The following is a 72,089-nucleotide window of genomic DNA, read 5'->3' on the forward strand; positions in this document are numbered from 1 at the left end:
AGTACATTGAAAACCTGGCAAACCTGCCTGACAATACCATGCCAATTTGGTGACAGTGCCACCTATTGGTCAAAAGTTAAAAGCAATTTTAATTATACTAGGGTAATTCTGCATAGCTTTTTAAACCACTTTGCCTAAAATCATCATGGAATGATTTATTAAGTGCACTTTATTTGCCATTGTGTGACTGACCGTGTAATTGCTGCCTACAGCTAGTTGTATTTTATTTTATTTTTTTCCCCAACACATCTCAAATGATTTGTGACTGTTTGATAGTATTCTGTTAATGATTTAAAAATGTGCACTATTTACAAAATCTGACTAATTTACAGCTTGAGTGAAATAACACACAACAGAAAAATTCTGCTCAGTGAAATTTACCTTGATTTTGTTTTCTTTCCGCCAGCACCGCTGTCTTCTGGGTAAGTGCAGTGGCATGAAAAAGTATATGAACCCCTTGCAGCATCTGTGAAAATGAGAATTATTTTAATAAAATAAGAGGAATAATAAAAAATGCATGTTATTTTTGGTTTAGTACTGTCCTGAGTAAGATATTTTACATAAAAGATGTTTGCATTTAGTTCACAAGAAAAAACAATAGCTGAATTTATTAAAATAACCCCATTCATAAGTATGTGAACCATTGATTCTCAATACTGTGTGTGGTTACCTGATGATCCACGACTGTTTTTTTTTTTTTTTTTTTTTTTTTTGTGATGGTTGTTCTTGAGTCTCTTGTTTGTCCTGAGCAGTTAAACTGAGCTCTGTTCTTCAGAAAAAATCCTCCAGCTCCTGCAGATTCATCAGTTTTCAAGCATTTTTGCATATTTGAACCCTTTCCAGCAGTGACTGTAGGATTTTGAGATCTGTGTTTTCGCACTGAGAACAACTGAGGGACTCAAACTCAACTATTAAAAAAGGTTCAAACCTTCACTGATGCTCCAGAAGAAAACACGATGCATTAAGAGTTGGGGTGTGAAAACCTTTGAACAGGATGAAGATGTCATAATTTATCTTATTTTGTTTAAATGTCATTGTTTTTCATTTAGTACTGCCCTTCAGAACCAACAGAAGATACTTGCATGTTTCCCGGCAGAAAAATTAAGTACAATTTACCTTGATATTTGAATTAAAAAGTTTTCACCCCCCGACTCTTAATGCATCATGTTTCCTTCTGGAGCATCAGTGAATGTTTGAACTTTTTTTAATAGTTGAGTTTGAGTCCCTCGTTGTCCTCCAGTGTGAAAAGATGAATCTCAAAATCATACAGTCACTGCTGGAATGGGTTCAAATATGCAAAAATGCTTGAAAACCGATGAATCTGCAGGACCTGGAGGAATTTTCTGAAGAACGGAGCTCAGTTTAACTGCTCAGGACAAACAAGAGACTCATGAACAACCATCACAAAACATAAAAACAGTCGTGGATCATCAGGTAGCCACACACAGTATTGAGAATCAATGGTTCACATACTTATGAATGGGGTTATTTTAATAAATTCAGCTATTGTTTTGTCTTGTGAACTAAATGCAAACATTTTTTATGTAAAATATCTTACTCAGGACAGTACTAAACCAAAAATAACATGCATTTTTTATTATCCCTCTTATTTTATTAAAATAATTCTCATTTTCACAGATTCTGCAAGTGGTTCACATAGTTTAGTTGGATACTTTTTCACTGTACCTTTAGGTGTTCAGTGATGGAAATGACTTACTTAATAATTGATAGATTTATATATTTATATACACTTTTATATACACTGTAAACAAGAACTGTTGGTTTAACTTTAAAAAAAGTAAGTTACCATAGTTGCCTTAAAATTTTGAGTTCATTGAAATGAAAAATTTGAGTTAACACAATGAAGGCCATTGATTCAATCAACAGAATCTCAATATAATGTTATCTGAACCACATTAATTACCTAAGTTGATTTGACAAAATATGAAAATATAAAAAAATAGAATATTTTCTCTCTCTCTCTCTCTCTCTCTCTCTCTCTCTCTCTCTCTATATATATATATATATATATATATATATATATATATATATATATATATATATATATATATATATATATATATATATATATATATATATATATAATTATTATTATTTTAACATTGTAGATTTAGAATACTTTTTTTTTTGTGTATAAATTGGGTGTTTATAGATAGATGCCTTTTAAAGGAAACTGTTAGCCATCAACCTTTGCCGCCCATTGGAGCGGATGGAGGATCTGCGCGTGCGTAGTCACATCACAGTGGAGCATCTTATGGCGTGAGCGGAGGAGGAGCAGGCCCGCGCATGCGCACCACCGGCAGGATTCTGTCCCTCCATGACATCCAGCGGGACTGACTGCTGCTGTTGCGCACACGGAAAGAGGAGCGATCGTCAAATACATGATCCGCCTAATCCCTCAACCCTCCTCGAGCTCCAGGACTGCTAGATAATAACGCGCTGAAGTGGAATCCGCAGGCCTACAGGACGCAGATACGGATATCACGGCAGTTTGGTTACTGTAATTGATTGGGATTTGTCGAGGATGAGGCTGATCAAGAGCACACATGCGGATGGAGAGCAGAAGCGCGAGCTGCCTCCTCCATTCAGAAACCCGTTCGTGCATGACTTAAGATTCACATCCGTTCAGAAGCTCCAGGTATGTGTTGCGTTTGTGTGTGATGATGTGGATGGGGATGTAGGCCATGAGATGTTCCTCTCTGGCCTGCTCAGATGAGAGTTTCCTTCCTGTGCTACATGTTGCACTCTGTCTCGAGGAGCCTATCAGCATTCAGGAATCATGCATGTTCAGCTGCCGCAGCAGAAACGCTCTTAAGCACATGTGAGGCTACAACGGGCTTTTGTCTTACGCGCTGATCTGCGCCATCAGCTGGAGTTTAAAACATACCAGTGTGTGCCAAATCCATCAGACGTCATATAACTTAAAGTATCTATCTGTCTAATTGCCTGTCTCCATTGTTCTGTCTGTGTATCCTTTTATCTAACATTGTATCTACCTATCTGTCTGTCTATGTATGTATGTGTGTGTGTGTGTCTGACTGACTATTGTTTTATTCATCTATTATCTGTCTGTCTATCTCTTTATCTATCTGTCTGTCCATTGTATGTGTGGTAGGGTGATTTCTGTAGAGAAATGGCAGCTGCTTGACAGATAATCAGCTTTGCAGGGTGAAGATGAGCCCATATGTGGTCATGGAGGTCTCTATCAATAAACCTCACTTTACTGGAAAATAAGTATTTATTTATTTATTTTTTTAAGCAAAGACCACTAGTTAAAATGGTAATGTTGCATTTTTCTAACGTAATGCATTTAAAAAAAAAAAAAAAAAATCATATTCAGCATAACAAGTTGAAACGTCTCTGTATTTTGGTTAGCAGCACTGGAGCCACATGACTTAAAGCTGATGGTCATGTTCGCCAACAGGATCTGAGATGATCCATCAATGGAAGAAAGAGAATCTCACTCTTTGTACAAAGAGTCATATGATCAGTGACTCTCATTTGTTTATTGCTGTCAATAATACTCAGTTTTAGAAGGATATTTCTTCTTGATCTTCATTTATAACATCATAGTCTCTGAATTAAAAAGTGACACTAGCTGTAATGACTCTCATGTTTATCATTTAATAAAGAAAAAGACTATTACTTATATGTGCATTATTGCTTGAACTATAACCCTAAAACATCTGACGATTCTCATGGTAATGTGTGAGTTTAGTTGGCCTGTATGCATCAGCACATGTAAAGGTGTGTGACAAGCAGTCTTTTCAAGGACTGCCAAGCAATTAACATGGACTGAATTGACCTCTTCAGGATCCTTTAGCATCTCAATGCTTTGGTTCTCGGGTCTGTGCCTCTGAAATCCTTTAATTCTTCAGCTCTCTAATTAAAAGAGTCATCTTGAAGCCTCAAGGTAACAGGCAATTGAAGACAGAAGTTTCTTACAAACTGAATTATCAGTCTTCATTGCAGTGGACCGGTTTTGTCCGTTTTCACACTTGTTTTGTTTTTATCTTTTGTCAGTAAAGTTTTGTAACACCTCCATATTTTTATTGGGGCGTAACAGATATCACAAGAACTGCTGTGGCCAGGGCAGTTTTAGTATTATCAAGTGCAGATTCTTGGCTTTTCTTGCTTGTACAGTGAACAATATCCTGTGAATTATTCCAGTGAAATGCACATGAAGTCTCTCTTGGCTTTTCTTTCTTGTACAGTGAACAATATCCCATGAATTATTCCACTGAAATGCACATGAAATCTCTGCTTTATCCTCACTTGGTCTGTTTTCACAAGGGCCCGTTTAAAACTTTACTGTCATCCCTTTTCTTCACTTCTAATCCCTATTAGCTTCCTTTCATGTTAGAATGTTTGCAGAGTAGGGAAATATAATTGTCGAGATATTTGTCAGAATGACTGGAAGCATTTTGAATCGAGTGCCTCAGGGATGACGCATTTTTGTAGGCAAATCCCGGAAGTGAGTTAGCATTTTAGGACTTCTGGTTCCAACGCCGTAAAGTCTTTGGGTTTTTTGAACGGGTTTTTGCTGAATCGCCTGAAATAAGGTCTGTGGTTAACAAAGCCTCTAAATACTTTCAAGTTTTGATCTATGACATAAAACACACCAGTTATAACCCTCTTGTGATTTTTTTAAAAAACTTTTACTGAGTCTTAAAATCGGCGAAATTGCTCACAAATTGCTAAAAGGGACTACTTCCTTTGGCAGGGACTTTAGACATCATCATTAAAAACGGGACATTTTGGACAGCATTTCTCATGAAAAAGTGGATAAGTATTCATAACAGCACCGATCATAATCAGCGAGCATGTTTATAAATAAAGTTGTTTTCTAAATAAACTTTGAGGAAGCTTGGTGGTGGTGACGTTGATCCGTGACCGTGGTGTGCTGTAGTCCGTTTATAGCCTACTGTTAGCCTTTTATATCTGACAACTTTATTTAGGCTTCAAATTGTATTTGTTGTTTTAACTTGTAAAGATTATCTTGATAGACAAAACGTGTAAGTGTCATAACCCTTTGTTAAACACAGAGCTTATTTTCCAAAAGTCTATGGGAAAAATGCATAGGCTTTCAATCGAGGAAACCCGTGTGCCGCTAACTTCCGGGTTGGCCTACAAAAACACGTCATCCCTGGGGTACTCATTGATTATCCATCAATCTTAAGTATTTCAAGTCTTCTGCGTCATTTTTGTGTTGGACAGACTCTTGCCATTCATTCAGAGATTGGCCCCGACTTGTCTGGTCATCAGTTCATAACTACAGATTCATGTTTTCAGACACTTGAAAACTAGTGTGTGTTTGAAAAGCAATATATCTGCATTTGGTATTATGACTTTTTTATGTATATCAGTGTTTACATTAAAACATCTTAAGGTGTTAAGTATACAGTTATTGCTTTATATAATAATGATTGTGTTAGTATGTACAGCCCACTCGTTTCTCAAAAGGTTTTTAAGTGAACTTCATGGGGAGCCATTAGTAGCACAGACGCAGCAGTTTTGTCCATGCTGGGTGTAATTATGTGCTTTTGTACTGCTTACTCAGCTTCGTGGAATGTTTACGTTAAGTTATTATGTGACTTTATATCCTTGAGGAATCTTTATGATATAATAAATTAATGGTCATGTTTACAAATGGTATAAGTGCATTAGATTTTCCTGCCTAAGCAATTGCGTTCTTTTAGTGTCCTAATCTTTATTACATTTGTCATCAATCCTGAGTGTTTTAAGTGTTGATTTATAGCATGCTTTCCCAAGAGTTTCAGTAATCTGCCACTGTCTTTTTTAAAAAGGGATAGTTCATCCAAAAATAAATAGCCAAACTTCAAAATATATAAAAAGCACCATAAAGTAGCCTATAGCACTGCTGTAGTCATAGGATAGTGTGTGAAAAAGTCAATGACAAAAAAAGTAAACAAATATGGCTTTGCTGGGCTGTTATGTAAATGAAACGCTATTGGCTACTTTAAAAAAGGATGAGCCCTTTCATAAAAAAAAAACAAACAAACAAAAAAAACCCTTTCTTTTCCCTTCTGCATTTCACCTCTGCTTTAGCTTGTATACCAATCTAGCTTATACATTAAACTTGACTTTGTTAACTGTGAATATTTGCAAGTCACTAGTTTGGATAAGTGTTTGCTAAATTAACAAATGTAAATGTAACCGTCATAGTGGTTTAGAATTGTCATGAAGAGTGCGTGCAGAGAGCACCATCAGCAAAAAGATTTTCTTCTCACTCACGCAACAACAGACATTTTATTTCTGAGATTTAGGGCGTGCTTTCCACTAAAATCCATTCAACAAGTGTGATCTGCTCTTATGTAGTTTTAAATACTCAATGCAAAGTCACCTAAGAGGGTTTGACTCCAAATATTGCTTGAAACATAAAAGTGGATTGGCTTTGACTCAGTTTGTGAGCTCATGTGGTGGTTTTTTGCAGCCATGTGAGAATAAAGAAGCTGTCACGTAGTTCCACGTTGATGGCTTCCTGTGCTTTGTGGCTGTAAAGTGGTGATCTTTCACATTTCTTGCCATGCCTGATATTCAGTCTTTCAGTCAGTGAGATGATTCAGGATATTTGAAGGAACCCAGTAACTTTGTGTAAAGTTGTAACATCCTTAACATCAGCTACAACTCTTCATGCTTGCTGGCTGTGAACTCATTCTGAGGTCACTGAGAGCTAGACGAACTCCAGACCTGCTTTGCCTCCTGCTTTTCTGTAGATTTTCAGCAGATTACTTTCCCCTCTTCTTGGTTTTAATAGTGAATGGAAAAACTCAGTAAATGGAAATTGTTTCTTGGACCTTGGTTCATGTGAATGCTGTTTTCTGAGCTCTGGTGTGCACCCATGAACCGTACCTGAATCTGCTTATAAAGGTGGTCTGGGGTATCCAAACTATACAATTTGAGATGAGAATCACTTTGCATTTATCTGTCTTCTCCTGCATCGTTAGCAAACGGGGGTAAACAGCTGCCGCTTTGATGCTACGTACCGCAGATCAGACCCAAAAAAATACAGAGTAAACGCAGTCTAGCAAGGACAACGGGATCGGTCGAACTCCTCAGACCAAGCAATAGGTTGTTTGCACATGACGTCACAGCAGCAGCGCGAATGAGTCTGGAGGGCAGGGAGTGATTTTTCTATATAGGAATCCTATCAAAAACTCAAAATTTGTATGTTTTGCGTCTAGGGCTGAAACGATTAGTCGACATTATCGACAGCGGCGACAATAAAAAATTGTCAACAAATATTTTTGTTGTCGAATAGTCTCTTGATCTCATATTACCTATTTGAAGGGCCTGCAATAACACTGTGTAACCAGTGGGGCGTTGTAGCGCAATACTGTAATGCAGCCCTTCCGGATCCAATCCAATAAAAGAAGTCAGCACTTTGGAGTGCATAGTGCAAACGAAGTGGAAACCGTGAAATGTGGGAGATTAACATAGCATAAACATAACAAACATAACGTTTAGCATAACTACAGAATACTGTCATGCAGGGCCACCAACTTTCATTCAAACTTACTGTTCTCACGCCACTCGTCCCACACAATGAAAGATGCATCGCAGAGCAAAGAGGACACAGACAACAGATCAGGTTACTTTTGATATAAAACTAAGTCTCAGCTTTTAAATTCTGTCAGTTTTACTATGGGATTCAAACAATACTTGTGGTTGTGATGCTGTTTAACTTGGAGCGGCAGATCGCTGTAAACACCTCAGGTCAAGCGGCATGTGAACATATCCCTCTCTGCTATTACAGCGCGAAATAAACATGAATGAAAGTACTTAGTGAACTTACTGAAATGAATCCATCTCTAATGTAATCACCTAATCAGAATTTTAACCGCAGAAAGAAGTCAATAAAACTTGCAAACAAATAGGAGGAAAGCCATTCAGTGACCATAAACTCAATAGTTAGTGTGTGTATATATATTATATATTTGAAAAAATAAAATAAAATAAAATGAAAAAAATAAATAAATTACATTTAAACACAGTTTAAATGTAAAGACTTAAAAACACAGTACCAGTCATTGTAACAGTTAGACTGTTGATGACTTCTGAGGGGGAAAGAAAACCTGAAGGATATTGGTCTATTCAGTTGGCTTGAAAATCATTAAAAATGCACTTTCAAAAGCTGAAGTGATTTCCTTGTTTTATTTACTAGTTAAAGTACAGTATAACTCAATATTTTAATTAATTGCTAAAGTAGAATAATCAAACAAAGCTTACTGATTAACCAGTGCAATAATCGTTTTAATAATCGATAGATTAATCGATTTATCAAAATAATCGTTTGTTGCAGCCCTATTTTATGGTTGCTCAAATCGATAAAATCGAGAACCCAGAAGGTGTTTATATCGTTTACATAACTTATATCGTTTTTTTAACTTTAAAAGTTGTCGCCTTTTAATGGTGTTTTGCATCTGCTGATACTGAAATGAATATGGATACCCGCTTACCTTATTTGTTTGACTTGGTTAAATATTCACATTCTTCATGGTATCGTTTGCAGGGAAGATAAGCTATTTTATCCCATTGAATGATAATTTGATGTTTTCACTTCAGTTTTGTAGTATTCCGTTCACAATGTTGATCTGGTTACCATGAGAACAGTGTCACGCTGCTGCTTCAGCCATCATATGGTAGAAAATGACCAAATTAATGTTTAAAAAGCTGACAGAAGTCGATTCAACAACAAAGACAATAATTTCAAAAACACTCAGCAATGTGATTATTTTATTGAGTGATAGGGAGTGGGTTAAATCAGTGACATTATTAGGTTTGATATGGCGTCTCCCCGTCACCTCCTCAACCTGCATAACATAACAACAACATAACAAACATAACAAACATAACGTTTAGCATAACTACAGAATACTGTCATGCAGGGCCACCAATTTCTCATTCAAAGTCACTGTTCTCACGCCACACGTTAATTTTCTCACATAGTGAAAGATGCATCACAGAGCAAAGAGGACACAGACAACGCACTGACAGATCAGGTTACTTTTGATATAAAACTAAGTCTAAGCTTTTAAATTAAGTCAATATTACTACAGGATTCAAACAATACTAGGGATGTGCACAAATAGTCGAATATTCGAATATTCGTTCTGTAATTAATATTCGAAAAATAAAAATACTATTCGAATTTTACTATGTTGCTTTCCTGGCCGTAAATGCAGTGAATCTATGATAAATCCTAAGCACTAAAACTCGCAGTTATAACTAAATGCACCAGGTGGCGCTGTGGAGCGTGTTTAACAAGTTTATTTTATTTGATCATAACATAATGTTGTCGTCTGCCTCGCAAAGTTTGGAATTACTTGGATGAAAATGATCTTACAAAATTGAATTACTTTTGATCAAATTAATTAATGAAACCGAATTATCATAATATCAACACCATAATGAGAAAGCACATAAAATCTAAATACCCGTCGAGTGAGGAAAGACAGCTGTCTATCACTGCATTCACGACAGGTAAGCGCAGCTGTAAGTTATCCAAGAGTGAGCCAAGAAGATAACTTATCTGATAGCAAAATGATTTTGAGACATGCTTCTTTTAAGTTTCGTCGAGGGAGATATATTTATGAACACAAAAAAAAAGTGCTACTGTTAGAATCTTAGCTTAGCACACAGTTAACGTTATGTATTATTATCTCTGTGTCTCTGCAACGTCAGTCAGCACGGCTCGTATTCTCACCCGAGCATGGGGATGTTATTGTTTTTCTCAACATGAGCTTGTGAAAAATATAAACACGATAACCATAGGCTACTGACTCGAGTGTATTATGTACGTTTTGTACAATAACTGGCGCTGTCTGCTTTATTAGTAGGCCTATTTTTCCCGCTCGCGCTGCTTGAGATTAAATGCTTTTGTTCTTAATATTTTCTGTTTACACACATTGCTTAATGCTTTGAACAAAAGAAAACCTTAAGATATAATGTAAGCTTGTTGTGTATATTGCCTAATCGTAAACTCGTTCAGAAATGGTTACAAAATCTTGAATATAAAACTATAATAGAAGGATAATAGAAAATAACTTCCTTCTCGTAAAACCTCATTTAAATAAACAAATATTTGAATATTTGTTTTTTACGAGCCCAAATATTCGAATACAATATTTTGGAAAAATGCCCATCCCTAAACAATACTTGTGGTGGTGACACTGTTTAATGTTGAGTGGCAGATCACTGTAACACCTCGGTTCAAGCGTCATGTGATCCTATTCCCCTCTATTACAGCGTAAAATAAACATGAATGAACATCAAAAAGTACTTATTGAACTTACTGAAATTAATCCATCTCTATTGTAATCACTTAATCGGAGTTTTAACCGCAGAAAGAAGTCAATAAAAATTGCAAACAAATATATTACACAAAATGTAACATTACCTCAGGAAAGCCATTCAATGACAATAAACTTGATAGTTTGTGTGTGTATGTGTGTGTGTGTGTGTGTATATATATATATATATATATATATATATATATATATATATATATATATATATATATATATATATATATATATATATATATATATATATATATAAATATATAAATAAAATAGACCCACATAATTACATTATATTTTTTTTTAACCTGAAGGATATTGGTCTATTCAGTTGGCTTGAAAATTATTAAAAATACACTTTTAAAAGCTGAAGTGATTTCCTTAGTTAAAATATTGAGTTATACTGTACTTTAACTAGTAAATAAAACATATTTACTAGTTAAAGTACAGTATAACTCAATATTTTAACTAATTGCTAATGTAGAATAATCGAACAGAGCTCACTGATTAATCAGTGCAATAATCGATGATTGGTCGATTAATCGCTCTAATAATCAATAGATTAATCGATCATCAAAATGGTAATTTGTTGCAGCCCTAAACCCACCCTGATGAATGACACCTGTTGGACTGATTCTTACTCTCTTCCCAGAAGAAAGTCATTTTTCTAGTGGAGGCAGAAGTGTTTCCGTCAGTTTATGTAAGCTTCTGTAAGAAAGTTTTGAGAACCATCCTCTCTGTCTACCCCTTGACACGGCCAGTCAGAATAAATGTTTATGCGGAATTTGATTTTGGGCCATTAAGAGTTCATGATGAGTGATGGGCGAATCATTTACTTTCTGTGAATTATTTGTCTTTCTGAAACCATACACCAGGGTCTGGTCTAGGGTCAGTGGATATTCAAGGATTAGACTCCTGTGGATGCATGTCGAGCCATTCTTTGATTTAATATTGGAATGTAAGCTATATACTTATATAAAATATTACTGCAGATAAAACTGAAAAGTTTCCCCTAGCATCAGCCTCAGACACTGAATATAAATAAATTTTCTAGAAAAGTTTGCAAAGATCACATCTTAGTAAAAGTCTCCCCGTCAGCATAAATGACCTACAATAGCGACATTTTTCACAATCGCTACAGAAAATCAAAATACTCCCCTAACTTCGCTAGTAGAAAAGCAGCACGATATAAACAAACCCAGACTAGAACTGAACGCGGCGTGATGGAAGCTTCACATTCTCTATATCTATATCTAAAAGTCTTGCAAGAGCCATAATCGCTTTCTGTGGAGTTGCCTGTGAGATATTCAGTGCTTAATAACTAGAGATCGACCGATATATCGATTTACTGATATTGTCCCTGATATTTAAGCATTTTACCATAATCGGATATCGGTTTTGTAATAACGGATTTATATTTTTCTTCCTATATTTCGAGCATTGCAAACAGTGAGCTTGCCTCTGCCTGGTACAGAATTTGCCGGTGCGTCTTTGTTCTCTTTGCGTCTGTCTTCAGAGTGTCCCTTCTCTGGCCTGTTAACTTCCTGTTTACAGACTTCGTAATATTTCCACACAAATGACACTTTGGGAAATGATTGCAATGCAGTTTGTGTGCAAGTCCAGAATAGAAAATGGCCATAATAAAACTAAATTGTGGTGTATGGCCGGTCGACTGGTGCATCTCTAGTAAATGATGACCACAAAAGCATGATGTGTGACCTCAAACATGACTTTTTTTTTTAACATGCAAATATTAGTGTTTATGCAGCGTGTGGAAGCTAAATTAGTACCGCACTTACTGAATGACATTTAACTTAACTTACATATCCACGCTATCGGAGCACATCTTCTTAAAGACACAAAGCTCATTTCTTCCTGACAATGTGGAAAAACTCACAGGAAAAAAAGTGCTGGTGAATCAAAGGTTTAGGTATATCCCAGTACTTCTGCGATAATTTGAATTTTTGTTATATGTTACAGAAATAATAATACTGTGTTGAAAAGACTGTTTGTCAAGCCATTTCATACCTACACTGTAAACCTGAAAAATACTACTACTAACTTATAAAGATTGAGTATGCTGTAATTAAAGTCTGTTAAATCATTGATGCAACTTAAAACATTTACATTTTCTGAATGTTAGCCCTACATTAGCATGTAGGGCTAGGCGATATGACCAAAATCTTATATCACGATATGAGTAATTTTATATCACGATAACGATATATCATGATGTAGTTATTTTTGCTTTAAATACGATTTTTATGAAATAAAAGTTTTCCATATCATTGAAATTTCGTAATTATCACAATTTAAATATAATTTAAAAACTTTATACAAGCCTAAAAAACTCTTAAGCTTACTGAAGACTAATAAACTGTGATAAGGAAAGAGCAAAGAAAACAAACTACAATAGAGAGACTAAATGGACCTACCTGAAAAAACTTCAAGCACTAGAAAATTTATAAAATAATCAAAGGTATAAAAAACAATGCATAGTCTTTACTGTGTAAATTAAATATACATTTATTCTTATTAAAGTTACAAAAGCAAGCAGTGAGAGATTCTCTTTTTTGTTGTTGTTTGATTAGCATTAATAATGATAGCAGGTAAATTTGGATGCTGTCTCTTTGAGACTGAAGGCCCCGGTATACTTAAAACGAAATCGAAGAACAAACTGATGTGACGTCATTTCAAACAAAATCAGGCCAAAGCGAAGTTCGTTTTGTCTTCTTTTTGGAAGTTCGAAACGGCTTGCCAAAGTGAACTTTCAGGAAAAGTTCGCTCAAGCTGCAAAACACCTTCATACTACCATTGGTCGGTGACGATAACGTAATAGGAGGTGTGCAGCGAGGCTCCGCCCTCTCTCGCATCGTGTGTTTGTGATTGTTGAGGTAAGAGCTCCGTGGGTGAAAACATGAACACGTTGGATAGCCGCTTTATAGTACAAAATGAATTTGTGTTTGTAAAAAAAGAGGCACTAACACTGTTTTTCATGTTTGATACTATAAAGCTGCTTGATTTTAAGCAATCTATTGAATAAAGTGCTATATGAAGACGTGACGTGACTAATTTGCAGTGGAGGGCTAATTTGCAGAGCTCGTGCTAACATACCCATGTTGTTATATTCAAACGCTTTTCTTATGCTTTCTATAATAAAGGCTTGCTTTTTTCTCATTTTTGTTGTTTATTTTGTTACTGTGAAGAAAATGCACAGCACATATTTACATATTCATATAACCGTCATTCTCAGCAGTGTGGGCGGCATCAGGTGTTCGATTACAATATATCGCTGTTCACGCATTTCGAACTTCGTTTTACCCCTAAACGAAGAACGACAAAGAACTTTGTTTGAAGTATACCGGGGCCTTGACTGCACGGATCCATTAACGGTGTGTTCACACCGCCGGCGGCGAGAGCGTCAAAGTGACGCTAGTCATTCATTTTCAATGAGAGCCGGCGGCGAGCTCCGGCGAGAGCGGCGCGGCGCGTCTTGGACGGTGAGAGCGGCGAAGAGAGTTGAAATCAGGTTAACTTTATGTTAATGAGCTATGACGTGGTTCGGCGGCAACCAATTAGAATGTAGAGGTCCTCGCTTGAGAGGCTTCCAATTGGTTGACGCGACTTTTAATTTACTTTGGCTCTGCTTTGACCCTCCCGTCGGTGGTGGTTTGAACGAACAGTACAGCGTTGTTGGCAGGGCGGCCAAGGCGAATGTTGACGCTCTCGCAGGCGGCGGTGTGAACACACGGTAACTCATGCCTTGTCTTTCTCAGCTGTACCTTCACTTAAGATATAAATGGCTCTGTTTACTTGCAAATATGTGGTCACTTTGGCACATAGTTATGTGTTTTTAACCATTCAAGCCCAATTAGGCGTCAAAAAGCACTTGCGCGCTCTGAGCAGCGCTTCATGTCACACGTCTTTTCAGGATATATTCCGCTTATAACTCTTTTAACATCAAGCACGTCCGCTCTTTATATTCTCATTCATTCATTTCATCACTCTAAAGTGTCGATAGTGCAGTATATTTACATATTACGATACATACGATACAGCAAAATCTATAACGATAGACATTTTATTTTGTGGTAACGATATCGTCATATCGCACAGCCCTATTAGCACATGCTGGTGTGTTTTTGCTAACTAACACTTAACTGTAAAGATTAGGTGTTAGTTTATTCAATATTTAAATTAAATTGTAATAAGCAAGTTTGTGTAGTACAAAATACCTAGTTCTACTATAATAATCTTTGAGTTGTTTACTCAAATGTTTTGAGTATTCTGAACTCATCCGGTTTTACAACCACTGCATCAGAATAATTGAAAAATGAGAAACATTAAGTATGGTACATAATAGTTTTAAGTACAGTGAACTTAAACATTAAATAAAATTTAAGTTTGACTTAATTGTTATTTATAATTATTATTATATATTTAATTTTTTTGAGGTAATCGATGTCTACAAAAATTGAGTATTCTAAACTTATCGTGTTTTGCAGTGTATACATGACATCTGCTCTCTCTGGGTCAGCAGCAGCACAAACGCAGATTTGAACGTTGCGCTTTGATCGTACTTGTAAAATGTTTAATAGACATAGCCGATTCGTTGTAATTTAGGAATAAGATTGTATGTGTGTTTGAATTAGGATTGCAATCTTTTTTTAATGCTTAATAGTGCAGTTCTAGTTTCCACTGTCTTTTTGGTGTTCAGCTGCAGGTTGTTGACTCCACACCATGAGACCAGATGGTTCTTCATGTAAATATGTGGATCCATCGCAGTTTGAGGTGGCTTCAGCACAGGTGGTGTCACCTGCAGGCTTGACAGGTTTGACAGACTCACTGAGTGATGAGCGTGAACCGAGCAGGAGGAAAGAATCCCAGCACTGTGTGACGTTGTGGAGGAAATGAATCATGGATTTCAGATGATGCAGAATGAGTCTTCACTTCAGTACAATTTCAAGGCCACAAGTCTGTAATCATTCAAGTAAAATATTTTGGCTTTCTTGGGGACAAGGTTACTAAGGCAGTGGTCACACTAGTATGTGTCTTTAAAGGGACAGTTCACCTGAAACTGACATTTATTTACTGTCATCATTTACTCACTCTAATGTTGTTCCAAACCTGTGTGAACTACTTTTTTTCTGTGCGACACAAGAGGATATTTTGAAAATCATTTGTGTCCAAATGATATTGACGTTTCATTATAAGGAAAAAAAGACTTTCCCAAAATATCATCTGATACCATTATTGTACTACTTTTTATAAAGATTTATTTAAAGGATTAATTCACATTTAAATGAAAACTACCCCATGATCAAGCCATCCTGACTTTCAGACAAATGCAATCAGAGTTATATTAATAATCACCCTGATGCTCCCAAGCTTTATAATGGCAGGGCACAGAAACCACCTGTTTGAAGTCGTCAAGTCACCTTTATTTATATTGCGCTTTTTACAATGCAGATTGTGTCAAAGCAGCTTTACATTGATAACTGGTACATAATTTGGCTGCACAGCAGCTCTTAAATAATGGTGTCAATGCAGGCAGATCAGAAGCACTGTTGAATAAATGTCAAGAATACTATTGAATATCAAATGTCAAGTGTCCCCAACTAAGCAAGCCAAAGGCGACAGCGGCAAGGAACCCAAACTCCATCAGGTGACATCAGGTGGCAAACAAGTGGCAAATAGGTGTTAAAATTGAGAAAAAAAAAAAAAACCTTGGGAGAAACCAGGCTTAGTCGGGGGGCCAGTTCTCCTCTGGCGAACAGTGCTTTGTTACAATCAGGTTGCTATCATAAGTCTGATAGGATCGCAACAATCAAAGTATTTATTTCAGTTCCATCCAGTTGAGGATCGTATTCATCATGCCGGTATGGACGGTCTGTTGAGGAACTGTGGCACTGGCTGTCGTGTTGATGATGTCTTCACAATGGATGATCTAGTTGACTCGATCTCTGGCTTGGTCTCAGCTGGATACCGCCCAGATCCGGTTGACTACGGTAAACCTCGGGATAAACAGAAAGACTAATATTAGCGAAGATGCCATTCATTTTCTGATGTATCGAGTACATCTGGTGTTATAGGAAGTGTTCCTGGTTCCGGCTGAACTAATTTATGCAGCCTAATAATACTTTAACGGATTTGAAAATATAAATATATAATGTGTTATGTGTATGCCAGGTTAAAGAGATGCGTTTTTAGTCTAGATTGACAGAGTGTGTCTGCATCCCGAACAATGCTAGGAAGATTGTTCCAGAGTTTATGTGCCAAATAGAAGGATCTACCGCCTGCGGTTGATTTTGATATTCTAGGTATTATCAGCTGGCCTGAATTCTGAGATCGCAATAAACGTGAAGGACTATAATGAATTAAGAGCTCGCTCAGGTACTGGGGGGGCTAAACCATTTTGTGCTTTGTAAGTAATTAGCAAGATTTTAAAATCTATACGATGTTTAACAGGAAGCCAATGCAGTGACGACAGAACTGGGCTAATATGGTCATGCTTCCCAGTTCTAGTAAGAACTCTAGCTGCTGCATTTTGTACGAGCTGTAGTTTATTTATCAAGCCGGAGGAACAACCACCCAGTAGACCGTTACAGTAATCTAACCTTGAGGTCATGAAAGCATGAACTAACTGTTCTGAATTTTTCATTGAGAGCATATGTCGTAGTTTAGATATATTTTTAAGATGGAAGAATGCCGTTTTACAGATGCTAGTAGCATGGCCTTCAAATGAAAGATTGGTATCAAAGAGCACACCCAGGTTCCTAACTGACGACGAAGACTTAACAGAGCAGCCATCAAGTGTTAGACAGTATTCTAGATTATTGCGTGAAGCTCAACAAAGTGCATCCATCTATCATAAACGTACTCCACACAGCTCCAGGGTGTTAATAAAGGCCTTCTGAAGCACAGAAATGTGTTTAAGAAAAATATCCATATTTAACAAGTTATAAAGTAAAATATCTAGCTTCCGCTAGTCCGCCTTCCATATTCAACTTACGGAGAAAGTGTAATGCCTCTTGCTGTTCAAAACACTTAAGCTACGTCCTACGCCTTCTCCATTCAACTTACGAAAAAAGCATAACTGACGCGAGGTAACTGAAAAGAAGCTTAACTGCATCACTGCATTAACCTGTGTTCTGTCTGTTTATTGTAGTGTGCATGTGTGATATGTGACAGTTGTCCTTACTTAAGTGCATCCAGACAGAGTGAGCGTTTCGTGAAGGGGAGGAGGAAATATCGCAAACTTGGAATCTTTCTTGAACCAAGAAATGGTAAAAACATGATGTAGAAGTGGTACAGTCGAAATGCTGCTTATTTGCTTAACATCACATCCGACACAACAAATGATTACTTTAATTTCTGTTAGACCTTCCTGAAAAACCTGAAAATCAGTTTATTTAATTTGTATCTTTGCTGTTTTAAATTTATTTGTGCTATTGTTTATTGTTTGTAGTTTGATTATTTGTTCTTATCCACCAAACCCCCCCAACAACCCCCCCCCCCCTTTTTTTTTTTTTTTTTAGTTTGATAGTAGTCAAACTGTACCGTACCGTACCGAAACTTTGACCCGAAAACAGTGGAACAAACCGAACCATGACAAATTTGAACCATTACAGCCATTTCACACCTCAAGCATGTGTGCATGTTAACAAATGAGTGCATTCACACCTGGAGCAGGGGCAATGCGCGAGCAGCAGTGAAGTGAGGCTTTCTGCACCTATTCTATTTTGCTGCTCAATTAAAGTGAAAGCACACTTTTAATGCACAAAATTAATGATTTCTCACAAAAAGTGCTCAAAATGCACAGAATAAGCGGGTCTATTGTGTTTTAACCATAACTGGAGTATGTCAGAAAAGAAAATGAATAATCAAAAATATTTATAGAAGATTTACCCATTTAAACTTTTTAATTATTCAGTTCGGGTGAAAGTATGGTGTAAAACATTGAGAGAACTTACTCATTGTTTTAAATGGTTCTTTTGTCTGCCTTCAAAAACAGCACATTCTATGTTGAATTAAAACTGAATCAACATGGTTGAAGCTGTTTTCTTGGTTGCATTTGTTGTTTACCGTTTACATGCAAATGTTGTGCACCTCCCCATGTTAACAAAATTTCAAGACTGTCATTAATCTATCTATTAGAATCTGATATGAACTGTCTCATAAATGATCATTTTTTATGCTCCAATAGCGTTAAAAAAGCTTTTGTCTAAGGTCAAATCTACTTTCAGTTGCAAATGTGAGTGAAATGCTCACAATGTCGAGCCCTGGTGTTCAACAACAACAGTAATCAATGTTATATTGCTGTAATTTTCAGCTTTAGCTCTTTGATTAATCGAAGACTCTCGTTTTTTACTATATAGAAAAACAAATACGGTGAGTAAATGACATCACAAAGGAGCTCACGGCTGGTCGGCAGGTTTGTTTTTTCTAATGTTTCCAGCATGAAGCTGGTGATATCAGCAAAACCCTTGATTCCTGAGCTCTCGCCATGTATTTTTAGTGCATGTTCATACCACGCTTTTGCTCACTGATATGGGATTGGCAGCCTATTGGTCTGTGATCAACTAAATTAAAACGGCTCATTGGAAACCATTAACATCTTCCAGTACTCACAGCACTAGTGCTGTTAATTGGTCACTTTGAAAGCTATCAGTGTGTAAATGCAGCCAAGTGCTGATAAGAGCAAGATAAATATTGACTGGAGATATCCCATAATACCCTTCCGCTGATAAGATGTGCTTCTGTTTGATAAGGCGGCGGATCAGCCTGGTCACTTTAGGATTAAGGGCAGAATAAAGCTTTTATTTATTTGTGTTGTAATCTGTTGAACGTGTCCCATGTCACACCTGCTCATGGAAGATCTGTAAGACATCTCAATGTCTCAGTCTTGTCTTGGCACCTAACCTGCTTCCAGACAAGATGTATTTTATCAGGTGAATTAAATATATCGACCATACCAAATATTATAGTTCACTGATGTCAATTTGCCAAAAGCCTTCTCTGTGGAAAATACAAACCCGATTCCAAAAAAGTTGGGACACTGTACAGATTGTAAATAAAACAGAATGCAATCATGTGGAAGTTTCAAATTTCAATATTTTATTCAGAATACAACATAGATGACATATCAAATGTTTAAACTGAGAAAATGTATCATTTTAAGGGAAAAATAAGTTGATTTTAAATTTCATGGCATCAACACATCTCAAAAAAGTTGGGACAAGACCATGTTTACCACAGTGTGGCATCCCCTCTTCTTTTTATAACAGTCTGCAAACATTTGGGGACTGAGGAGACAAGGTGCACAAGTTTAGGAATAGGAATGTTGTCCCATTCTTGTCTAATACAGGCTTCTAGTTGCTCAACTGTTTTAGGTCTTCTTTGTCGCATCTTTCTCTTTATGATGCGCCAAATGTTTTCTATGGGTGAAAGATCTGGACTGCAGGCTGGCCATTTCAGTACCCGGATCTTCCTTCTACGCAGCCATGATGTTGTAATTGATGCAGTATGTGGTCTGGCATTGTCATGTTGGAAAATGCAAGTTCTTCCCTGAAAGAGACAACGTCTGGATGTGTTGTTCTAGAACTTGGATATACCTTTCAGCATTGATGGTGCCTTTCCAGATGTGTAAGCTGCCCATGCCACACGCACTCATGCAACCCCATACCATCAGAGATACAGGTTTCTGAACTGAGCGCTGATAACTTGGGTTGTCCTTGTCCTCTTTAGTCCGGATGACATGGCATCCCAGTTTTCCAAAAAGAACTTCAAATTTTAATTAATCAGACCACAGTTTTCCACTTTGCCACAGTCCATTTTAAATGAGCCTCGTCCCAGAGAAAACACCTGTGCTTCTGGATCATGTTTAGATATGGCTTCTTTTTTGACCTATAGAGTTTTAACCGGCAACGGCGAATGGCACGGTGGATTGTGTTCACCGACAATGTTTTCTGGAAGTATTCCTGAGCCCATGTTGTGATTTCCATTACAGTAGCATTCCTGTATGTGATGCAGTGCCGTCTAAGGGCCCGAAGATCACGGGCATCCAGTATGGTTTTCCGGCCTTGACTCTTACGCACCGAGATTGTTCCAGATTCTCTGAATCTTTGGATGATATTATTAACTGTAGATGATGATAATTCAAACTCTTTGCAATTTTTCTCTGAGAAACTCCTTTCTGATATTGCTCCACTATTTTTCGCCGGGGAATTGGTGATCCTCTGCCCATCTTGACTTCTGAGAAACACTGCCACTTTGAGAGGCTCTTTTTATACCCAATCATGTTGCCAATTGACCTAATAAGTTGCAAATTGGTCCTCCAGCTGTTCCTTATATGTACATTTAACTTTTCCGGCCTCTTATTGCTACCTGTCCCAACTTTTTTGGAATGTGTAGCTCTCATGAAATCCAAAATGAGCCAATATTTGGCATGACATTTCAAAATGTCTCACTTTCAACATTTGATATGTTATCTATATTCTATTGTGAATAAAATATAAGTTTATGAGATTTGTAAATTATTGCATTTTTTAATCACAATTTGTACAGTGTCACAACTTTTTTGGAATCAGGTTTGTACATGAGTAGCACTTGCAAATGTTTTTGTCAGTCAGTTAAAGGATTAGTTCACTTCAGAATGAAAATTTCCTGATAATTTACTCACCCACATGTCGTCCAAGATGTTTGTCTTTCTTCAGTTGAAAATAAATTATGGTTTTTGAGGAAAAAATTTCAGGATTTTTCTCCATATAGTGGACTTCAACAGCTACCAACGGGTTGAAGGTCCAAATTGTAGTTTAAATGCAGGTTCAAAGGGCTCTACACGATCCAGACAAGGAATAAGGGTCTTATCTAGCGAAGCGATCTGTCATTTTCTAATATATATATATATATATATATAACATTTATATTCTTTTTAACCACAAATGCTCGTCTTGCTTTGCGATGCGCCACGCATTATGTAATCACATTGGAAAGGTCACACGTGATGTAGGTGGAAGTACTGCGGTAGGGTGAAAAACTCCACCTCATTTTCTCTATCTTTAAAAATCGTCTGGCATTGTTCTACCTTTTTTTTGTAAAGGCCATTTGACTAAGTCTTTGCACATTGACTTTGTTAACACTTGCTTCAGTTTGTGCTGTTGTCAATTAATCTCAAGGAGTATATAAGAAAGGAAGTATATAAGAAACTGAATGCACATCTGTATTAGGGCTGGGCGATATATCGAATGCTTTTGTCACGCGCATTTCGTCAGTAAAGCCGGTTCCCTGATTGCCGCTAAATCGGCATCACCTGCTTTCAAATGGAGCGCCATTTAATAGACAGAGCCGTAGTTCACTGATAAGCCACGCAATATCGCGTTCAATATCGACGGCGATTCATAACGATATTGAACGCGATATTGCGTGGCTTATCAGTGAACTACGGCTCTGTCTATTAAATGCCGCTATATTTGAAAGCAGGTGATGGCGATTTAGCGGCAATCAGGGAACCGGCTTTACTGACGAAATGCGCGTGACAAAAGCATTTGATATATCGCCCAGCCCTAATCTGTATACTGTATCCAGTGTAAACAGCATCAGTGATTGTAATGGGTTCTAGGGATGCACCAAAATGGAAATTCTGGGCCAAAACTGAAAATTCATGTTGCTCTTGGCCAGATAAATCCATTTCAGCCACTGATTTTGGCCTTCCAAAACCATTTCTGCCCCAAACCGAAATTAGCTGTCTTGGCCAAACATTTTTGGTAGTCGAAATTTCGTTGCATTCCTAATTGGTTCTCTTTGCTGTTGACACGACGGACACTCGCATTCAGTCTAGGCAAATGACAGCCATTTAGCGGCAGTGGGCGGGGTCTATGGTGCAATGATGTATAACTACGCGTAGGGCTGCATGACTAAATGTATTTTAAGCACAAAAACGATATCTGCTTCTCTCGATTAAAAAAAAAAAAAAAAAAAAAAAAAAAAAGAATGTGGCGATATGGCCCGCTTGTTATTTATCCTGAAAACTTTTTTTTTTATTTGACATTTGTTTTCTTAAATCCCCAAACAGAGCTTTTCTCTTAAAAGGATACATTTTCTGCCCACCGTTTTACTCAATGCAATCTGGCAACTCTGCACACTACGGAAGAACTGATGATTTGAAAACAAACATTCACTGGAGTTTAGTGATCTACACAGTGATATCCTGCTTACATTAAATCGTCATACAAGCCACTCGTGCTGTTTGTGTGACTAAATCTGCCACCAAACCTTCAGTGATTAATTGAATTAAATCAAAACATGGATCTCCACCTTACTGTTTGCGATTATGTTTGTATTGTCACTATGTGACAAAGACCTATTATGTCAAAAATCAAGGCAAATTTTATTTCTCGTGTCATTCAGAACAGAGCAATAATGGAAAAATAAAGGCCGCTATATAAACATCAAGCCAAAACGAATTCATTTAAAGTGAAACTAAAACAGAAACCGGCATTGGGCTCACATAGCCTACCTCTCTCTTTCAGCATGAATCCAAATGTTTCCATACCCGCAATGTATTTTTATGCTAAACTATTACTTATGTAAAATATAGGCTTTATACTTCACTGACATTCCAATATCCATGTAAAACATCATCCTTCAAATGTGCTTGGCATAACACCACAGTGAGGTGGTGCTCACACTGAACGGCACAGATTGTACCATTGACTATTTCAATTGAGCAGTGTATTTTACTTTGATAACGAACAGATGTCAAGTTAGCAACGCTAGAACTGATATGTAGAACTGTTCTGTTGTTTATGCTGCTGTTTGTGCTTGTAAAACTAATCCCCTGAAAAACACATTGGTATTTTTAATGGGTCACAAACACTTATCGATTCTATTTTAATTTAATTTTAATTTAACATAATCTTGTTGGTTATCGGTTAATGATAACCTAATGAGCATCGGTTGTTGGTTTAGATAAAAAAAAAAATAAAAAAATAAAAAAAAACGAAATGAACATCCCTAGTCTGATGGTAACTCACCAAGTACCTGCTCTCGTTTCACTTTTGAACTCTGAAAGTTTCATGTTTTCATAGTATAATGTATTGAAGCCCTTTTCTGCCACATAGAGGAAAAAACAAAAACATGCTTTTGTAAACCTTAAATATCACAAGGCGAATTTAACATACTAAGTCATAATTTCGAGATTAAAAGTTGGAATTTTGATTTTAAGATTAAACTACTAAAAAAACTTGAAATTGACATTAAAAACTAAATTGACAGAAAATTATGACTTACTATGTCATAATTTCGACGTTATCATATTTTTGAGTTTGTCATAATTGACATCAAAAATGTTGACTTATTGACTTATAATTTGAGTTTTGTCAGTTTTGACATATTTCTGACTATAATTTTGACATGTCATAATTATGATTTACCAAAACATGTTTTTTTTTTTTCTTATATGGTGGAAATGGGCTTCCATGAACTGAAGATGTGACCCCTCATGAGCCTTTAACAGGCAATGTGAACCATTACTCAGCTGTTTAGAAATGGTTCCTTTTAAAAGGTTTGTTTTGTGTGTGTGCCATTTTCTCTTCAGATTGGTTTGATGACTGTGACGCTCTTCCCAATCCGGCTCTTCATAGCTGCGTTCATGATGCTGTTGGCCTGGCCGTTTGCCTTCATCGCATCCGTGGGCCGCTCCGAGGCAGTGGTGGAGCCGCAGTGCTTATGGAGAAAGTAAAGACCTCCTCTCCTCTATTTCAAAACACAGATATACACTACAGCGAGAACAACTGAATACAAACTACAGCATTTGCATAGTCATTACTAATTCAGAATTGAAAACGCGCTCTTTGTATTTTTTTTTTTTTTTCTTGAATCTTGCTGTAGTGTTTATGATTTGTTTGTGGTGAGATGAATTTGACTTCAGATCCTCTATTTCATAAATCAGGAAGTTGAGAGAACTGATGTTCAATACACAAGTGTTGCATGAGACCAGCACAGCACAATTGCAGCAAAGCAGCTTCTCTGTTTCTGCACCACCGGATACAAATGCAATAAAAGAGTGTTTTTCAAATCGGTATAATGCACATCTGCTTTAATAATTAATATTACACTATTGTTTAAAAGTTTGGGCTTGGTAAGATTTTTTAATGTTTTTCAAATTAGTGTCTCATGGTCACCAAGGCTGCATTTATTTAATCAAATATACAGTGACAACAGTAATATTGTGAAATATTATTACAATTTAAAATAATTTTGCAAATATATTTAAAAATAATTAAGATCCTTCAGAAATCATTCTAATATGCTGGTCTAATTCTAATTCTAATATGCTGCTCTAATGCTAATCATTCTAATTTGCTGCTCAAGAAACATTTATTATTTTATTAATGTTTTAAAAAAGTTGTGCTTATTCACATTTCTTCTAGAACCTATGATACATTTTATTTTTTCAGGATTATTTGTTGAATAGAAATTTGAAAAGAACAGCATTTATTTAAAACAGAACTTTTATTCAGCAAGGATGCACTAAATTAAAGTGACAGTAAAGACATTTATAATTATTATAAATTAATTATTAATGACGTTAATGCCACTTTTGATCATTTTAATGCATCCTTGCTGAATAAAAGTATTCATTTCTGCTTATTAACCTTACCAACTTACTACCCTCAAACCTTTGAACAATAGTGTATATTCAGCTGAGGTGTGTTTGATTCGGTGTGTAATGCAGATATGAGGCACAGTCACACAGATCTTATGTCACTGAGCCTCAGTGACACACACATACACATGCTGTTGTCCTTTCAATGGCTATTTCAAGATGCCCACTGGGAAACATCCTCTTTCTGAACAGTAGATCCAGTATCTAATTAAACACTCTTTTTTTTTTTAAAGATGCAAATTATGTCCACCAATGTTAATAACTACTAATAACCTCCTTGACCTCTAATTAACAAAGTGGTTGTCTTATTGAGCTATGAAATAGTTAAACACCCTCCTGTGAGCAGAATCCAGTAATGCTTTCTATTGAACAGCTCCTCAGATTCGGCTCACAGGTGTTTGAGCGTGTGCTCGTCTGCACTGCAGTATAATGTTTGCTCCCTATTTAAACGTGGTATTAATATCCACATTGAGTGATCTGAGCACTCAAACCACATTCATAGGAAGTCAGGGATGCATGTGTAGTGTACATGGTGATGCACAAGTGTTGTGTGCAAAGGCTGTGAATTAATTTAAAACCATAAAAACCATAAAAATACTGCTGCATAATGCGTATTTCAGAGTAACGTGGCACTGTATTCATTTACACATGAGCAGCTCATGATACAATGTTCTGCGTCATTTACTGTGTTCTGTACATCACTCTGAATCCTTCATGCATTTATTTATTTGCCAAAACTATTTATTTATTTATTTTTTATGATATAACTGCATTGTTAATGTTTTTTTTTATTATAACCTGTTATCTGTTGGTGTTCTGGTAACCCAACAACCCCACAGTATTTTTTTATTTTTTTATTGCCTTTTTCCCCATCACATATTTTAGTAACCATCATAAATTTGGTATCATTTGTTTGGTCATTGCCAGTGATGGGAATAATGACGTTATAAATAAATGATGTTACTTTTTTCAGTAACAAGTAATCAAACAAATTTTCCCCCGTTACAACGCCGTTTACAAAAAAATGCCACGTTACTATAATTGGGCTCACTGAAGCAGTTTACGTCTGAGTAGATCTCTCTCAGTCATGGGACATGCAGAGGTTTTTCTCTGGTGTGTGCGTTGGGGTAGGACACATGCTAATTGATGATGGTGTGACTACTAGAGATGATAGACCTGCATAGCATTTTGTTGTAAAGAAATAGTAGGCTACAGGTTAGTCATACACAAATATAATTTTAAACTGATAATAATGTACGATGCCCTGTGTGAGTCTGTGTCAGAGCATGCGAGCGGAGCACGAGCTCATACCAGAATACCCTTTGTGACATGCTGAATAGAAAATATGTGAAATAAGTTTTTTTCTTTTTTTTTTTCTCTCTAGTCGACTAGTAGTTGTTCAGCCATTAGTTGACTAATCACATTTATATTAATTTAATTTCTTAAAGGTGCCATAGAAGGCTTTTTCACAATATGTATATAATCATGTAATATAAGGTGTCCCCTGAATGTGTCTGTGAAGTTTCAGCTCAAAATACCCCATTTTTTTTTTAACTGCCTATTTTGGGGCATAATTAAATATGCGCCAATTCAGCGTGCTTCAACTTTAAATGATCGCGCTCCCCGCCCCCAAGCTCGTGACTCTATAATACATTGCATAAACAAAGTTCACACAGCTAATATAACCCTCAAAATGGATCTTTACAAAGTTTTCGTCATGCAGCATACCCGATTATGTAATTATGGTATTTATTTGGATGTTTACATTTGATTCTGAATGAGTTTGAGGCTATTCTCCATGGCTAACGGGTTAAAGCTAACATTACACACTGTTGGAGAAATTTATAAAGAATGAAGTTGTGTTTATGAATTATACAGACTGCAAGTGTTTAATAATGAAAATATCGATGGCTCTTGTCTCCGTGAATTAGGGCTGGGCGATATGGCCAAAATTTATATCACGATATAATTCTTAATTTCGGTCGATATGATATAATTCCGATATCGATATGAACTATATAATAGCCTCAGAAAAACTGCCAAGAACAGCCACAACGGATGTCTGTACCTACAAACGTCTGAAAAATTAATTTGCCAAATCTATGAAATCTCTTCCTATAAAACTATATAATATTTTAGAAATAAAAACAGTACAAATAAATTTGTTCAGCTTTTATTTGTATTTAGCCTTCATACAAACATAAAAATAAACATAAGACTCACTCACTCTAGTAATATTAATATCTTTAACATTAAACTATAACGTAGGCTGATTTTATTATCCTTAATATAGATTAAAACAAAAGTGCTTCAGCCAAGATAAAGATTGTGAACAGTAAAAACAGAAAAAAACAGTGAGAAACAACAAAAACAAATTGCTGTGGTAGGGACTTTGTTGAGTGTTGATGACACTAGGGGTGCAACTGTTCAAATTGCTCACGGTTTAGTTCGTATCACGGTTTTAGGGTCACGATTTCGGTACTATCGCGTTCTGCTAATAGCACATACCGAACCGTACAGAAACCGTGAGCCTAAAAATAGGACTACTGTCAAATAAAAATTAAAGAAAATAAGAACAAACAATCAAACTACAAGCAACATCACAAATAAGTACAATAAAGCAAATATTCAAATAAAATAAACAGTGCTTTTTCAGGTTTTTCAGGTATCTAACAGTAGTTTTCAGGTACAGAAAATGGATAATCAAATATAAAATAACACTGCATATTATCTTTACTGTACTTTACTGTAAAATAAATTACGATTAATCATTATTGAAGTTACAAAAACTATTCAGTCAAGAGCAGTGAGTGATTTCTTTGTTATTTGTTGTTTGATTTAACATTAAAAACAGGAATAGTTTTTTTCCCTTTAAGACATGCACAATCCAGTACATATACTGTTACACATGCGCTGTCTTTCTCGATACGTTCACTTAAGACATAACTGACTGTTTGCTAGGATACTCGCTAGGACGGGCATGTTGACATAATTTTTGTATGAATTTGTCTGCCGAAACGCAAGACTTGAAAGAGAACTCAGTATTTACACGCTGACTGAAATAAGCGTGTACACGCTTCGGATGAGTGCACACAAATCTTCTCACAGTGCGCGAGTTCTCTTTTGCGTCTTGTTCTTGAAGGTTTAAATCAGCAAGGCTTAAATGAGTTAGTTTAAACACAGATAGCAACGTGTGCTGTTCAGGTCTCCCCTGCGCTCGCGCGCTATCAACACCCGGTTGATGACTGCGACTGGACATTAGAGCAGACTGCACTCGCAGTTAACAGTTTACAAAGAGTGACTGTTTTGTCCACGCTTATCATTGTTGTAACGTTTTGCGCATCCATCGACTGAAACATACATTATCTGAACTCTGTCTGTCTGTTTTCCACGTTGCTATTTTAAACAAAGCACTGGCTGATGGCTGCGTGTCTCTGTGGTGTACGTCATCACGTAAATAGCCAATCGCGTTCTGCTCTTTCTAACGGCTGCGCCTCAAGTCAGTGAGACATGTTGTAATGTGTATCGAAATACCGGAAATGTTTAAAAATCACCGTTATCGGAAAAAAATATATCGCGATATATTTTTTTTATTGAATTATTGTCCAGCCCTACCGTGAATACAGTAAGAAACGATGGTAACTTTAACCACATTTAACAGTACTTTAGCAACATGTTAACGAAAAATTTAGAAAGACAATTTACAAATATCACTAAAAATATCATGTTATCATGGATCATGTCAGTTATTATTGCTCCATCTGCCATTTTTTGCTGTTGTCCTTGCTTGCTTACCAGCATAAAGTCTGATGATTCAGATGTTAATACTGCCTTGTTTAATGCCCTGAACATGGGCCTGGCATATGCATGAATTTGGGGGCGTACATATTAATGATCCTGACTGTTGCGTCACAGTCTGTGTTATGTTGAGATTCGCCTGTTCTTCTGAGGTCTTTTAAACAAATGAGATTTACATAAGAAGGAGGAAACAATGGTGTTTGAGACTCTCTGTATGTCATTTCCATGTACTGAACTCTTGTTATTCAACTATGCCAAGCTAAATTCAATTTTCAATTCTATGGCACCTTTAAATACTGGAGAGAATAAACCATAATAATGAACATTTACGTAATATAGGCTATATAGCACTCAAGCGCATACATAAAGCTTGCCATAAAGAACAGGCAAAAGTAATGATTATGAATGTGACAAAAACAACAAGGAGACATTTTAATTGTTTATTAATAAAGTAATGTTTTCTGAATCAGTCTGCTGCAAAGATGAAGTTGACATTGCTGACTCATCATCTCCGCATAGACTGGAGAGAGAATGCACGTTTAATTCGGATTACATCATCAGAGAGTAGCCTATTTCTTTTTGTTTTGAATTATTTTGTTTAAAAGTAGACATTTCAAGCTTTCTATAGATATATTTCTCATATCTGTGAGGCAAGCAGCCTGTACATTTTCGGTTCTTTTAGCCTGTAAGATGCGCTCCAGTTCAAGTGCAAGTGATCGCTCTGGTGCCTCCATGTCATGATTACATTGTCTGATATATTTGCTTATTATTTATTAAATCCAGGCAATTGGTTGATGCAACATTGATTAAAATTTAAGATACAATTTTTACAAAATGAAATTCACTTAAAAGAAAGGCTTTCTACAAAACTTAAAGGGATAAAAATGAAAACCCAAAAATGAAAATGTGATGTTTATCTGCTTACCCCCAGCGCATCCAAGATGAGAGGTAAAAAATTACATAAATACTGTTCGGTTTCTCACACAAACCAGTCGGTTCGTGTCTTAGGACATCAATGTGTCGTCACGAGCCGCAGGGTTTAATTTGGATTTGTCTATGCATGTTTTTTCGACTCTTATTGTTCGAGTTCCCATTCACTCCCATTATTTGACTGACAGATGGCAACAGTTGGAGCTAAAAATCATCATTTGTGTTCTACTGAAGAAACAAAGTCACCTACATTTTGTGAGAAGTAACTAGTAACTATAACTAATTACTTTTTTAAAGTAACGTGCCCAACACCGGTCATTGCATTAACATGGAAATGGTAAATGCTAAATTTTTATATCAACTCCAAATTTGGAACACAACTTGATTATACATATGGCTTTGATTTTTAGAAGTTTTAGAATTAAAAAAAAAAAAAAAAAAAGTGAAGTTCAGTACATTTGTTTTACAGTAAACTTAAACTTCTATAACACTTGTATTTGAAGTGCTTTCACTCCTGCAAAAGTTTGCTGGGTGTCTTTAAAAAGAGACCAACATTAGGTCTGTATTCCAAAACATTCATGAACTACAATTATTAAAGCTCAAAACTCAACAAAATGGGGGTGACAGTTATTAGATAAAAATATTAACCTGTTGATATGAAGCCCCTCCAGTTCGCACCTGCCCACTCCAAACCCGGGCCCATTCGCATTGGAGTCAGATGCTCTAACAAGGAGGCTAAAGGCTGCAACCTCTAGCGTCAGTTGTTAGATCATCTCTTGAGATCAGGGGAGTGAGGTTTACACTCACAGCTCTTACTAACCTACGTCTGTTACACTCACCCCCCTAAACCTCACTCCCATCCGGGTCACGGCACCAATGTAGCCCCTCAAGTTCGCACCTGCCCGCTCCGAGCGGGACACAAACCCAGGCCCGTTTGCATGGGAGTCGGACGCACTAACAAGGAGGCTAAAGGCTGCAACCTATAGCGTCAGTCACTAGAGCATCTCTTGAGATCAGGGGAATGAGGTTTACACGCACAGCTCTTAATAGCCTATGTCTGTTACAAATAGCCACAACAAAAATCATAATAATTGGTCAAATGGGTGGGGATGTGTCCTATGAACTACTCGAGTCATCTGGTCTAAACTCCTAGATTTTTTTCATATCATAACGGTACACAGATTGATGGTTCGGTACATACCTGAATTTTGTGGTCATGGTTTGATGCGATTTCGGTACATCAGGGAAAAGCAACAAATCCCAATGCTAGGTTTTCTTAATTTATTTGGAACAAACAGTAGTGCATATTATAGTTTGTTCCACCTAGCGGCTTTTAGTCCCCCTGAGGTAGTTAGTACAGTACAGCCTCCTTTAGTGTATTAAACACTAAGCAGTAAGTAGAATGCACACTTGCATGGGTTTTTTTGTAGGGCTGATTTAAAAAACACAAAAAGGATTAGGTCACAATCAGCTATAAAGCTGCAAATCTCTTATGTTATAAAAGTACAAAATAAGTTGAATGATGACTAATAAAACTTGTGCAGAGATTAGTTTTTGCTGAACACACAACACAAATTGGCACAATACCAATTGATTTTGTCTCATAACAGCAGAAACAACTTAAATGGTCATACCAATAAGGGTAAGACCAGAGGTGGGTAGAGTATCCAAAAACTGTACTCAAGTAAAAGTACTTGTAGAAATATTTACTCAAAGTAAAAGTTAAATTAATAATCTTAATAGTTACTTGAGTAAGAGTAAAAAAGTATCCAGTGAAAAACTACTCAAGTAGCTAGTAGTTACTAGTTACTTTGTGTGTGTGTGTGTGTGTGTGTGTGTGTGTGTGTGTGTGTGTGTGTGTGTGTGTGTGTGTGTGTGTGTGTGTGTGTGTGTGTGTGTGTGTGTGTGTGTGTGTGTGTGTGTATATGTATGTATGTATGTATGTATAATATATATATATATATGGAACCACTAATATTTTTTATGTTTTTAAAAGAAGTTTCGTCTACTCACCAAGGCTACATTTATTTAATTAAAAATACAGTAAAAAACAGTAATATTGTGAAATATTATTACAATTTAAAATAACTGTGTACTATTTAAATATATTTGACAAAGTAATTTATTCCTGTGATGCAAAGCTGAATTTTCAGCATCGTTACTCCAGTCTTCAGTGTCACATGATCCTTCAGAAATTATTCTAATATGCTGATTTGCTGCTCAATAAACATTTATGATTATTTTCAATGTTGAAAACAGTTGTGTACTTTTTTTTTTTTTCAGGATTCCTTGATGAATAGAAAGTTCAAAAGAACAGCATTTATCTGAAATACAAAGCTTCTGTAGCATTATACACTACCGTTCAAAAGTTTGGGGTCAGTAAGAATTTTTATTTTTATTTTTTTGAAAAGAAATTAAAGAAATTAATACTTTTATTCAGCAAGGATGCATTAAATCAATCAAAAGTGGCAGTAAAGACATTTATAATGTTACAAAAGATTAGATTTCAGATAAACACTGTTCTTTTGAACTTTCTACATTATTTCTGGCATCTGTAGCCCAAATATCATTATTTTTCCTTTGTATAATAATAACATATACAGTAACACAGTTAGTGGATAATGAGCTGACTCACGGACGTCTGACATGTCTCTCTTTTCATTCATATTACATAAACAGAATATTTGTTTTCGATTTTGACTTACATGGTGTTTACACAAAGGTGTTAATTTTCAAGACGAGCTAGTTGCCGGCGCCGCCACTGCACTACCCACAAATTACCGCGGACGGCGGGTGTTCATTTCATACTCTCTGACCAATGGTAGCTTATTTAATGTATTCATTAAGATATGTTCAAAACAACGGTAAAGAAATGCTACATACTTTCTTATTGTGACGTAATAGGCTAATCTGTCTGGTTGTAAAATGTAGGCTATTGACTATATGAATTGAAATCCAATGAAATCGATACCTGTCGAATTGTTCACAGACAACATATGCAGTTCAACTAATAGGATCATGTTGGATCAAGCCTTGGAACAGAATCGATTCAAAAGAGTGATTAATTTGTGAATGGGGCATCTTTCATGAAAAAAAGACAGCGCACTTGGAATAAACTATGCATTTCTTAACATGTACAGTATTGCATTAAAATAAAGTAACGAGAGGAACGTTGCCCATTGTAGCGAAGTAAAAGTATAGATTTTTCATTAGAAATGTACTCAAGTAAAAGTACCCACGTTTAAATCTACTCTAAAAAGTACAAATTTTCAAAAAAAATATTCAAGTAAATGTAACAAAGTAAATGTACTTCGTTACTACCCACCTCTGAGTAAGACATCATTTGAAACTAAAGTCTGTTTTTATTTGTGTATACTCAAAACACAAATAAACATTGTGCTTTTGTAAAATAAAGAAAGCAAACAGGATGCCGCTTACTTTCTGCCATCCTGGTTTCCGTTCCATTGAATTTTGTGCACATCTAGAGCTGTTGTGATAACTGCGATATCATAATACTGTGCTATTGAGGAACCAACCGTGAAGCAATGCAAGAACGTGATATTTGCATGTTTTCTTTTTCGGAAGGTGATGCTCTTGTCGTTTTACACTTTGTGCAAATAATTTAGTAATGATAACTTAATGTGTACTATGGTGATTCGTGGAAAAAAAAAAAGTTGTCATGTCCAAGAAAAGCGAAATCTTTGTCTTTGCATCAATTCATTGTTGGTCAGCTGAGCCTACTAAAGTTAAAATGATTAACAGCTTGTTTCATTACATCGCTCTTTGAATAAATCAGCATTTTTGAACGTGTAATTGAATAAACTGTTTAATTTGTGACTCAAAGTCAGTCCCTTGCTGTTACCTTGTGGCACAACAATGTAACTGCACTGACTGACACCCCATCTAGGATGCGCAGAGATGAGTTGTTCTGCTTATACTGGTGAAATTATCTGCAGAAAGTCTCTTGTCCGGTCAGATTCGGGGATCAGAAGTAATATTATGCATATAACAATAGCTCTACGATCTTGTAATTGGTGATAATACCACATATCGCTCTATTGAGCAACACAAAATTACCGCAAGGGAACCGCAACAGCCCTGTAAGGCATCACAAAAATGAATCGAAACTTAGCGTATATAGGCTACTAGCAAACTCTTGCATGCCATCTGAACTCTTGTTATGGGTTGGTGCATAGATTGTCTATTCTTCTACTCTTTTTCCTGTTATGGCGGTTGGCCATCAGTGTTGCATTACCACTCGCTCTCCCTTCTGGATTGGAGTGTGGATAACCTGTGACTGACTGCTGTATTCATCGTCTGACTGTATGCACCGAACCATGACATCCATACATCCATACACATATAGAGTGTAATGATACATAAATTTGTCCCGAAGCATCACGATTAGAGAAAAATTAAATGTTGCAATGTCAGTTTTTTCCAGTGTTGTGCAGCCCTAGCATACATAACAGCAGTTCACATACAGCTCATTGGTGTTCTGACAAAACTCGCTCTAATGAAACAAATCCACCTTCATGTTCCCAAACCTTTCGTCTAAATGACGCTGCATGTGGTCTGATCTCAGACTCGCTCTTCTTCTGTAGGGTGGTGGACGTGGTGCTGAAGACCATCATGCGGGTCATGTGGTTTGCGGGCGGCTTCCACTGGATCAGAATTAAAGGCAGAAGGGCTCTGCCTGCCGAAGCGTCCATCCTCACCCTCGGCCCTCACTCGTCCTATTTCGACGCTATTCCCGTCACCATGACTATGGCGTCGATTGTGATGAAAGCGGAGAGCAAAGACATTCCTGTGTGGGGAAGTAAGTGTGCACAAATATATCCATTATTAAAAGGCAGCAAAACAAATCTGGACAGGAACACTTTTCTCATACATTCAGCCTGTTCTCATTATCATTGTATTATCATAACAAGAGTGTTGCCTAGGCGATATATACAGTCGATCACTAATATAAATATAAAATAAGTAGTTTATACAGTTAATGTTGCTATATAGGGGACCTTGGAGACGAGCAACAAAAAATAGAGGAAGAATTGAGGTGACATTGAGGGATTGCATGTGAAATGAACAGGCTGCATGATCCTAGATAAACAGGTGTCTTTCTCTTCTGAAATGCATCCAGTTATCCCAATGAGGAAAGGGACTTTAAGGAATACAGTTGGGCTTTATTTGTTTTGCTTAAATGGTGGTGCTGGATGCAGTTTTAGTTTGTATTAGTCTGGTCGACAACATGAACTCAATTCATTTCATTTAGACATAAAAATGAGGGGTGTTTCCTCTGAGGAGGCACTGCCTCCCTTGCCTCCTCAGAGGAAACACCCCTCATTTTTATGTCTAAATGAAATGAATTGAGTTCATGTTGTCGACCAGACTAATACAAACTAAAACTGTATCCAGCACCACCATTTAAGCAAAACAAATAAAGCCCAACTGTATTGGATGAGAAAATAGTCCATATTACAAAAATAAAACAACAAAAATATTATAAAATATAATATTTAATCGTGTGTCACTTGCTTCTAAAGTAACGCCGTCAACAGTGACACCAGCGAGTGAAGTTACAGCAGGAGGCTGCTTTTCTCTTGCCTTGCCTCCCCTGAGCCTGTTGAGTTTTAACAGACCCCCTAAAGTGTGCGGTTTTGGTGGAGGTAAATTGAGAATGAATGGGGGAAAGTCACATGAGATGGGGCAATGTCTCCATCATGCTATGATTGGATATCATTGGTTATGATTGGATATGATTGGTTCGTGGGAAAAATCCCACCTCTTGTTTTCGTGCATGCTCCACGTTCGTGAATTGGATTGAATAAACAAAATTATGCCATTAATTAGTTATCATTTTGAAATAAATGTAAAATGCTTAAAAACACTAAATTGAGATTTATACTTGATTTTAAATAGAACATTAAAGGGTTAGTTCACCCAAAAATGAAAATTCTGTCATTTATTACTCACCCTCATGCCGTTCCACACCCGTAAGACCTTCATTAATCTTCGAAACGCAAATTAAGATATTTTTGTTGAAATCCGATGGCTCCGTGAGGCCTGCATAGCCAGCAATGATATTTCCTCTCTCAAGATCCATAAAGGTACTAAAAACATATTTAAATCAGTTCATGTGAGTACAGTGGTTCAATATTAATATTATAAAGTGACGAGAATATTTTTGGTGCGCCAAAAAAAGCGAAATAATGCTTTATATCGTGATGGCCAATTTCAAAACACTGTTTCAGGAAGCTTCTGAGCATTATAAGTCAGCGTGTCGAATCAGCGGTTCAGAGCACCAAAGTCACGTGAATTCAGCAGTTTGGCGGTTTGACACGCGATCTGAATCATGATTTGACACAGAAGAATCATAACACTCCGAAGCTTCCTGAAGCAATGTATTGAAATCGGCCATCGTATTTCAATCAAAAATACCTTAATTTGTGTTCCGAAGATTAGCGAAGGTCTTACGGGTGTGGAACGGCATGAGGGTGAGTAATAAATGACATTATTTTCATTTTTGGGTGAACTAACCCTTTAATTACATTGTTAATAATAGTATTGTATGTTTATTTAAATATGAAAATATGACATTAAGTGTAACTGGGACATGAATTTTCATTTGATTTATAAAAAAAAAAAAAAAAAAAGAATTTCAGAACGCCACAAAAAGTAAATAAATAAATAAAACTACAACATTTATAAAGGTTTGTCACATTTAAACATGGTACAGGCATCATTTGTGTGTGCTGATAGTCTATATGATGCACCTTTGAGAGCATCTGCGGACTGTGCAATTTGTGGCCAGGCAATTAGATGAAGCTGGTTAGTGCATGCTAATTTTGGTGTAGGCGTTAAGTCCCTGATCAGCCAGGCAACTCTGAGCCACATGCTGCAGCTTAATCCCTGGATAGTGCAGATCTTCGTCCATATCTGCTCTCCCACTCAGTAGTGATCTCAATCATCATCATCATCATCATCATCAGCAGCAGCCCTTCCTCCAATACATCTCCAGAGCTGATGATGAGCAGCTCACGCTCCCATTCCCTGCAGTGCTGCTGTAGACTGATGTTCCATGTGACCCGGTCTGGAGGACGATGAGTTTCAGCAGCAGCTGTAGGGAAGTGAAAGAGGAAGCTGTGATTGTGGTACTGTGACGTCTCAACATAACTCAACAGAGAGAAGCCAAGAAAAGCCTAAAATAATAAAACAAATTTCATTAACTTATTTACACATTTCAAATGTTTGGAATAATTAAGATTTTAATGTTTTTGAAAAATCCCTTATGCTAAGCAAGTAAAAAACAGTGAAATATTATTAGAATTTAAAACAACTGTTTTCTATTGTAATGTATTTTAAAATATAATTTATTCCTGTGATGCAAAGCTGAATTTTCAGCATCATTACTCCAGTCTTCAGTGTCACATGATCCTTTGCTACTCAAGAAACATTTCTTATTATCAATGTTGAAAACCGTTTTGCTGCTTCATATTTTTGTAGAAACCGTGAAACTTTTTTTTTTTTTTTTTTTTTAGATTTTTCTGATGAATAGAAAGTTCAATAGAACTGCATTTACTTGAAATATAAGTCTTTTGTAACATCTTATCTAGTTTGTCCTTGTTGATTAAAAGTATTTATTTCTTTCAAACTTAGCCCAGACTTTTGAATGGTAGTGAAATAATATTATTATAATTTAAGAAATAAATATTTAATGTATTAATAAAGTCTGTTGGACATGAACATGATGGTAAGCATATGTAATTCCACACAGCTTGATGTGAAAACATTTAATTTCCATCCTACATAAATGTATTTCATTAATTAGAAGATCATTCTGTCATTGTTTACATATGAAGATAATCATAACAGCCCTAAAAACATCTTTTTCTTTATGCAAAATATAAAACTATAAATCTTTGGGTTTGGAAAATGACCAAGTATTTTCTGAGATTTTGGGTGAATGTCACAGAAAATGTTTTCTAAATTATTAGGCTCAATCTTCACCGTTTTGATGAGATTCATCCAATAGCGTTTCGTTTCACACTGTCCTCAATGTGTCATTGAATCAGCTTCTGCAATCAAGCAGCTCATTAAGGTCTCGAGAGTAAAAATAGCTCCTCACCTTTAAAAAAAACCTTTGTACAGCCATCACACCAGGACATGGGTTTTTACAGCATTGTGTGACCTTTTGAACATCCGCATGTGAACCATGTGATCATATCTCTGCCTCCAGCTCTGATCAAATACATCCGGCCTGTGTTTGTGTCACGGTCGGATCAGGACTCCAGACGGAAGACGGTGGAAGAGATCAAGAGAAGAGCTCATTCAGGAGGAGAGTGGCCTCAGGTACGACCACCGACTCTCATTCAGCCTGATTCGGTACAATACTTCCCAAAGAAAGTCAGTAAGACTGTGAAAGGCTCATTCCTCTTTTGAAGAACAATCTGAAATCTTTAAATGAATGTGCTTGAAATTTGAGGAAGTATTTCTATAAACGTAAATCAGACGTCCAGATATCTGCTCAGGTCAAACTTTAACATTATTAAATATAACCAACCATAACATAAATGATGATTTGTCATTTGGACACACAAGATAGATGTTTTAGACACAAACCAACTAAGACAACAGAATTCATCAGATTGATTGGTAATACTCCAGTCACTAATTTGGAGCAGTTAAGGCTGATGAAGTATACTTCATTTCCCATGCTCCCCTCCATCTCGCTCACAGTTAAGATACTCTTCCCTGAGCGCACAAGCCTTTGAAAGATACTCCTTTGCCCGTGAGTGCGGAAAGACGCGTATCATAGCGCATCACTGCATAACTGATGTGCTGATGAACTGATATTAATTAGATAGCTTACTCCTCATTCAAAGAACAACTTGTTTAACACGAAATACTTTCTCGATTCACGAAAAAAATAAAATAAAAAAAATTCTCACTATGGGCCACAAGAGAAATATTAAGAAAATAAATTTGATTCATCATTGTCTCTAAGAGAATATGCACCATTATTGCAGCGTCAGATGCCAAAAGCTCAGTCCGTTTTTACTTCCAGTTTCTGTATTGAATAGGCCTAATTGACTGGAGTTTGAGACTTCTTCACCCGCATAACTCTCACACAAGGTTTGCACATTGTTTGTCTGATATCCACTGGCTCGCTTTAATGGTTTAAAATGAAAATATTTTCAATATTGCAATGCGGCATTTTTCTTTATCACCAGTTGCTCGCAAAATGATGGACACTGATTCACATATCGTCCACGTCATTTCCCATGATGATAAAATTGAAAAAAAAAAAAAAAAAAAAGTAAATAAACAAGCAGCAAACTTAAACTTGTTTGATTAAAAAAGCAAAAAAAAAAAAAAAAAAGTTTTAAAAAAAAAAAAAATCTTGCCCCCCCCTACCTCGAGAGTCAAATGTCGCCCATGTATGTGTGTGTGTGTGTGTGTATATTATATTATATTATATTATATTATATTATATTATATTATATTATATTATATTATATTATATTATATTATATTATATTATATTAATTATATTATATTATATTATATTATATTATATTATATTATATTATATTATATTATATTATATTATATTATATTATATTATATTATATATATTAGTAGTGGATATATATATTATATATACAGCTCTGGAAAAAATTAACAGACCACTCCAAGTTCAGAAATCAATGTTAAGTGGTCTCTTAATTTTATGTGTATATATATGTATATAATGTATATATGTGGCTTTAATTCATTGGTTTGCATTTCTTTTTAAATCCGTTCCTAATATGCAAGGCATAAGAAGAGTCGTCTTGTCACATGATTTAGTGAAATAATGAATAATTGTGAACCAATCAAAAACTCTGTGTGTCTTCCAGATAATGATATTTCCAGAGGGGACATGCACCAATAGATCCTGTCTGATCACATTCAAACCAGGTGTGTATGTGCTCCTAATTGTCTTGTAAATTCACTCCTATTTATTCATAATAGTCCATAATACTGCATATATGTTCATATTCTGTAAATATGTCTATTCTTACTTAACCTAACTGTGTCTTTAAACTTATACTTTATACAAGACAATTTCACTTGGCAATAAAGCTCTTTCTGATTCTGAAACTACAAAACGGCTAATACGTTTTCTAGGGGTTCTGTTCAGTGTCTGTTCTGTACTGATTTTATGCAAATGCTTTTATGCCTGTATTTAGAGCATAACGAATGTGCAGTATAACATGATGTGCTGATGTTGTTTGTGTGATTCAGGAGCGTTTATTCCAGCGGTTCCTGTACAGCCTGTAGTGATCCGCTACCCAAACCAACTGGTGAGACATTTGACTTTTTAAACCAACTCATGCGTATTGCACACAAAACTGGAAAGCTTTTTCTTGATTCAATATCTGATATGATTATTCGGTTTTAAGCAACTTCCAGAAGGAAGTAACATGTTTCTTTTGAATGTACCCCACAGATCCAAATTATAAAATACTTCAATAAAGTCTGCACACTCTACCAAAGGGGAAGTCATCACATGTGAGATTAAAAACAATAGACTCGTTCGACATGAACTACACTAGCCTGCCACCGGCTGGGAGATGGTCGTCAGGTCGGACACTTTGTGCTTTCTGTATTGTGCTGAACCAACGTCATTCGTGGCAGACCACACGATTTTTGAATTGATTGTAGCCAAAGAAGTGGATGCGATTTGAAATTCCCATGTTTTGAATATTCAATATCAAGATTGATAAATCAAATACAGGAACTTGTCTAAGAAAAAGCACGCAACACACGTCATCATTGTCATCACAGAATCTGACCAATGAGAATAAAGTGTGTCGTCATCAAGGCTTTGGCAGCCGATTTTGAGCAACTACAGCGCCTGACAAAGGCGGATGTTCTCGTTTTGCTCTCGCGGTACTTTGATGGCACACCTGATCGTAAAGCTGCAGCGCCGATCATATCCGGACACATTTTCTAACCAGAATGCATTGCGTTTGTCAGGCGGCAGTCGATCTTTGTGACGCCGCCACATGAAGTCGAACAAGCCTAATACTTTACTGAAAAAATACAAACGTTTCAGTCACATGTGACTTTTGTCAATGCCAAGCTTACAATGATTAGTGCAGGATCAATCTTAATTTGAGTTACATGGTTACATAGATCACATGATCAACCAAGCCAGACTGACAAATAATCCAAACAAAATGTTGAAAAGCATGCTACAGAAAAAACAGATCAAACTAAAAATAATAATTTAAAATAAAATAAAATAATAAATTAAATTAAAAATAATTAATATAAATAATAAATAAGAAACAAAATAAACAAAAAAAATAAAGATAAAAAAAGAAAAAAATTGGAGGGGGGAATAAATAAAAAAAATTTAATTCACATACTGAATCACAAAGTTGGTCAATAGATCTAGATATAAACCCATGAAAATATGTATACAAAATTATAAATATTGTAATCATCATGATATAAATAGTAGTAGTAGTAGTATTTTTTTTTTCTGTAGCATGCTGTCAACATTTTGTCTGGATTATTTGTCAAAGTCTGGCTTGGTTGATCATGTGATCTATGTAACCATATGACTTCATAAATTAAGATGACTCCTGCACTGATCATTGTTATCTTTTCATTGACAAAAACATTTGCCTTTTTTGAATAAAGCATTGTTTTTATCTAGCATTTGATGACTACTCCTTTGGTAGAGTGTGAGGAATCTCTTTAAGTATTTGGATAATCAAAACCAAACAGATGTTTTTAGCATTCATCTCTATTGTGGTCACGCTCATGTGACATTGCAGTTCTTTGTCATCATGAAAGTTTATTATTTGTATGCATTTTAAAGCCATATCAGTTTAAACTTCTGATATATGGTTTTCTGAGCACACACAGAAAGCGTGAGTATTACACTAATTTCTCTTTCGCGTCTTAAACTGTCAAATACACACAAGATTATGTCAAAAACACATTAAGTTCACATAAACACATTCAGCTATGTCTGTGAACGTAAACAGCATGTAAAGAAACGGCTGTATTCTAAGAAGGAAAAAAAACTAATTCTAAGAAATAGTCAAAATTGTGAGAAAAAGAATTGCGAGATAAAAAGTTGTAAAAACATTTTAATTTTTTATTCCATAGTGAAAACAAGCTTTCATAAGGTTATGTTTCCACTACAGAGCTGTATTTTGATGGATTAATGTTTTTCTTCCCCATGATAGGACACTATTACCTGGACGTGGCAGGGGCCTGGAGCGTAAGTGCCACATTTCACACCAGAGGTTGCGTGCCTGTCTTGTCAGCCTTCATAGCTGTAGTACTATATGAAAATGAGTATCAAGCTGGATCTTTACTACCAAATTATTAACACCAGACTGAAATGCAGAACTCTAGAACTAAACATTGTTATAAAGAAGAGAAATGAATCAAATGTTAAACATCAAGAAACGTCACTAAGTGTAACTTTGTTCTTTTGCAGATTTAAGATCTTGTGGTTGACTCTGTGTCAGCTTCACAATGAGTTTGAGATTGAGGTGAGTCTCTTTCAGCCAAATTTTGATTTGTCATCTGGAGACATGAGGCCATGAGACTGGGTGCTTTTGAGGGGTTACTGCGGTGTTTGTAGTGGATTTTATCAGTATCGATCCAGTCATAAAAGTGAAATTTAGTGTATAAATTGGAATGTCATGGAATTTGGCAAATTTTGGATAAATAAATTATCAGTATGGCTTAATCAAATCGTGATATGGCCTAGTGTCTGTGAATATTAAAGTGCAATAAGATTGCTAAATAATGTGTCTCATTTTGGTCTACCACACATACTCAATTTCATGTGACGCTTGTGGTGTCTTCAACATCTGCTGTCTCACTATATGAGGACATGAAGTCACTTCACCAACATTTTACCATTTTATTAAAAAAAAAAAAAAAACTACCCCATCGGATAGGATAGGATACACACAGAAAGTCGAAGGATACACACAGAATCTCTTCACTACAACATGGCAAAATAAACGTTGAACAGTAAATATTTGTTGTGCAGCACTTTGTTTGCCAAAAATTAAAAGGAATTTCCATTTCATTACATTTTAAAAGATTAATGAAATTGTTGTTTTATGCCTTCATTTGATTACAGTGTTTTTATTAAGAAATTTGTAATGAATCATAAATCAAGAAAATTCAAACACAGTAGAGAAATTTCTGAAAAAAAATGTTATAGGAACCTATTATTTAAAAAAAAAAATATGATTTATGAATTTTTTTTTTTTTGTTATTTTTAATTATATTGAATTTTTTTAATTTATACAAGTTTCATGATTTAAATCATTTAGGCATGCTTTTTGATTTACTAAAATTTAATTTAACCATTAAAACGGCAAAACAGAATATTTTATAAAAACTGGTTTCACATGGCACCTAATATGGATTTGCAGGAATGTTGGACCATTTTTAGGGAGTTTCTGGGGTCTTGTGGGTTATTCAGGTAAACTCTGGTATGTCTGATCTCTAGATATGTCTACCTCTGTCTGTGAGAGTTTTATGGTCTTTCAGGGGAAAACCTGCCACATGAGGTGTCGTTCATTCAGGAGTTACATGAGCTGAAATTTAACAGGGTTAGAAATGTGACCGATGCTTTAACTCCACTTATGAGCAGTAATATTAACAGTAGAGTACTCATATTAGTATATTTGCTGTGTTTTAGAGTGGTTCCTGAGCTGATGGCTTTGTCTTCCTCATTGAATTGAGAGTCCTAAAAATTCTCTGGACTCATTCTTTTCATGAAGAAGCCATTAACGTGATAAAGTGGCTTTAATTGTGAGTGGTAAAAAGGGACAAGGTGACGCATGTAAATCCTGCTGCTGTCATTATGGGAGTGAAGCGACCTCATTTACCCGCTCACGCTCTCGGGAGCTTGAATCGTGCTGGAAGTGAAGCGTGTCGTGAATGTGTTTGGGCTGTGTCTGTAAGCCTAGACCTCACTTGACCTGGATTTGAACAGGCATGTCTCCATTGTGAAAGAAACTGCTGACTGGTTTTCTATTTCTTTCTCTCAGTATCTGCCCATATACTCTCCCACAGAGGAGGAGAAGAAGAATCCAGCGCTCTTCGCTCACAATGTGCGCCGCTTGATGGCAATGTAAGATCTGAGTTCTCCTTGCTGTGTCTGGATTGTCAGTTTTTTTTTTTTAATCGTAAGAATTTGACCTGTCCAGAAGTCTGAATTTGTATATATATATATATATATATATATATATATATATATATATATATATATATATATATATATATATATATATATATATATATATATATATATATATATATATATATATATATATACACACTTTGCAGTGTTTAGTAATCTTAAGTTTATGTAGTCAAATCAAGGCGGTTGATTTAGGAGTTTTTTGGTGCCTCCATGTGGTCCTGTTCAGTATCGCAGCTTGACTCTTAAACAAAAACAAGCTCTTTGTTGTTGCTCTGTACACATATACACTGTATAATGTCTGTAATGTTTTTTTTTTTTTTTTTCATGGGTGCTTTGGTGTGCATACATTTATTAATACCATTATATGGACTCCTTATATCATTTAGTTATTTGGTGTCCTTTTGGAGTCTCCAAGGGTCCTTGAAGCTTGCTAAAAATACAGTTTTGGGAGAATCGCCCTTCAGTCTGGTTGGTTGCTTTGCTGGATATAGCAAATGATGACAAAATGGTGTTAAGCAAGATAAATGGCGTATGCTTAACAACAAAAGTGTGATTAATGCGATTAAAAATTAATCTATTGACAGTACTCCCACTCACATCCTCCTATTTCTCATGATGTAATGCAGGGAAAAACAAAGATTTTATTATTATTGAAAGAATTGCACGATGGTATTAATACCTTCATTTAGACCACTTAAATAAAAATCCTTGTTCTGAAGTTAAAGTAATGATGTTCTAATGAGATTCAATATAGTGAACAATTACAGAAGACTCAAGTCTATGAGATGAGAGGGTACAATGTGTTTAACTGTCATGTAAATAATGCAAACAAAATATAAAATATAGATATATTTTTTGGACATTGGGATGAAATGTGACAGCACATGCTTTGAGATGCGCCCTTATTTTCTGTTTTTTTTTTTTTTTTTTTTTGTGGTATTCTGAGTTATAACAGATCTGAAGAGAATAATTTGTGCCTGAATGAAATGAGAGCGAGTATCTAACACCGATGTGTTTTGTGTGTGTGTGTGAAGGGCCCTGAAGGTCCCCGTGACCGACTACTCATTTGAAGACTGTCAGTTAGCCATGGCTGAGGGTCAGATCAGGCTGCCCGTGGACACGTGTCTGCTGGAGTTTGCAAAATTGGTCCGGAGTCTGGGGTGAGTCTCATTACATCACTGAATAGAAACAATTTAACAATTTATTCAAAGTTTAACAAAAAATGTTAGCATCCTATGTTTATTTTTTTCCTTCTGGATACGTTTTTCTGGATTCTGTTTTAATGGTTAGATAAAATTTTATTGAACAAAAAGCATGTCTGTTTAATTGAAATATTGAAATTATATTATTAAAAGTTTTTTTTTAAAAAATCACAGTAAAAGGGCCCTTTGAAAGGTCTAATTTTTTTGATTTATGATTTAATACAAATTTATTATCAAAACTTTGGTAATCAAATAAAGGCATTAACACTTCAATTAATTTTTTAAAATGTAATCAAATGAAAATGTAACAATTCCTTGTATTTTTTATCAAAGTGCTGCACAACAGAAATGTACTGTTAAAATGAAAACATGCAAGTTTTAAAAATGTTATTAATTTCAGAAGAACATTTTAATGTACTGTACATTAGAAATATACTGTATTTCTGTCACAATTTCTTTTTATTTTATTTTGGTTGTCGTAAAGAGCTTTGAGTTCCTGTGTGTCTCGTCGAACGATAGTTTTCTGAAATAAAATGTTAAACTGTTGGTGAAATGACTCTCAGAGCAGCTCTGGAGAAGAAGTTTATGTCCTCATGTAGCGAGACTGCAGACACGTGCTTGAGTTGCATACTTACTATTTCAAAAGCAGTCGCTTTAATATTCACAGGCACTCCATATCACCATTTGATTAGTTGTACAGACCTACTTTTTGATTTATTAGTCCAAATTCTGTATACTGTTTATTCCATTTCTGTGAGTAATGATGTGAGTGAATCCCATGATGATGACAGGTTTGGATAAGGTTTGCTCCTGCATCTGTGTGCTGATAGTGTGTAACTGTTTAATCTCAGGTTGAAGCGTGAGAACTCAGAGAAGCTCCTGCAGGATTATGGGAACAGGGCTCGTAAACTCCAGGGCGAGAGACTGAGTCTTGAGGATTTCGCCCAGTTCCTCAACCTGCCCGTGTCAGATGTGCTCAGAGACATGTTTGCTCTCTTTGATGAGGTAAATTATTTGGCTTTTAATTAGGGATGCACCAATAGAATTTTTTGGGGCCGATACTAATTGTAACAAACAATTATTGGCCGATACCGATATTTGTCACTTCCTATGTTTTGAAATTTTGTCATCAAAATAGACAGTATTTTGATCATGTTTTAAATCAGCAAAGTTAAAAAAAAAACACCTTTTAATAAACAGAACTGCATGCGTCTTGCAGAGGAACATTGTAGCCGGAGCTACTTTTCTCCGTGTATGTCTATGGCGAGTCACGCAGTTACTGTGATACTATGCAGCGAGTCCTACCAGTCTGGTCTGAAATAGTCCGAATATAAACACTTATTATAAGTATAACATAATGATTCAGGATAAGGCCATCCTTAAAAATATTTTGGTTTGCATTAACAGTAAAAAAAAAAAAAAAAAGGGTCGGTAGGTCGGTCTATATATTTTTTTTCAAGTTTCAATGTAAAAAAAAAAATACAATTTTGGTGATGGTGATTACGTAGGTATGAATTTAAACAAATTAGCATATCGTGACGTCACTGACTGGGTCTTTCAACCCGTGCCTTCGATCGCAGCCGTGTTTCCACTGTCGGGCCTAAAGTGGGCGTGCTAGTGCGTGCCAGGGCCAGTCGCGTTTCCACTGTCACTTCCGGGGCTTGATTGTGCCTCATCGGGGCTTCGTCGGGGCCAACGGCCCGGGTTTTTCGGCCTGCCGAATAACTTGATCCAAAGCGGGCCAGCTCGGGCTTGAGGAGGGAGTGGTTACGAGCAAAGGCGGAGTTTATCTGTGTGTGGAGACGGAGGCGCGGATGATTACATGTAGGTTACCAGCTAACACCAGCATTAAAGACTTTTAAAATAATTTTAGCTCAACTCACTTTCAGACAGCAGCAAGTGTTTTAAATAACTTATGTTTGTGATCCGATGTGGATTCTGATCACCAAGACTATGCGCGCTATTACCATAGTAAACATGGTAAATACGACGGCTTGAAGAAATCAGAGAAATATACGTAGGCTATCACAATCATGTAATTATTTTATCTTTCAGCACGTCTCGTCTCTCAACGGGTTGAGACGAAGCGAACGCACCGGCCATAGTGTGACATCCGTTAACCAATAGTGTAAACATAGATGGCGGTTTTTATTTAAAAGAAAGAACGTAGCCCTCGTTTGTATGTAGGCCTAGGCTATTTATATATTTACTTACTAAAATATAATTTAATATTACTTTATTGCTTTTGTATTAGTTGTTTGAAGAGTAAAAAAAAAAAAATTGGTCTGTCTTAATGCAAATTTACAACCGGCAAGTCGGACGGACTTAAAGCAAAAAAATTTTAAAAAATTGAGTCGGTCCTAAATTGACAGGGTCAGTTGGGTTACAGCAAACAAGAATATTTTTAAGGATGGCCTAAGACAAAAACATGGTTTGGAAAATGGATTCATGTTGTATATTCTCATTATAAAATTTTGGTAAATTTTTAACACACAAAAAAAGTTACGGACTGCAGCTTTAAATTATACTAGCAGGTTTATTGCTGCATCATCAAATAATTTCTAATGAACATTGATTGGGTCAATTTAACATTCAGCAGGCCTACATAAATACAACTGAGCAAAGATATATATGAAATAAACAGTGCTTTTTAGGTAGGTTTAATAGTTTTCAGGTACAGAAATAAAGTAAACAAATGTAAAATAGCACTGCATATTATTCACTGTATAAATTAAATACATATTAATCCTTTTTTGTAACAGACTTTATTATGATTCATCTTCTAATTCGTTTTTGTATACATTTTAATATTGGTGGGGCTCTTATTTTGACAGGTGTTCTATGACAGTTAGATATTTTGCAGATTTAAAGTTTCAGTTTATTAAGCACCCCCTGAAAGGGCATAAGATCTGTATGTATTTATTTGCTATTAGTTGTAATAAGTGTTTTGTGTAATTCGCGGTATGTTGATGATAATGCAACGGAGAGAGAGAGTAATGTGGAACTTCTAGTTTAGCTCTTATGGTGATGTTTTTGGGGTGAAAACGGACACAAGAATAAACTTAATAAAACATCAGTGAAGTTTTGGTCATTATTCGGATGGGGTCCGCTACACTTAGGAAAGTTTCAAAAGATTTTTAGTCAAGAATAGTGTGCGATCTTTTGTTATTTGATTAGCATTAAAGCGCAGACAGCGCTAGGATTACGCAACAGTCATAAGGCTATGAAGCTCAGTGCCTTGTTATATCTGCCTTTTCCCTGCTAAAGCCGATATGCCGATGGTTGTAAATTGAGCAAAAATTGGCCGATAAATTTCAGCGGCCGATACATAGGTGCATCCCTACTTTTAATACATCAACCCTGTCTATGTATGGCACATTCTAAATCAAATCAGCTTCTCTTTACAAAATGACTTGAAAGTATAACAACTAAACTAACAGAAAAATCAGTCAATTGAGCATTTTTATGAACTAAAATGTGGCAACCGTGTATGAGTGCATTTGTTGTACTAAACAGAAGTTAGAGAATTATGAGCTTGTACTGTATGTCTTAGACATTATTCAACATTTCTGTAAAAAACAGATTTAATACTACTACTAATAATACTTCTACTATTACTAATAAAACACACTAAATTCTGACAGACTGACACATTCTCTTTGAAATTCTGACAAATTAATGCTTGCGCATTAGTGCTTGGTCTTAAAGGCTTAGTTTAATGAGAAAAGCTAATATAATTATTCCAGGCAAATTCTGTAAGGATTTTGTCCCTTTCTTACTCTTTGCGTGCGAGAAAGAAACCAAGAGAGAGTGCTCTCAGCCAAGAGACTGTAAGCAAAGAGCTGAGAATGTGGTGAATCCATTGATATCAATGGGAATAGTGCACTGCAAAGAGGGAAAATGTATCTTTCTGAGGTCCAATTCGCTGTGTTCTCATTTTATTTGAATATTGAATGGCTCTTTCTACAGCCTCATGAATGAGTTAACACATTCTTTCCTGCCAAACCAGTGTAAAACGGTTGTAATACATGACACATAGTGAAAATATATCTGTCCTAAATGTATTTTTAGTCTCTAACTCAATCACTGGCAAGTGAAATATATCAAACAACAGACATCTAGTTGCCTGGTGTGAAATTAATTTGCATAATCTTTTCATACATTAGCTGTTTCTCATACTCAACGTCTTTTCTCTCCCCGAGTAGAATGAAGACAACTCGATGGATGTCCGAGAGTTTGTGATCGCTTTCTCTGTGGTGTGCCGGCCTGCAAAAACACTGGACACTATCAGGTTGGCCTTCAAGGTGTGTGATTTCTCTTAAAAACTAATAGGTTAAACCAAGTTTTCTGGAGTAATTGATCATTGCAGAGATGTATGCATTGCTTTCAGATGTTTGAGGCAGAAGAGGACCGTGCGATCACAGAGAATGAGCTGATGTGTGTGTTGAGGACAGCGCTGGGCGTTGGAAAACTCAAAGTCAACCGTTTGTTCAGAGCCATCGATGATGAAGACACTGGCAAAATTACCTTTGGTAAGAGAACCATTCAAGTCTCGGTTTGCTTTCGTTATTCTTGTACCTTGTCTCATTGTGAATGATTCATCATTGACGTTATTCTAATGATTTAGCGCTTTTAGTTGACGCATCAGTTTAGATCTGCATCATTAATTCACCCTTCGCCGGGAGTCGAAGGAGTCATGATCCGATGCCAAAACAATTCTTGATCTACTTTTTTTATTATTAATTAAATTGTTTACCGACTTGTATATGTAATTAATTTTTAAAAACGATTTAATTATAAGTACTTTCAAGAGCTGTGAGGGATTTTTCTCTTTTTCAGCTTTACTGTTTGATCATTACTGATGACATCATAGGCAGCAGGAAAACTAATAAGCTGCATTCACACTAATGCACAGATCTCTTATGAAATATAAGATGTGGTTTGTGCTCTCTGTTTAATCCCTTAAGACAGCTGACTGTTTACATTATTTTTGCATCATAAAACCATTTTGAGATGTACTTTTAATTAACCACTTACACTGAGCGCTCTTCGCAAAGCACACTTGAGCATTTGAAATTGAAAGCAGCCTTCTGACAGTGAGTTTCATATTTTTAATATATAAGCTCACAGTGTTCCAAATGATAAAAATGATCGTACAGACGGGCGAGACCGCACACTGCAAAGCAAAACATCAAATAAAGCGTGTTTCTCAAGGTGCATATCTTGGAATGAAGCCCGTGAATGTCATTGTTATTAGCTTCAACCTTTCCGAACTTTATGAAAGATTACTTTATGATTTTTTTTTTTAAATCCTATTTTAATATTATTTTTATTAGAAAAATCACAATTAGATTATTTCCTCAAATCGTGCCACCTTACAGTGACTTAATGCTGGTTAATGTATTCAGGTTAGTGTAGTAGTAGTAGTAGCAGTGTGCTTCATTCTGGTGTCATTTAGGGATGGATAACATTAACATCTTTAAAGACATCTGCTTTGTTTTTTGGTTTAATTTCCATAAGGTGTGCTTAACAGAAACATTTGAACTGCATGTTTGAGTATGAGTCTGCATGAGTGTTTGTATTCCCCCTCTGACTATTATTGTTCCTCTGATGCCACCTCGTGGCAGAGAGCTTTAGGGAGTTTGCGGAGCAACATCCTGACTTCGCTGAGCAGTTCCTCTACTCGGACAATGCAGGATTCGGCAGCAGCTCCCCTCCACACGTCAACGGCTTCTGCGCTGATTTCAGCCCGAGCGACCACCACGTTCCTCAGAAGAAACTCGACTGAGCCCATCTTACACATCCCCAAGAACAAGAGGACGAGGGCAGAGCATTATTGCAAAGTTTACCACCTGGTATCCATGACATTTGATTGGTTACTTTATGCTTGCTGGTTTTCTCTTCCCCTCAGCATCATTTCAATCACTTTGAGATCGGGAACTTTTCTTATTATGATTATTTTTAGATAAAATTGAAGGGAATTTTTTTTTTTTTTTTTTTTTGGTAAAACAAATACTTGAAAGCCAAGCACTTATTTCATTTCTCATTGGGTGATCTATTTGTGCGAGTGATACTTGACCGACTGTGCATGTTCTTTAAATATGGGATGAAAATATGTGTAAATGTCCCAGTGACGGAACGAAACGGTTTCCTCAGTTGGCTTGCGCTCTCTTTTTTTAGTCTCTCACTGTCCACATCTTTTGTTTTCTGTTTCATGACTGTAGATGCCTTTTATGAATTCATAAGTAAGTATTTGCATGGGCTCGATGCTTGACAGCAGTATTACTCAGTATTTGACTAAATGATCGTTGAGTGCCAGTGACAGATATCTGAACTCTGTCTCCTCCTGCTGGATGTTTATGAGTATCAGATTTGAGGTACAAAATACGATCGATTAAGTGCTGGTCTGAATCAAAATGAATCAGTTTTTATTCCTTAATATTTCGTCCCTTAGCTCAGGGGTGCGGGAAAGTGGCTAACCGTTTGTTTTGGGTGTGTGTGTGTGTGTTTTTCTTTTCATTCATCCTTTTGTACAGTAAGTTGCACTGTACTTTTGTAAGTTCTGGACATCCAATTACCAATTTATTTCATCACGTCTCAATCAGCTGTTTCAGCTTGGGTTTTTGGGGGGTCATGTAATGTTTATTTTCATTTTTTTTATTTTCATTAACTACAGATACTGAAATAAACAGACAAAATTTTACATTTATATGGACCAAATACAGAATAATGACTGTGGTGTAGTTAGAAAACCAGGAATCTGAACAATGTTATTCATAAGATATAGTGAATAATGGAGTGTTTACCTTTTTGATAGACAACATATTCCTGTATTTTTCTATTTTTCACTCACAGAGGCTAGTGAAAAATTCCAAAAGTCCAACAATTTGGCCAAGAAAGGTGGCTCTGTCTCTGATGTTTTTGAGTATAGTTTCTCTCAATGTTTATCAAGTAAAGTAAAGCATCCAGTGAAGTCTTCCTTTTTTCATTTCTTCACACAAACAATCAGTCCAACTAACATTGCATTGAATCTCTAGTGAATGATGTTTTGTGGTAAATGGACAGTTCATTCACAAAAAGCTGAGAATAAATCTTCTGCCTATGATTGTTTGAAAACATTGACATTGATGAATTGATTTTGTTGTTGTTTTATTTTATATATTACACGTAATGAGGCTGAAGTGAAGCATTTTTTGTTTGTTTGTTTGTTTGTTTTTTTCCTCTTAAATTTGTCATAAATTTAATTTACCACAAATATTTCAAAAGTTTATTTTGCTGAAAGATACTGTTAATATTCATAACTTTTTATAAGATTTTTTTTATTTTTTATGATTGATTAGCTAATGTGAAAGATGCAGATTTTATTTCTTGAGGAGTATCAGTTTAGTCTTTAGTCTCGGTCCACAGCGTTTCATGAACATGTAATGTTAGACATCTGCATTTATTACAGGAGCCTGATCCTGGATCTGTTTGATTCACACTGTAGTTTTCTAGTGAAATCTCTCAGACCCTTGAAGGGGCTCTTCAACTGCACTGTCAGTTCACAACTAAATTCAACACCACGGCAAAGCAATATTTTATTGATGTCACCACCTTTTTTAAAAAAAAAATACAAAAACAATTTCTGATATGTATTTTGAATATTCCGAATGCGGGGCATTTTGTGAATTTTGATATACATAAAAGAATTTCTTCTCACTGCCATGAAAGATCTGTGATCTAAAGTGTTATTTTCAGATTGACTCGGTTTAACTAGTATGATTAGCTCCTTTGTACATACATTTTGTGATGTTTTCCTTGGTGATGACGTTATGTATGTAATTATTACTGTTACAGTTTCTTTTTGTCCTATACACATTTCATAAATATTATTGTTGGCCTTGAATATCAATGTAATTTTAGAGGAAAAGAGAATGTATTGACAATCCATCACAATCAACAGTCAAAAGCGCATCATACTTCAGTAAATGGCGAGTGAAGGATCTCGACCCTGATGTACAGTCTCGTGCACATGATGGTTCGGTTCTCCAGCTCAGCCAGTTCTCATGGATTTTTCCCCATGTTTTCCAGATTTGATGTACATTTATTTGTGCTGGCACTTTAGATTTTTAAGCCTTCTTTTCATGAATTCTCTGACAAATGTGACGGTATGCTGGTGTGCATGTTCAGGTGATTGGTTATGATGTTACAGTGGCTTTGTATTAAAATGTACCTATACAGACCACAAATGAGACTGGATTGAGTAGAAAGGGATTGTGGGTTCGCTCTGTATCTGAACTAGTTTCCCATCTTCTCTGATGGGAATCATTGATTTTCTGTGCATATAGAGGTGAGTCTCTTGAAACCCGTCAAGAACATGTTCATCCTCACCATAAAAACCTTCACAGTGAAGAATAAGTAGCCTATATATTTTTAAGAACAATTAAGGGTTTTTTGCATTGTGACATTTTCATTACTATTAAACACATTTAATGTAACTGCCTTTAATTTATGCTGATTTAAATTAAACAATCATATTTTTTTAATTATTTTGATACTGTAATGAGAATAAACCAAAACAGTCTAATGGCTGGAGGGGGGATGTGCTTTAATTGTCATGAAAATGTCAACATTCGAAAATATCTTAATAGTTTCTTAATATCCAAATGTTTTCTGTTGAGATTCATCTTGTATGCATTGTAATATTTTATGTTTTTGGATTATTTGCTGAAATGGCCAGAAAATTATTGAATGAAATCATATGTAACAATCAATCAGAAATGTTTGTTAGTTTCAGACCAGAGCAAGATCCCAGTCTCCTTTCTCACAATTGCAGAAGTGGTGATTTAAGATGGATTTTTTTTTTTTTTTTTTTTTTTTCAGTTTTCTAAATGAAATAAGGACCCAGCATCTCTCTGCTGTGTAACTTTTATTTTTTCAGCGTATGGTTTATTTTAAATACCTCAGAGAAAGACATGCTCTTCTCTGTGTTTGTAAAGGGTTCTCTATTTATTTCTCTTATGCCCGTGACGGCGTGTCCTACACCGAGCTGAAGAAGAAAGACTGAACTCCTTCAGGTCATGTGTCTTTCTGATGGCTCTTCTGACACCTGTCCGGCTGACATAGATGTTTTAGGTCTGTTTTCTATTTTGCCCTGACTTTTATTTTGTAATGTATCAAAAGAGTCATTTTTACAAGATACCTGGGCTTGTCTGTTTTGACTGCAATGAAATGACTTGTCATTCTGACTCTTTAATAAAAAGGGACACTTGACTACACTCTCTCTGATTGTGTTTTCTTCAGTAATGCTGTCGCCCTCTAGAGGAGAGGAAACATGAGTGGTGAGTTCAGACCAGCTTATATGATGAGGATGTTTCCACAGGGAATACTTGGGTTCAGGTTGTCATATGAAAATAATATATGATGCATTTGTTTTGAATTGATTAGAAGTGTATCTAATATATTATTATGGATTATATAATTGTATGGCTAAGAGTGAAAACTTTATCAAAAACTTCAACAAATGCACGCACATCAAAGTTTTTGTGTCCGTTAATAAGGGGTTTGCAGACGTAAGTTTTTTGCAGACGTTAATGCTTTTGGAGTTGTAGAGAAAAAATATAGTTTTTATTTTAAAATATAAAATTAGAAGTCTGGGGTTAGATTGGCACCAGGATTATCACAGAAGTGGCATGTTATTAGTGTTATGTTTTGTTTTAATTATAATTCATAATGTTAATATTCAGTAATTTCATGAATTAGATTTCAGGCATCTTTGCTTTTCGTTAAAACAGGCGAATTGAGTGAAATCATTAAATTTGAATTTGTGGTTTTGCTGTTATGACATATCTTTAAAATATGGGCAATTAAAAATGTAAATATTCATATGTGTACATGTATAGTATCTCACAGAAGTGAGTACACCCCTCACATTTTTGTAAATATTTTATATCTTTTCATGTGACAACACTGAAGAAATGAAACTTTGCTACAATGTAAAGTAGTGAGTGTACAGCTTGTATAACAGTGTAAATTTGCTGTCTCCTCAAAATAACTCAACACACAGCCATTAACGTCTAAACCGCTGGCCACAAAAGTGAGTACACCCTTAAGTGAAAATGTCCAAATTGGGCCCAAAGTGTCGATATTTTGTGTGGCCACCATTATTTTCCAGCACTGCCTTAACCCTCTTGGGCTTCATGGAGTTCACCAGAGCTTCACAGGTTGCCACTGGAGTCCTCTTCCACTCCTCCGTGATGACATCACGGAGCTGGTGGATGTTAGAGACCTTGTGCTCCTCCACCATCCATTTTGAGGATGCCCCACAGTTGCTCATTAGGGTTTAGGTCTAGAGAAATGCTTGGCTAGTCCATCACCTTGACCCTCATCTTCTTTAGCAAGGCAGTGGTCGTCTTGGAGGTGTGTTTGGGGTCATTATCATGTTGGAATACTGCCCTGCGGCCCAGTCTCTAAAGGGAGGGGATCATGCCCTGCTCATTCTTGGTTCCCTCAATGAACTGTAGCTCCCCAGTGTCAGCAGCACTCTTGCAGCCCCAGACCATGACACTCCCACCACCATGCTTGACTGTAGACAAGACACACTTGTCTTTGTACTCCTCACTTGGTTGCTGCCACATACGCTTGACACCATCTGAACCAAATAAGTTTATCTTGGTCTCATCAGACCACAGGACATGGTTCCAGTAATCCATGTCCTTAGTCTGCTTGTCTTCAGCAAACTGTTTGCGGGCTTTATTGTGCAACATCTTTAGAAGAGGCTTCCTTCTGGGATGACAGCCATGCCGACCAATTTGATGAAGTGTGCGGCATATGGTCTGAGCACTGACAGGCTGACCCCCCCATCCCTTCAACCTCTGCAGCAATGCTGGCAGCACTCATACATCTATTTCCCAAACACAACCTCTGGATATGACGCTGAGCACGTGCACTCAACTTCTTTGGTCGACCATAGCGGGGCCTGTTCTGAGTGGAACCTGTCCTGTTAAATCACTTTATGGTCTTTGCCACCGTGCTGCAGCTCAGTTTCAGGGTCTTGGCAATCTTCTTATAGCCTACGCCATCTTTATGTAGAGCAACAATTATTTTTTTCAGATCCTCAGAGAGTTCTTTGCCACGAGGTGCCATGTTGAACTTCCAGTGACCAGTATGAGAGAGTGAGAGCGATAACACCAAATTTAACACACCTTCTCCCCATTCACACCTGAGACCTTGTAACACTAATGAGTCACATGACACAGGGGAGAGAAAATGGCTAATTGGGCCCAGTTTGGACATTTTCACTTAGGAGTGTACTCACTTTTGTGGCCAGCAGTTTACACATTAATGACTGTGTTTTGAGTTATTTTGAGGGGACAGCAAATTTATACAAGCTGTACACTCACTACTTTACATTGTAGCAAAGTGTCATTTCTTCAGTGTTGTCACATGCAAGAGACTGACATGAGAAACGTTTAAACCTGCTTGCAAGATTCAATGTGTGCCCGAAACACTTACTGAACTAGAGAGCTGATTGAGACACACCATCTACGATAAATCGTTACACCCCTAATACTTATAGTAATTTAAAAATGTGGTAGCATTGGATCTGGACAGGAAGGATGACTCTGGGAGTTGGAAGGGGTGTGTCACGATTCTGCCTTTTCACATCGCGATACAGGTTCGTGGACCTGCGTATCGCGATTACGGTTTCATATCGCATATCGTTACAGCCCTAATAGATAACATATCAAATGTTGAAAGTGAGACATTTTGAAATGTCATGCCACATATTGGCTCATTTTGGATTTCATGAGAGATACACATTCCAAAAAAGTTGGGACAGGTAGCAATAAGAGGCCGGAAAAGTTAAATGTACATATAAGGAATAGCTGGAGAACCAATTTGCAACTTATTAGGTCAATTGGCAACATGATTGGGTATAAAAAGAGCCTCTCAGAGTAGCAGTGTCTCTCAGAAGTCAAGATGGGCAGAGGATCACCAATTCCCCCAATGCTTCGGCGAAAAATAGTGGAGCAATATCAGAAAGGAGTTTCTCAGAGTTATCATCTCTGAGAAGTTATCATCATCTACAGTGCATAATATCATCCAAAGATTCAGAGAATCTGGAACAATCTCTGTGCGTAAGGGTCAAGGCCGGAAAACCATACTGGATGCCCTTGATCTTCGGGCCCTTAGACGGCACTGCATCACATACAGGAATGCTACTGTAATGGAAATCACAACATGGGCTCAAGATTACTTCCAGAAAACATTGTCGGTGAACACAATCCACCGTGCCATTCGCCATTGCCGGCTAAAACTCTATAGGTCAAAAAAGAAGCCAAATCTAAACATGATCCAGAAGCACAGGCGTTTTCTCTGGGCCAAGGCTAATTTAAAATGGACTGTGGCAAAGTGGAAAACTGTTCTGTGGTCAGACGAATCAAATGTTGAAGTTCTTTTTGGAAAACTGGGACGCCATGTCATCCGGACTAAAGAGGACAAGGATAACCCAAGTTTTTATCAGCGCTCAGTACAGAAGCCTGCATCTCTGATGGTATGGGGTTGCATGAGTGCGTGTGGCATGGGCAGCTTACACATCTGGAAAGGCACCATCAATACTGAAAGGTATATCCAAGTTCTAGAGCAACATATGCTCCCGTCCAGACGTCGTCTCTTTCAGGGAAGATCTTGCAATTTCCAACATGACAATGCCAGACCACATATTGCATCAATTACAACATCATGGCTGCGTAAAAGAAGGATACAGGTACTGAAATGGCCTGCCTGCAGTCCAGATCTTTCACCCATAGAAAACATTTCGTGCATCATAAAGTGGAAGATGCGACAAAGAAGACCTAAGACAGTTGAGCAACTAGAAGCCTGTATTAGACAAGAATGGGACAACATTCCTATTCCTAAACTTGAGCAACTTGTCTCCTCAGTCCCCAGACGTTTGCACTGTTATAAAAAGAAAAGGGGATGCCACACAGTGGTAAACATGGCCTTGTCCCAACTTTTTTGAGATGTGTTGATGCCATGGAATTTAAAATCAACTTATTTTTTCCCTTAAAATGATACATTTTCTCAGTTTAAACATTTGATGTGTCATCTATGTTGTATTCTGAATAAAATATTGAAATTTGAAACTTCCACATCATTGCATTCTGTTTTTTTTTCCCACAATTTGTACAGTGTCCCAACTTTTTTGGAATCGGATTTGTAGTTACTAGAATGATAATATTGCTTTATTCATTTGTTGCTGTGTAGTTATACATTAATGATGGAACAGTATTCTAAAGTGTTACTGTAACAAGTTTTATGTTCAGGGAAGGAGGTGAGAACTGGCGAACGTTCAACATAATTTAAATGACCAAAATACACAAGCAACGAAACAAAGAGGCAGCACCTCACCGCCTAAACTAAAACAAAACACCAGCATAAATGCTCCGAGCCTGGTCCTTGTTTCTTCCACTGTCGTCACTCCTCCTTTTATCCTTCCAGAGCTCCTTCATTGGACTCATTAACACTCACACCACGGGCTTCGCTCCATTCCCACAGCTCTTGACCCTGCCCTGTTTGTCACAGTTACCCTATATGCCATGAAGAACTAAGCCAGTTCTGAAGGCAAAAGAGGGTCCAACCCGGTACTAGCAAGGTGTAAAAAAGTGGCTGGTGAGTGTATACATTCTGTAAAAGTTTGCCCAGCGGAGACTTTTTGCCCCATTAGTGGCCACTTTGAATAATTTACCACTTTGCTATGATAACTAAATTAGCAAACATTTCTATTTATTTCCATTAAAATCAAATTGGCTAATGTATCATCATCCTGTGCATTCTAAACTTATATCTAAACATTTTAAATGACATAAAAGATAATACAGAAATGCAGATTGTTCTTAAGGCGGGTATCTGTCCCTCTGATTGGTGTCACAGGTTTATATCACAAGGCAATATCTCACAAGGGAACTGCGATTGAGACAGTGTTCCTGAAATATCTTACTTTTCATTGAGTTCACTTTGGTGTCCCATTAGTTTAAATAAACCTAAAATATAATAGCTCATGTAATATCATCATGACCTCCTGAGGGTGACAATCAACATTTCAACAAAGTTTACAAAAAGTTGAATTGCTGAAAAGTTGCCAACTATTTAGGTTGTGGTGAACAGTGAAACCTCCCAGTGCTGTTGGACTGTGACATCAGTGCTTTTGGAATGCTGCTCGACTGATCAAATTCTAGAACCGGAACTAACTGTTATATTATGTTGTTTACTGCTGATTTAGTTTCCTTCTACCCCTTTATTTCAGTGTGTTTGCTGCTTTATTCTGTGAGGTCCTTTTTTCACCCTATAAAAGTCTGTAAAAATATGGCACAATGTACCTTGTTAAAGTCACCAAGAAATCAAAATGGACCATTCTTTTTTTTTTAATTTTGTTTTTATTGAATATCACCATATTTATTATAAATGATTAACCCATGCACATCTTTTTTTTTTCTTTTTTTTTTATAATGATTAAAAAACAAACTTTCATTCATGTGAGATCGACCAATACTATAGCAAACCACAACCATCCAATCATTTCCCCATAGACAAAATCAAGTTTCACCCGATGATCACACAGCATTGACTGCAAAAGCTCTTCACTGTGTTTTCTGCTTCTCTCATATATGCAAGAGTGGCTCTGATGAATAGTAAAAGAACACTGATTGACAACAGAGTTTTTCCTCCATGTCCTTGTTCTCACAGAAGTGGTTTTCATCAACTGATGGATGAAATGCTCTTTTAATTGGAGCCAGCCAGGTGTGCGGCAGAAACGAGTTCCATGGAGGATTGTTTAAAACCAGTGAGTCTTGATGACTGTCAATCTGTGGAATCTCAACATTGTCCATCTCTATGATGGCGTAACGTCTCTAAGAAAGACATCTGGACCGTGACTGTCCTGTCCCATAACCCCCCTCATGTCATATAGGATTCATATACTATAAGTTCAATGCTTTGTACTAAATTCCTTTTTTTCTTCACCACCATCATTAAGAAGCAGATCGGTGTGCGACTCTATCAGCATTAACTGTGAAATCTCAAAATCCATATCAAACCTTTAATCTGTTTTATCATGTTAGCAGGTAGTGTTTGCCAAGATTAATATCTGAATAGTGTTGATTATTGAATTAGCCCTGTCAGCCAGTAATGATAATAATATTTGTTCAAAGGCCATGCTGAGATATGAATTACAAGATGCCTGTGCCATTTGCTAAACACCAAATTATTTTCATGTTATTGCTGTTACATTTTACAAAATACACTACCAGTCAAAAGTTTGGCAACATTACTATTTTTAATGTTTTTGAACGAAGTCTCTTATGCTCATTAAGGCTGCATTTATTTCATAATAAATACAGAAAAAACAATAATATTGTGAAATATTATTACAATTTAAAATTATGAAAAATACTATTTTAATATACTTTAAAATATAATTTATTTCTCTGATGCAAAGCTGAATTTTCAGCATCATTACTCCAGTCTTCAGTGTCACATGATCAATGTTAATGTTTATTCATTGATGAATAAAAGGTTTGAAAGAACAGCATTTATTCAAAATATAAATCTTTTCTAACAATATAAATCTTTACTATCACTTTTTATCAATTTAACACATCTCTGCTGAATAAAAGTATTAATTTCTTAAAAAAAAAAAAAAAAAAAAGAAAGAAAAAAAAAAATACTGACCCCAAACTTTTGAACGGTAGTGTATATTGTTACAAAATATTTCTATTTTAAATAAATGCTGATATTTTTAAACTTTTTATTCATCTGTGCTTCTGGATCATTCAAAGAATCCTGAAAAAATATCACACGTTATAAAATAATATTAAGCAGCACAACTGTTTCCAACATTGATAATAAATCAGCATATTAGAATGATTTCTGAAGGATCATGTGACACTGAAGACTGGAGTAATGATGCTGACAATTCAGCTTTGCATCACAGAAATAAATTATATTTTAAAGTATATTAATATAGTAAACCATAATTTTAAATTGTAATAATATTTCACAATATTACTGTTTTTTCTGTATTATGTAATACATGTAGATTTAATGAGCATAAGAGACTTCGTTCAAAAACATTAAAAATAGTAATGTTTCCAAACTTTTGACTGATAGTGTAAAAGCTATATTGGGAAGAACAGGGCTAGAAAGTACTCAAAAATGTTACTAAAGTGAAAGTGAAAGTACTGAGTGGAAATTTTACTCAATTAAAAGTAAAAGTATCTGGCCAGAATCATACTTTAGTAAAAGTAAAAGTAAAAAAAGTACTACATTAAAATTGTACTTGAGTATTAAAAAAGTAAAAGTAACAGCAAGAATGAAAACTAGAGATTCTTGTTTAAGCTTTTAATCTCTAAAAACATGAAGTGAATGAACCACATACAAAGTTTTATCCTCCTTTAGAACTGTTTGTGTTTAATTGTATTTAATTATCAAACTATAAGACTACTACCTAATGCCAGTATGCAACATAATACTCAAAGTTGCAAAACCTTGGATTTAACTTAAGCAGAAGCTGATTTTCAAAATTGTGAGTGTCAAGCCTAGCTCTTTTGGGGCTAAAAATCAATCCTGCAGTGCCTGAAATACTGGTGTCTGAAACACAGGCCAGATATCCATCCAACTTTTTGCTGGCTTCATGTGTTGTTTGTTTCCAAGAAACGAAAAAATCTTCATCATCAGATGAACTGTTGGCCATGGGTGCTCTTGATTCTGTGGCTGATTTTTGACTTCCTCCATTTTCTTCTACTGACTGTTATAATTTCCAGGTCAACAAAGAGTATAGAACCCAAGAGGCGACACTCTGATACTTTTTAGGCAACAGTCACTAGATGGCGCTCCGGTAACGCGGCCGCCATTATGGGGTGAAAATACTAACTGGAGCATTGAATCCTTCACATCTTACGCACCCAAAATCAGCGAATTTCACTGCCAAATCAGAAGTGCAATAGTTTTTTTAAATTAAGTCACCAGTAAATTGTATGTCTCCCACAGTAAATGTTGTATTGTCTTATATAGGTTTTATTTTACCAGTTGTGGAATTCAACCATTCAACCATCTGAGGTAACGTAGTTAGCCTACTTTATTGAGTATTTCCATTTTATGAAACTTTACACATTTATTAATAGTAAATTAATAATTAATACATTTAAGATCATCATATTTACAGCGATCAGTATATTTCAGACCTAGTGGAGTAATAGTAATAATATCTAGGTCTGAACTGAAATATATATATTGTGTGTTTTAATGGATCACGCTACAAACATAATGATCGTATAATACATGATGCATTTTTGTCCGTTATCGCATAATTCCCACTTTTGGACACTTTTGCTTCAATGGACATTAGACAACACTGCAAAATCAAGCTGTTATATTCATATATTTATTGTCCAACATTCCCAGTTTTTCTGATACATGTCATAATTTAATTTCATATGTCGGTATTAATTCAGTGTTTATAAGTCTAATACTAATACTAAATCTTTTAAAGAGTTTTAACCCAAACTGAATGAGAACAAAAAGGTTTTGTGAAAAAGGTTTTTTTTTTTTTTTTTTTTTTTTTTTTTTTTTTTAAACAAAGCAGCTGATATTGCCATAGAAACTAGTGGACTGCCAAGTTGCCTTCACCCCAAAATGGCAGAAATGCAAGGCCGCTGCTGGGCGCCTGTGTTGCAATGGAACATTCTGTTGAGTGACGCTTCTTATTAGTGTATATTCTTTGAGGTCAAGGTGCTGTGCATTGTGGTAATTGATGCAACATGACGTCACTTCCAAAGGACTAATGAACATGTCTGACCAATTTCATGGAATGTGAAAATGAATCTCATTGAATAAATAACCTTTCAATTAAACTGGTCATCAGCGCAATTCAATTGGTTTGGTAATAGCAAAGGAAAATAGAATGAAGTGATCACCAAAAAATAAGTACTTTTTGACTGTAAATAAAACTGTAAGGGGTAAAAAGTACTCTTTTTTTCTCAAAAAATGTAATCAAGCAAAAGTAAAGTATTGATTTTTAAATGTACTCAAGTAAAAATCCCCCAAAATAATACTTAAGTACAGTAATCAAGTAAAATTACTCAAGTACTTTACACCTCTGGTCTGTTGGGATATGTCTCTACTAACTTTGCACATCTAGACTTTGCAATATTTGCTGCTCAAGTTCAGTTCATTTTGATGGTGAACGTTTGTGGACTGCAGTCTTCCACAGATGTTCAATGGGGTTTAAGTGGTCAGTTTTGCTGTGTGCTTTGGGTCATTGTCATGATGAAAGTAACTGATTGATTGGCTGTCGCAAAAAAAATATGTACATTGGTGTGATACACACGCGGAACCAGTGTGGTAATTGCCTCCGGCCAGTGCAAAATTTCCGTAACCTCGTTTTTGATAGTGGTCTACTGGCTTGGACCTGGAGACGGAAGGCTGCATCAGTGTTGCATCAGTTTTTTTCCAAGAAAGCGCATTGTGACAAATATAGTGACTTATTGAAACCTTATCTATCTTTCGAGACCCCCGATACTGCCGCACAAGCACGAGATCTTGCTTTCCTGCTGCCGGCACACCTCTATCTGCGTCTGTTCTGTTCAGTGAGTGACTGAGAGGAGCAGCGCATTCAGTTGAGGATGTGTGCTCTGTCAGAGAACAAAGTTGCTTCTAACCTGAGTGGTCATTTTACATGTACAGCCAAAATCACAGCAAATGTCTTCATATTATGTGTATGGTGATCAGGATTAGCTCGACACTAACGCTTGTCAGTTATTCCAGGATAAGTGGATTTTTTTTGAAGGGGCAAGTGAAAGAGAATTTTACTTGCCCGGTCGGACAAGAATCCACAAATGAATCACCAAAAATGCAAGAATGACAGATTTGATTACATTTAGTGTAAGTGGTGATCGATAGTGGATAATAGTCCATGGGCCAGACGAGATGTCGGTACCACTCAAGGTGGCAAAGGTTGCTTATACTTTTTGAAAAGATACCTGTCTGTAGTTAACATTTTTGTATGATAACCCTTCTGGAGTCACAGCTAAATTAGTGTTATCAGCTGTTAAAGTTACACTCACCCATTGAAAAAACACGTTTTTGACACAGGTGCATACCTTGACCTATTGACCTTTATTAAAGACACATTTACATATTTTATGTTGTTATGTTTGGTATCATTTTAAAGGTGACATTCTGAGCTTTCATTCAAGTCCTTTTATGAACATTTTGGAAAAGTACAGCCTACCCTGGAGCTCATCAAACTTTTAATCACACACATTTTCCTGCCATTTCCGCCTAAGTCATCTTTTGTCTTTTAATCCTGTGGCATCAGGGAGCATCAGAGATACAAAATGTGAACACTGTAATACTGACATGACTCTAAGGATTCAGAAAATTTATAATTTCCATGTATTATCTCATTCTGATGGGATGACTTGTGCCTTATATCAGACATGGCGTTTTTTGAAGAAAACAAAAAGTATGCTTGTTGTGTGAGGAATTGTTTCTTTGGTTACAGAATGTTTAAGGTCGTGCTCATGCTCCCAGAATGCTGTACCAGATCTGTAGGGTTTAATATTTGACGGTTAGTTGACAGTTAGGCACAATGAGTGTCAACACGTCAACCTATGTCAGTTAGGTAAGCTTTATTTCTGTAAAGCCAAAGATAACAGTTAATATGGCAACCAGGAAGGAACCAAATGACAGTCCAGATCCAAAAATGGAGTGTATCATCCACTGCTCTGATGATAAAGATAAGTTGGTTTCACTACAAGGAGTTGACTCCTGGAAAACTCTGCTCAGGGCAGCTCAGATACGGAATCACGCACCAATTTTAGAAATGATAGAAGACCTTCCTGAGGGAAAGATTCCAATACTTTATTACCACAGAAAGTGTCGCAGTATCTTCACTAGAAAGAAACTTCTTGATGGCATTCTTGAAAAAGAGAAACAAAGTGCTAGTGGCTCTAATGAAAAGAAAGAATCTAAAAGAGAAGCTAGACATGTCTCAGCAACATGTAGGACTTACAGCGAGGAGTGCATATTTTGTCAAAAAACTGACAAATATGTAAAAGGACAAAATAAAAGGGAAAAAGTGGTACAGTATAGAGAACTTCGAGCTGATGAAAAGATACAAAGTGTAGCCACAAAAAAAAAAAAAAATGGACAGTAGAATACTGGCTATTGTAAGTAGAGACCTTGTAGCAGCAGAGGGACACTACCACAGATCTTGTTACAGATTGTACACAAAAGAAGACATCCCTAAAAATGTGTCAGCATGTGATGAATGTGATGATGTTGAAGCCCAGTATGATGCTGCTGTACAATCATCATTTGATGAACTATTTCAGTTCATCAGGGTGGAGCTTTTTGCCAACCCTAAAGTGATGTCTATGACTGATCTAACTTCCAGACTGACTGCTTCAATGGAATCCAAAGGAATCATCCATGTCAAAAATGCAACCAAAAAGCACATACGGCGAAAGCTTGAGCATGAGTTTGGTGGAGCACTCCACATCATCCCTGACGATAATGGAAAACTCCTGCTCTATCCAGATAATTTGTCCATGAGGGAACTTTCAAAGAAAACCACAACCTGAAAATTAAAAACAAAGATGCTGTAGCGAGAGTAGCCATACATTTGAGAGCAGGCCCCTGATGTTAAATCAGAAGAAGAATGCCCTACCATTCCAGAGTCACTTAGCGTTTTCCTTTGTTATCTACTCACAGGTTGTCATGATGTTCTTCATGCAACGCAGAGAGTTCAGCGGCTTGTGCAATAGTTTGGTCAAGATATAGTATATGCAGTGACATGTGGAAGTGTAAAACCCTCTAAGCATATCATTTACCCATTTAGTGTCAAGTCATTAACAGGCAATGTAGAGCTGATAAACATCTTAAACAGACTCAGTCACTGTGTGTCTTATTCACAGCTGGAGGAGATTGACACAGCCCTCTGTCTCCAAAATCTCATTTCCACTGAAAGTGATATAGCTTTGCCACTAACATCCATCCTGGCCTATTCACTACTTTAGCCTGGGACAACATTGATCGCTTGGAGGAAACAGTCAGTGGTATGGGAACATCCCATAGAGTGAATGGGATAGCAAGCAAAGAAATCTGACCAAGATGCTGTCCAACCCAAGCCAGCTGTTTCCAAAACAAAGCAACGGAGCATCAGTGCACCTGCAACAATGTTGCCTTCTTACAATGCTGGACAACGAGTGGGTCCGCCACAAAGCAAATGTGCAGGCATCAATACTGCAGCCAATACTCAGCTTGCTCGAAAAAAGAACCTTATTTGGGTGCTTGCACGCTTGCCACAACAAGAAGAACAGCCAATCAGCAGCTGGACAGGCTTCAACATCCTAACGCGAGACAAATTGGTGGTCATCCCCAACAATATAGGCTACCTGCCCACAATCAATGCTCCAGCAACACAAATGGCTACAGTCAAAGAGGTGCTCAACCAGTCATTAAAGATCATGCAACAGTTAGGCCTGAAAAAGATTGTTTGTGTCTTCGACCAAGCTCTTTATGCAAAGGCTGTTGAGATTGGATGTAAACACAGTGTGTTCCAAAACATCATTCCCAGACTTGGTGTATTCCACACAATTTGCACAATGTTGGGAATACTAGGGAAGCGTTTTAAAGACGCTGGACTCCGAGACTTCTGCATTGAATCTGGTGTTGTAGCAGAAGGTTCTGTTGCTGGTGTATTGGATGGTCGCAAGTACAACAGGGCTGTGCGACTACATAAGCTTCTGTATGAGGCATGGAATGGTTTCCTGGCCTGGTTGGAAGATAACCACCCAACCAGCAGAGGTTACCTCGAGGAAACACAGAAGTCCATTCTTACCCTCAGGGAAGAGGTTTCAGAGTATGCTTTGAAAGAGTTCCTTGAGAGCAGCCCTTGTACACGCATCATGGAGCTTTTCGAAGTATATTGCGAGTTTCTCAGAAATGGAAACTGTAAACAAAGACACCCAGACAGCTGGAGGTACAAAAGGATTCAGTTTGAAGCCAGGAGCTGTGACCAAATATTACCTAATGGCTGAATACAGATCTTTGTTCCTCAGACAGCTGAGAGACCTGATAGGTCAAGGCAGCTCCAAGCTGTCCCATCAAGATCTACAGGCTTCACGGATCATCAGAGATGAGAAGGATGTCAAGTCTCCCGTTGACCTTATGGAAAATAACTGGCTCAATCCTATGGCCCCCAATTGCATTGATTTGGTTAGCCTCTCAACTGGCTCCATTGCTCCTCCTGATGTGACCAGGGATCTCCTGAGAGCCTCTGAGATCGGGGAAGAGGCTTACCAGATATTTAGACAATCAAGACTAGAAGAGGACCCAACATCTTTAAAATTCCTTGACAAGATGACCAAACAAGGCCTCAAAACATTCTCAAACATCAACACAAAAAGATCTCATAGAAAGAAAGGACAAGATGTTGTTCTCAAGGCCGATAGAAATCTGTTCAGCCACATGATCCTTGTAGCTGAAAGCAGAAATGTTAATATGAAAGATGTTCTCTCTCACCCCCTTGGCCCGCTGCGATGGGCACTCGCGGTCATCAACACTGATGGCACCTTACGAAAAACCAACAAGGCTGCACTTGCTAGAGAACTCGAAAAGAATGTCTCTCCAGCAGAACACATCCCACCACCATCTGCTTGCATCATTGATGGGATGAGCCTTATCCAAAAAATGAATGGCGACAAAAGAACCTTTGCACAGGTGGCAAAGTCAGCGTTGCTGTCGGTCCTGCAAGAAGGTGAGAAAAGTGAGAGACTAGATGTTGTTTTTGATGTCTATCACCAAACTTCCATCAAAGATGCTGAACGAGTAAACCCGGGGTGCAGACTCCGCTCTCCAGCACAAGAACCTTGTAGGTGGACACTATGTGAGACAAAGGAGAAGTATGAGGAAGTAACAGAGTTGCACTCGACACACGAGCAAGCTGACACACGTTTGCTGCTGCATGCATTGCATGCATCTAATGCAGGCTCAAAGTCCGTAATCATCACAGCTGAGGACACTGATGTCATGGTGCTTTGTCTTGCATTCCAGAAAGATATCACCTGTCCTATTTATCAGAAATGTGGAACACAGAATCGTACCCGTTTTGTTGACATCACTAAACTGGTAGGCTCAATTGGATATGGCATGTGTGATAGCCTAATTGGTCTACATGCATTCACAGGCTGTGATACGGTCAGTGCATTTGCTGGTCAAGGGAAGTTGAAAGCCCTGAAGATGCTGAAAAAGGACACCTCATACCAAGACACCTTCAGTCAACTGGGGAAGTCTTGGAATGTAACAGAGGATCTTTTCCAGAAAATTGAACAGTTTACCTGTTGCATGTACACCGCTAATAAGAGCACAGGTAAAGTCAATGAACTACGTCACCAGCTGTTCCGTGCCAAAAGGGGAGCAATTGAGTCTAGCCAGCTGCCACCAAGTGTGCTGCAAGTGTGTGCGTTCATGTAAACTTCCAGATTGCACATGCCTGTCAAATGGACTGTCCTGCACAGATATGTGTAGATTGCAAACCTGCAGCAATCAAAAACAAGCTGATGATCCACAGCCCAAATTTGAACTTGGGGAATCAGATGAAGAAAGTGATGACCTGTTTGAGTGAAGAGTCCTGCTGATGTTCTGAAGGTTGATATTGTTATTATTATTATTGTAGCAAATTAGCTCAAAATAAATATGAATAATTAATCATAACTAGTTATAATTAATTATTAATATTTTAATCAGTTAATAAAATTAACTTAATGTAATAAACTTAATATTACAATCAATTAACCTGTTGTTCAATGAACGCACAGTGTTAATTGTTTATTAACTAAGAAATGTTCATTTCCAGGTTATGGGAAATAACAATCTTATTCTACTAAAAGCCTGTAGTCAGGACCGACATGAATAGGGACTCCAGTACATGAGAGCAAAACACGGACAACCTTACGTGTGACATGAACAAGACTTTATTAACTAGACTAAACACTTAAACTACTCTAACATTCACACACATACATGCATACAGTTTACCAAGAGAGAGAGAGAAAGCAGAGTACAGGAAGCAAGAAGTTACAGCATTGTTGGACATTCAGCAGATCAACAGCCTTGAGCAAACCATCAGTTTAGTTTTAACAGGCCCTTCTTTAAAAGGGGTAAGGATACTCAATGTATCCGATAATGAGACTAAGTTTGATACTTGCATGTCTCTCCAAGTTGAATTAAAACGGTCCTGATGCAATTTGTGGAGGCTTCCATTGAATCTTTGCTGATATTGTCTTGATGAAGAGAACCAGTTGGATTCAGAGGATCTTTGGTGAATGGAAGGTCTAGGCCGAAGCCTGGCACAAGCTTGGGGTTCCTTAGAAGCTTCTAGCTTCTTACAGCTTCATCTTGACGTCAGCATTTGTCAGTAAAAGAAAAGAAGAGAAGGACGAGCAGGAAGAGAAGGGGTTCCTTGTGATCAGTGAATATAAGGGGTAAAGATGTCACACCCTCTTGAGGTGTCTGAGCCAATAAGGAGTTCCCCTTTCAGAGGGAAGTTTTACGAGTCTTTGTTCTGTAGCAAGATATTAGCATAAGACACTGGATTGGATGAATGAGAGAATAACCTTCTAGCTTCCTATAATTCTAACATCTCACAGAGTTAGTAACATGTAACATAAATTACCAAATAGGAAATTAAAGTTGGAGTCCGTAGATACCAAACATGCTGCCAATGTGATCTCAGTTAACTATACATTTGCAACTATGGAACATTAATACCAAAATAGTTCAAAAGAGAGAATTAATACATAGAATAAAGCCTATAAAAGGAAAGTCATGAGATGGGAAAATTGGATACATGTTTATACATTTCCCAAGTGGTTATATAGAGAATACATAGGATTAAGAGAGTTTATTTGTCCTTCTCAGGAAGAATGAGTCACTAGTCTCTCCAGAATTCTTCTGGATCATAAAAGTACCATATAACTGTAACAGGACACCTAGGTTGGCCTGTGTGCTAGCAACATTGGGATGCTGGTTACAGTTTTAGGGGGATGAGTTCAGAGAACTTTGATAGTGAGAGTGAGTTTATGGGTAATTCATTAAATACAATGAATAATTGTGTGGCTGATTGGTCCAGACGCTACATTATCATAAAGTTTTAGATTGTGTTTGTATTATTACCAATGTACATACAGTGGTGTTTGCACAATACCTGACAAATGTAAACTTTATTGATGGTTGTTCTTAGTTGTAAAATGATTGTGAAATTATTGCCATTCTTTCAACAAATATAAAATGAGTGTGAATCAATCTCACTGACTTTGGTCTGCTTACTATTTTGACTTCTTTTTTCAAAAAAAAAAAAAAAAAAAAAAAAAAATGCCATGTCTGATATAAGGCTGAAAACCACCCCATCAAAATGAGATAATATGAGGAAATTATACATTTTCTGAATCCTTAGAGTCATGTCAGTATCACAGTGTTCACATTTTGTATCTCTGATGCTCCCTGATGCCACAGGATTAAAAGACAAAAGATGACTTAGGCGGAAATGGCAGGAAAATATGTGTGATTAAAAGTTTGATGAGCTCCAGGGTAGGCTGTACTTTTCCAAAGTGTTCATAAAAGGACTTGAATGAAAGCTCAGACTGTCCCCTTTAAAATGATACCAAACATAACAACATAAAATATGTAAATGTGTCTTTAATAAAGGTCAATAACAAGGTATGCACCTGTGTCAAAAATGTGTTTTTTCAATGGGTGAGTGTAACTTTAACAGCTGATATCACTAATTTAGCTGTGACTCCAGAAGGGTTATCATACAAAAATGTTAACTACAGACATGTATCTTTTCAAAAAGTATAAGCAACTTTTGCCACTTTGAGTGGTACCGACATCTCGTCTGGCCCATGGACTATAATAATGGGCTGTATAATGGACTGACGGTTACAAGGTTGCTGGCGCAGGCTTGTTTTCATTAGCCTACTGAATGATTCAGCATTTTGAACAAATCAGTTGAGTCAAGCATCCCAATGTGCATACTATCTGCCCTAAATTGTATTGAATATTAATGTCACATACTATTTAGGATGGATAGAATGCACATTGAGACGCAGGCAATGACTCATTCATAAACAACTGCCTTATTCTTGAATGAATCAGCCATTGGAATGAATCGTTTGAATGAATGACTCAATGACTCACTTATTAATACGGTTACTTGCCGCCACCTACTGGTGGATTAGTTTCATTTTTAAAAGTATCACTTTGCCCCCAACATTTCTTATTCATTTAAAACAATCCCATAACATTATTTAATGCAGTTGTAATTTTATTTATTTATTTTTTTTTATTGTAAATTATTTAATTTGATTGGTAACAGCCCTTAGTGTCTTATTCTAATTGAATTTACTGAGCAAATTTAAGAATTTAAAAATAAAAGATAAATCATACATTTTACATGAATCATACAGGATTGGGTGGGGGGAAATTGCCCCTTGTAAAGGTAAAAAAAATGGCCTCATTATAAATATCACAAATATGCAGATTTATATTATGTCAAAGCTGGAATATTCTGAAAGGATATTGCTTCAGAATAAATTTCTATTTACATAAAAAAAACAAAAAAAAAACCTTTTTTTTCAGACAAGCAACTGTTTTACTCAGACAAGTGAATTCGTTGTTTCGTTGTCAGACAAATCATTTCATATTGTCTGACAACAAAACAGAAAAATATACTGATGAAATAGTTTTATTGGGATTTTGGCTGCATTAAAATACATTATGTGAGCACAAAGAGTAGCAGCAGAGAAGCAAAGAAATGTAAAGGGCTGACGAATGCGAATGCAACTTAATGACATAATGAATACTCTAAT

At 36.5% G+C, this 72,089-nt stretch overlaps 1 protein-coding gene across 1 annotated transcript; it reads left to right on the top strand.

The window, feature by feature from the left end:
• Positions 1 to 2,334: 2,334 nt before the first annotated feature.
• LOC137030272 (lysophosphatidylcholine acyltransferase 1) lies at positions 2,335 to 54,417 on the top strand. Its single transcript, XM_067400487.1, has 14 exons — positions 2,335 to 2,659; positions 23,941 to 24,080; positions 34,344 to 34,558; positions 37,976 to 38,088; positions 39,639 to 39,699; positions 40,027 to 40,085; positions 41,988 to 42,022; positions 42,245 to 42,299; positions 43,821 to 43,903; positions 45,010 to 45,135; positions 46,029 to 46,182; positions 49,383 to 49,481; positions 49,568 to 49,709; positions 50,805 to 54,417. Exons 1-14 carry the CDS (start codon positions 2,546 to 2,548, stop codon positions 50,963 to 50,965), a joined length of 1,557 nt encoding a protein of 518 aa, XP_067256588.1. The 5' UTR covers positions 2,335 to 2,545; the 3' UTR covers positions 50,966 to 54,417.
• The last annotated feature ends 17,672 nt before the right edge of the window (positions 54,418 to 72,089 follow it).

Source organism: Chanodichthys erythropterus, chromosome 2, assembly GCF_024489055.1.
Source record: "Chanodichthys erythropterus isolate Z2021 chromosome 2, ASM2448905v1, whole genome shotgun sequence".
In the NCBI taxonomy this organism is placed as follows: Eukaryota; Metazoa; Chordata; class Actinopteri; order Cypriniformes; family Xenocyprididae; genus Chanodichthys; species Chanodichthys erythropterus.

Excerpts from the sequence above, each read along its gene's own strand:
- LOC137030272 (XM_067400487.1), top strand. The coding sequence starts at position 2,546 with ATGAGGCTGATCAAGAGCACACATGCGGATGGAGAGCAGAAGCGCGAG. Across the intron at positions 24,081-34,343 it reads CCGCAGTGCTTATGGAGAAA|GGTGGTGGACGTGGTGCTGA; the intron begins GTAAAGACCTCC and ends CTTCTTCTGTAG. Across the intron at positions 34,559-37,975 it reads AGACATTCCTGTGTGGGGAA|CTCTGATCAAATACATCCGG; the intron begins GTAAGTGTGCAC and ends CTCTGCCTCCAG.